The sequence below is a fragment of the Pinus tabuliformis genome, chromosome 5_2 (genome assembly GCF_031772625.1).
Source record: "Pinus tabuliformis cultivar Carrire ecotype Pingquan chromosome 5_2, CPIR1, whole genome shotgun sequence".
Lineage (NCBI taxonomy): Eukaryota > Viridiplantae > Streptophyta > Pinopsida > Pinales > Pinaceae > Pinus > Pinus tabuliformis.
Genome location: NC_142306.1, coordinates 1,044,085,349 through 1,044,157,437, shown reverse-complemented (window position 1 = coordinate 1,044,157,437; position 72,089 = coordinate 1,044,085,349). Strand labels below are relative to the sequence as shown.

At 37.1% G+C, this 72,089-nt stretch overlaps 3 protein-coding genes and 1 pseudogene across 3 annotated transcripts; all 4 read right to left on the bottom strand.

Moving 5' to 3' along the window:
- The window catches only part of LOC149162816 (protein NRT1/ PTR FAMILY 5.2 pseudogene), a 2,329-nt pseudogene extending 1,483 nt beyond the window's left edge, over nt 1-846 (bottom strand).
- Nucleotides 847-15,625: 14,779 nt separating this feature from the next.
- LOC149162815 (protein NRT1/ PTR FAMILY 5.2-like) lies at nt 15,626-19,924 on the bottom strand. The gene is made up of 3 exons (XM_089435803.1): nt 19,715-19,924; nt 18,881-19,443; nt 15,626-16,769 (listed from the first exon to the last, which is right to left on the bottom strand). Exons 1-3 carry the CDS (start codon nt 19,910-19,912, stop codon nt 15,836-15,838), a joined length of 1,695 nt encoding a protein of 564 aa, XP_089291929.1. The 5' UTR covers nt 19,913-19,924; the 3' UTR covers nt 15,626-15,835.
- Nucleotides 19,925-29,406: 9,482 nt separating this feature from the next.
- LOC149162814 (protein NRT1/ PTR FAMILY 5.2-like) lies at nt 29,407-33,825 on the bottom strand. The gene is made up of 4 exons (XM_089435802.1): nt 33,720-33,825; nt 33,282-33,505; nt 32,480-33,042; nt 29,407-30,385 (listed from the first exon to the last, which is right to left on the bottom strand). Exons 1-4 carry the CDS (start codon nt 33,823-33,825, stop codon nt 29,482-29,484), a joined length of 1,797 nt encoding a protein of 598 aa, XP_089291928.1. The 3' UTR covers nt 29,407-29,481.
- A 6,821-nt stretch (nt 33,826-40,646) lies between these two features.
- LOC149162813 (uncharacterized) lies at nt 40,647-41,042 on the bottom strand. The gene has a single exon (XM_089435288.1). It carries the CDS (start codon nt 41,040-41,042, stop codon nt 40,647-40,649), a length of 396 nt encoding a protein of 131 aa, XP_089291414.1.
- Nucleotides 41,043-72,089: the final 31,047 nt, after the last annotated feature.

Sequence of the window (72,089 nt, the reverse complement as noted above, 5' to 3'; positions counted from 1 at the left end):
TACGAACTGCTGCAACAATTACTTGCACCATGTAATTAAATGGATTCCAAGTCTGAACTTTGTGTCTATAAAATGGAGTACCTATTAAGAATAATATGACAGATATAATCAATCCCACCGTGGGAATCACATATCTTACAGTGAATCCCCAATGGTCCTGGATATATATCAGAAAACTATCTGCAAATAACATTCCCAAATACACACTAAATAACCACCAATTGAAGAAGGATGCCTTTTGAAGCTTCTTCTTAGGATCAAATTCATCGAACTGATCTGCACCGATGGTGGAGATGTTGGTCTTTGTACTGCCAATGCCCACAGCAAGAACGTACAAGGCAAAGTAGAAAATCCCAACCTGAAACTTGGAAGCTTTCTGACATAAGTTGGAGCCTTTTTGGCATTCTGGCGGTCTTAGAGATGGCAATGCAACGACTACTGTCAAAATTACCATTCCCTGTCAAATACAACAACATATAACTAAACAAGTGATCTACTCCACTAAGGAGTTAGCTCAAATGGATGGTTGTGGAACATCATTGAGTGAATAAAATAAAAATAAATTAAAACCATATTTTAGATAAATAATCCCTTCCATTAAATCTATTAAAAATATGAAATTTATTTGTTTATAATATTTTACCATATATCCCATTAAGTAGAAAAAGGTGATTAATTTTGATCTCGAGAAATATCAAAATAAAATCAGTGTGTGCATGTCAACTGCTTTGTCTCTGCTTAATCCATCCTCATCCTTGCTTTCACCTGATTTTCACTCTGTTTGAATGTACAATATGTTCCCACCTCCATCCCTCTATTCCCCATCTCCATCCCTCTCTTCCCCATCTTATTTTAAATACCTATATTTTCCTCATCACCCTCACCCACCTCCATCCCTCTCTACGCCCATCATAAAGTTTTGCTCATCGCCATCCTCGTTGTCCTCCGCAAAATGTGAGCTTCCTACCCATCTTTACAATGAGGAAAAAAGACACTTGTCGTGTAAACAACAAACGTACATTGCCAATAAAGTTTTGAAACAACAAATGTCCCCATTGAATTTTGGGACACAAGATGAAATTCTTTTAAGGAAAACTTATATAATCCAAATATCACGCAGACCAGAAGAAAGGAGAATGTGTTTAGTTAAGGGAAACTATGGAAGAAAGCAGAGAGACGAGTTACAGACTGTAATATAAACGAATGAAAACCTAAAACACTTAATTAATCAAATGAGTTGTGTCATGAGTTGTCTCAACCACATCACTTGTTGTAATTAATGTAATGTAAAGTGGAAGTCCAAGAGACCCACATATGAAGTCGAAGAGTCACGTCAGCTAAAAAGTCATAGGAATTCAAACAGTCATGACGGAAGTCGAAGAGTCACAAGGTTCAATTATCCCCCTTTGGCTATATATACCCCCTCATTATATGAGCAAAGGAATTTTCACCTTGGCTCCTCCCACATAGCCTTGAGAGTCTGTAGTCTGTTATTTGAGGAGCGAGGAGTGGCTCCAATGTCCCACTACTAGGACTAGTGATGTATGGTGTACATGTGTCTTGGATATTTTGCTTAATTTAGAAGCATGTCTCGGGCCAACATGTTTTCACGCATGTTTTCTATCTGTTTGTAAGAATATTCTTTAAATGTTTGTAATGCATGTTTCCTTAAGTTGTACTAAGATATTTGAACTACTTCCGTTATTTTAGTACTCATATTGTTGAATATGTGTTGTATTGTTTATCATTGTTGTCCCGTCCATGTCGAATACTCTATCGGACATTAGAAATACCATCTTTGTGTTTTCTTGGTTTTAGCAACCGTCACCCCTGTGTGGACTATTTCGCTGGATGGTGTACCCATTTTCCCTTAAACTTTGGTTTTCACGACTGCCACATCCACTGTGGACTATTCCACTGGATGATGGACAAACCCTTGTTGTTGTTCGCATTTGTTTTTTCCTGGGTTTAGACTATTCCCTCTCATCAAGAAGCCCACTTTACCTCCCCCCTTTTGATAGTAAGAGAACCTGAACACAGAGTTACATTAAGCACTCACCATTCACACTCACCTCGCTTCCTTGAAGTTACAAGAATATCACTCTCATGTGTTGAACAACAAGAGCTAAGGAAAATCCCTAAGATAATGGCAACCGGGCCATCGTACCGGATGGGACTCCTACACCAAATGGTGTGATGTCTAGTTGGGACTTCATACAGGGGAGATCCCCTGAATGTTGGCGGGTCTAGAACTATCAACATTTCTGGCGTTAGAAAGAGGGCCAGATGACAAGCTAAGTCCTCAAAATCTGTTTTGAATATTCACAGAACTATCATGTCTTATGTTACTCTTTGTCCTCTGAGATGTTTGTCTTATGGAGATGAATTTGAAATCCCAAAGGAATTCTGAAATCTCTTTTCATAGAACACATATGAAGGTGAAGGCGGAACAACTTGGGAGAGGCATAGTCTTGCTTTTTCCAATCTATGTGAAAACATCGAATCCCAAGAGGATTATGCGATTTGCACGCTATTTGAATTCACGCATCGTGGGCACCTATTGCAATGGCTTAACACACTGCCTGAAAAGTCTATTCACTCACTTGGTCACTTTGTTTTAGAGTTATGTCATGCTTTCCATAACTATGACCATCAAGCACTTAAAAAAAATTCTCGAATTATGGAAAGCCCCTGATGAATCTGTGGCGCAATTCTGGTATCACTTTCATAATCTCACATTTCAATTCCCAGAGGATGAAATTGATTAGGAATTTCTCAATGAAATATTTTAGTATCTTCTTCATATATCTGAGAATCAACTTATCTTAGAATCATTAAAACCGACCCTATCATACCTCGATGTTAGAGCTGCTAAATCCAAGGCAAACATGGTCACTGTCACAAGTGATTGTCCATCCTCAACTCATCAAACAGCTCTGGCCCTGTAGTGTGAGGCAGGAGAAGGTGCGCATCTATATTTTGAACTATCACATCCTCCCACCCCACTCCCTCTTGATCTCTACATAGGTTTGGCTAGCGAGAATGTTGGTTTTCACATGGACTATTTCCTCAACCTTTATCCCCACGTTCTATTAATCCTTTGGATTGTATTGTGTTGTGTTCTCCCATTCCAGACTCCACACTTGTTTTTCACGAGGATCAAGTTGTTGATGGGGTTGGTGTTGTGCAACCAACTTGCATTATTATTCATCATGAGTGTGTGTGGGAATTTGAAGAATAAAACGCGTTGAAGGATGGCCTCCTTCTATCAGTGCCTCATCTGCTCTATCCCGACATCCCATGTGATTCTGCCATTTCTAATTTTCCTTGTGAAAACATATCCCCAGATGTTGCTACTTCTGATCATTCACCGGACACACCGATTTCAGTCTGTCATTACATTGCGGAGAGGACACATCATTATCTGAAAATCCATTCAATATTTCATCTATCATTTCCAAAAACACAGAGGGAAAACATCCTTGTTTCTCATCAACCCCTTTGCATGATTCATCATATCACGAGGATGTCGATGAACGTCCCAATTTCTTTTATCGTGGTTGTCATGATCTCTGTGCTTCTTCATTTGATCATGTTGTTGATTCAGTCGTTGTTAATCTTTCTAAGCTATTGGTCGTCAATAATATACCTAATGATGATGTGGAAACCCCTCAAGCGGTCGAGGCACTTCAACCTGCATTGATGGTTATGTCAGGGCGTCATTGTCCTGAGGTTAGTTCCACTTCTGGTCAGAAATATATTGAAACACCCAAGGCTCCTCATCACTCTCCTGTGTGCATTGAAAATAAATCTAGTTCACAGATTTCGCTTCCTCCAACTAAACAACACGATCCCACCGCTCACACATTAGAGGAATCATACAATTGTCTTTCTTTCTCATGTTTTCTCATTTGTCACGACAAAGAGTCTGCATGTTTATCATCTGCACGGAGTGTGTCCCATCACCATGATACGTCTACAAAATGCTTATCCTGTATTTTTACTCTCTTCTTTTCTGTGGACGCTTTTGAACTCAAAGCATATTGGTATTCACTGTTGTATCTTTCTTGTTTGCTAGTTTACATGTATATATTTCTTGTTTACGATGACTTGACCAACATGGGCCACCCAATGCGCCGATGGCTGCATTGGAAATATCACTTTACATGAGCAGGCCCATGCACTGTTTAGCGTAGGAGTAGGAGTAGTGTTTGCTTTCTTTCTTTGCTCTACTTTTTCGTTTCCATGTTTGTTTTCTTGATTACTTAGTTTGGTTTGCTTGCTTGTTTTCTTTTCTTACTTGTTTTTCTTTCGCTTTAGTTTTTCTCTTTTATTTCTTGTTTTCTTTTCTTGTTTGTACCTGTAGGTTAGCCTCACATGAAACCGTGTTTGTCTCTTGAGGCAAGCCAGGAAAATATAAGAGGACTTGTACAACTATCAACATTTGGTTATCTATTGTCCTTTCTCTTTATGAAGAGCTTGTTGTCTTCAGTCAATGATACCCTGATGGAAAATATGTTTTGTTCAGAGTGAGTCTTTGGTGAAAACACAACACTTGCACTTTAACTACTACCGCCTAATATAATAGGCTTTTGTGGGTTAACCCTTGTCAGCTCAGTCAAGCATGAGTAAGGTGAGGGGGAAAACCTCAAACAGTATGTGAGAGGTATATATAACATGCTTCTCTTAGGGGATAACCTATTTTTCTCTCAATAAGTCGGGATCCCTCTTCTGCCTTATGAAAATAAATAAGTACCCATGCACAGTTCTTTGAAAAAAAATGAAAAATGAATAAGGCAAAAGAAGAGAAAGGCTTCCTGTGTAGAGAGGTGATGCAAGTAACTTCGCCAGGGTATTGACCAGGCTTGCTGGTAGCGAATCGGTGCTTGTGTTCCTGCATGACTCCGTCGGGGTACTATCAAGGCCTGCTGGTAGTGGAGCAACACCGGAGATGAAACTAAGACTCTGACATTTACATTACTTGTACATCTATATACCCCTCATCCCAATCGAAAGAACTTAGTTGAATTGGCTTGGAATGCATGTTGACCGATCAAGAGAATGGTAGGGACTATTTCTTTCGCCCAAGCGAGTGCTTAAACCATGATGATCAAATAATCGAACAATACTTCGGGAAAGGTTAGACTCGCTTTTCACGAGAGAATGTCCATATAGAGAGCTGGAATTCCACCAGTGTGTTGCCAATGTTATAGCAACTACAACCACCCTCCAAAATTTTGGCTTGCATGCAAATTTCAGAGCATACCTTGGATCTTGTGATCGATCGTTCCTTGGTCACTTGTTGGTAAGCTAATGATCTCAGGCTCCCTCCTTGATCTTAAGATTTGTTTACGTTATCATCTTTATGCAGTATGTGTCATCTTTGGGCATCAGGATTATTGTTTGTCATGTAAAGGGAATTTTGTTCAACTTCAAGGGGAAATCTTGTGCGTATGGGTTGTTCTCATTACATATACATGTTTCACACTCACTTCATGCACCCTTGTCACAAAGGTTGTTGCGTCAAGAAGAGTATGTCTTTTATGTTATGGATGGTATATGTTGTATCACTAAGTGTACGTGTGTGATCATAGCCAAGTTCTATCACTATTTGCATCAATCTCATTAATTTCACACAGCCCAGTTTCCCGAGCAACCTAGCCTCATCCAACTTTTTGGAACTACACACTTTGCTTCTGCAACCCTCAAGTTGTTTCCCTTGCATGTTGAAACTGCACAATGCACAGAGACCCCAACCTCCCTTGGCATCCAAAAATGTGTAGTGTTCCCTCCAGTGTCCTTCCCCAGCTGGAACTCACTGTCTTCAAATACTACACAATGTTTTCCCTCAAATGGCCATCCAACGCTGCTCTTCGTAAATGCACAAAGCAATCAGGCAAGCAACACTTCTCTCCAGAAATGTGTATAGAAGTCAGGCAGCCAACACTGCTCTCAAGAAATGCGCAGAGCAGTGAGGCAACTATCACTTCTCTCCAGAAGCGCAGAGCAGTCTGACTGTCGTGTGTTAAGAAACTGTGCAGAGGTTTCCTCCAAGGATCCCATCCTGCAACAGTGCTCTGTCATTAGAAAAAGTGCAGTATTTTCCCTCAGATGCATAGGCTGCACTGCACTTAGAAACTGCACAGATGTGTCCTTCGAGAACCCCGTCCCACAGTAGTGTCTTTCATCTCAAAACTGCACAATTCTTTCCTAACTGCCTAGTAGCCTTGATCTCAAAAATTTCGCAGTGCAGCCCAACCTTGCTTTGGAAAACTACGCAGAGCAGGCCAACAACCTTTCTCTCAAAAATTGCGTAGAGAAGGCAACCCAGACTTGCTCTGGAAAACTGTGTAGGTCATCCTGGCAACAACCACTATTTACTAAAATTGTGCAGATCTATCTCTTAGTAACTACAAGAAAAGGTGGCATGTTGCATCACTCTCAAGGAGTTGAGGAGAAGGAACAAGAAACCAGGTTATGATCAGGACCTCATGTAAACTTTGTCAGATGCATGATCATCTCGAGCGTAAGTAGGGTAAGTAAAGAATACCTTTTGAAGTGCATCTCTTAGTGAAGCTTGAAGGACTGCTTGTCATTGTCATATCATTCTGTCTTTGATAACATGTATGTTTGTAAGCACGAAATCATTTCATGTGTTTCCATTACATGTCTTGCTTCCTTTTCTCTTGTTTAACCAACTGTCTTCTCTGGAATTTGATTTCTATGTCATGCTTGCATGTTTGTTCTAGAAATTTTGAAGGTTTATCTTTTGGTGCATGAGTTTCTTTCGCTTTGTGAACATCGGTCACATTTGCACACAAAGTTGTAAACATTGTTGTGCAAGTGTCGTCACGGTCGTTTGAAGATTTATCTAAAGTGTCGCACTTGTAGCTCTTAACCTTTGAGTCAGTCCCACTGAGAACTTTCTTTTCTTATTGGTTTGGGGTTTCTTGTCATTGAGTCATGCTAAGTGTGCGATCACAATGTCATGTATACACAAGTACACTTTCTTTCACACTTAGTCATTTTCCTGAAAATCTGTCGACCAGACAACCCTTCGTCAACTGGACCCGATCTCGGTGACCTTGCACTACTACCCAGAACTGCACAGAACTTGAGGCTATCCTCTGAGTAGCCTACACTACGCAATTATGGAAATGATCTAGTTACCTGACTCTTAGAACTGCGCAGAAGTTGTCCCAGAATCCTATCCAGTCTTCACTTCCTGCAAGACCTCCCATCAAGCCTCCCGTTGGTCAATAAAAAAAAGAACTTGAGTTGTGACCCTGGGTTACACTGAGCTCTATAATTTCATAGAGATATCCTGCCCTGCCCATCTTCTCTATGCTGCAACCAACCTAGGAATTGCGCAGAGTTGTCATGCCTTGCCATCTCTTCTTCCCCGTTCTACGACCAGCTCAAGAATTGCACAGAATTGTCCTGTCCTTCCTTTCCTTACCACTCTGCAACAAGCTTATGAATTTTGCGGAGCTGTCTAGCCCCAGATTGTCTCTCAGGATTGCGCAGTTTTGACCAGCAGCTCCTGTAGCCCGACCTTGTGCACCTCTGGAAAACTGCACAGATTTTTATGCAAGTGCCTCTTGCTACCTACACTGTCTTTCCCAGAGAAATTACACAGATCCCAGCTGGATGACCTTCCCGGTGCTCACCTAGAAAATTTCACAGATTGGCCCAATAGCTCCCCAACAGCCCGCTTGGCCTTCCTCCCAGAAACTACGCAATTTTGTGTCCCAGCTGGGTTTTTCCCCGCAACTTTCACTGCTCTCTCAGATCACCAAAATCTATCTCCCAGTGACATCTGTGCAGTTTTTCTCGACAATGCTTTGGAGCCTTGTATCCTAGCCTATGTTGTGCTCTCCGCAGTTTCCATTCCTTGTCCCTCTCCCGACCACCTACACTGAAATGGAAAACAATGCATCATGTTAAACTAGGAGATTTTTGGATTTGGTGTCATCTCGTCATGGGTGATTGCAGGAATAGGTACATCAATGAAACATGGCATGATGATGAACGAGATGGAAAAGAGGTGCATGCAAGAAGACTTACTCACGGTCAAACCAACACATGAAGCACATTGAGCAAGCGGGCAAAGGGGACACATTCACATGCATTGGCAAGCAAAGACCAAGACCATCGAAGACACCGCACACTTTGCCATGCGGAGGCGAAGACATGTTACACTGAGAGCATATCATCACTTACCAGCAAAATAGTTTGATATGGACACCACGGTCAGCTAGTACATGTCAGTAGTGTCATGTTGATTTGTGTCATGAGTTGTCTTAGCCGCATCACTACTATGGGCCATACTTGTTGTAATCAATGTATTGTAAAGTGGAAGTCCAAGAGATACACATATGAAGTCAAAGAGTCACGTCAGCTGAAAATTCATAGGATGTCAAACAGTCATGAGGGAAGTCAAAGAGGCATAATGGTCAGTCATCCCCCTTTGGAAATATATACCCCCTCATTGTATGCACAAAGGAATTTTCACCTTGGCTCCTCCCACATAGCCTTGAGAGTCCGTAGTCTATTATTTGACGAGCGAGGAGTGGCTCCAATGTCCCACTACTGGGACAAGTGATGTATGGTGTACAAATGTGTCTTTCATCTTTTGCTTAATTCAGAAGCCTGTCTCAGGCCAACACATTTTCACGCATGTTTTGTATCTGTTTGTAAGACTATTCTTTAAACATTTGTAATGCATTTTTTCTTAATCTGTACTAAGATAGTTGAACTACTTCGGTTATTTTAGTACTCATATTGTTGAAGATGTGTTTTATTGTTTATAGATGTTGCCCCGTCTGTGTGGAATACTCCGCCATACATTAGACAGACCATCTTTGTGTTTTCTTGGTTTTAACAACTCTCACCCCCATGTGGACTATTTTGCTGGATGATGTACATGTTTTCCCTTGAACTTTGGTTTTCACGACTGTCGCATCCACTATGGACTATTCCGCTAGATGTTGGATATACCCTTGTTGTTGTTCACATGTGTTTCTTCCTAGGTTGGGACTATTCCCTCTCATCAAGAGGCTCACTTTACCTCCCCCCTTTTGACAGTAAGAGAACCCGAACACAGAGTTACATTAAGCACTCACCAGGCACACTCACCTTTCTTTCTTGAAGTTACAAGCATAACACTCTCATGTGCGGAACAACAAGAGCTAAGGAAAATCCCTAAGATAATGGAAATCAAGCCATTGTGTCGGATGGGACTCCTACACCAAACGGTGTGAGGTCTATTTGGGACTTCATACTGGGGAGATCCCCTTAATGTTGGAGGGTCTAGCACTATCAACACCTCTCTAGTCTCATACCAAAGGCATCTCATAACTTACCCCAATTTTTTGTTTACTCATAATTTGAATTTATTTATTTCTAAATTCAAGTTTTTTCATAAAATTTTAATGGTTGCAAAGTATTTTTTTTTCAAGTATGTTTTTTTTTTTTGTAATTCAACACATGCTACCTTGCTAAGGCAACCCTTTATGCTATTGGGACTCAGATGATTGCAAAGTATGCTTTGAATTTGTTTATTTCTAAGTCACATTTATTCATAAAAAATTAATGGTTGCTTAAGAACATAGTTTTAAAAACCGGTGGAGAAAACCGGTTACTGGCCTAACCGGCCGGTTGGAAGCCTGGCCGGTCGGAACCGGCCCTCCTAACCCGGTTCAGACCCTCATTTTCCCAGAAATAGGCCCTAACCGGTAAAAACCGGCTGGTTTAGGGCGGAACCGGCCGGTTTATAGCAAACCGGCCGGTTCCGTCCTAAACCGGCCGGTTTATGGACAGGCCGCCGGTAAACACAAAAAAGCGCAGCGGTTTAGGTTCTGAGGGCGGTTTAGGGGTTTTGGGGGTGAGGGAAAGGTGTTTTCCCTCCAAAAACACCCTCACACTTGCTATAAGACACCCCTCTCACTCTCATTTGTCTCACACAACTGATTTGGAGTGTTTGTGAGTGTTTGTGAGTTTGTTTGTGAGCTTGGAGAGTGTGGAGTTTTTGCTGAAGTAGTCATCTTGGAGTTGGAGTTGGAGCTATTTTGGAGATAGTGTGTAGCTGTCAGTGGAGTTGCCATCATCAAGAGGAGGCTAAGGGAGCTACTTTGCATTTCCAGGTAAGGATTTGCACTTGATAATTCCTCATTTGAGTCTGCTGTCCATGAATTATTTTTTTTGTGCTATAAACTTCTCACTTCAATGATCTATCATCTATGCTAAGCCTATGAACTCTCTAGCTCTATGCTATCAAATTTTGTAGCTTGCATGTGCATTTTTTTCCTACATTTATCATTGGTTTTCCATGTTCCTTAGCTGCAATTTTTTTTTTAAATGGCAGATTTATTTGCAAATTGTTATTATTTCAAGCAAACATGGCTCCAAAAGGAAAGGACAGTGCATGGGCTCATTGTGATGTAATTGAGGGAAAAATGATATGCAAATTATGCCATAAATCTATTGGAGGTGGGGGTATTCTTAGGTTGAAACAACACTTGGCTGGGGTAAGAGGCCAAGTAAAGCCATGTGATGCACCAAAAGAACTGTTAGGTCCTATTAGGGCAGAATACATTGCCAAGCTTGAAAAATTTTATGAGGATAAGGCTAGGGAGAAGGCCATCCAAGATGAAATTGCAAGGAAGAGGGAATTAATGGAAACCATGAATCTTATGAAACAGAGTGGGTATGATGATTATGAGATTCAAGACTCCACTTCTATCCCTTCCACCAATGACCCCTTTCACTATGTTCATCCTTCTGTTGGAGTTGGCCAACCATCAAAAGGACCAAAGAGACCAAACATCCAAAGTTATTTCTCATCTTCTGCCACCATTGCCTCTTCTAAATCTAATCCCACTTCCTCCCAGCCAAGTTCTCAACCCACTTTGGATCAGCATTGGAAAAAACAATGCAAAGAAACTTCTCACCAATACATTGCTAGATGGTGGTATGATTCAGATATCCCATTTAATGCTGCTCGCTCACCTTATTACCAAGCTATGTGGGACTCTGTTATAGCTGCAGGAAAGGGCTTCAAAGGCCCTAGTATGCATGACTTGAGGGGAGCTCTTTTGAAAAAAGAGATATCTTCCATTGATGAGTATTTGTTTGAGTTTAGAGAGTCATGGGTCAAAACAGGTTGTTCCATTATGTCAGATGGATGGACCGATGGAAAGAACCGCACTATCATTAATTTCCTTGTTTCTTGCCCTCAAGGAACCATGTTTTTGAAATCAGTTGATGCATCTGATAGGGTAAAGGATGCAAGCCTTCTATTTGAGCTTTTGGATAACATTATTCAGGAAGTTGGGGAGCAGCATGTTGTGCAGGTCATCACTGATAATGCCTCAAACTATGTTCTTGCTGGAAAGATGCTTGAGGCCAAATATAAGACGATATTTTGGACTCCATGTGCTGCACATTGCATAGACCTCATGCTTGAGGATATAGGCAAGGTGGAGTGGGTAAAAAACACTGTAGAGCATGCCAAGTGCATTACAAAATACATTTACAACCACTCATGGGTATTGAGCCTAATGAGGAAACACACTGGAGGCAAAGAGCTTGTTAGGCCTGCAATTACGAGATTTGCAACTCACTTCCTCACGTTGCAATGTCTCAATGGTCAACATAGAAACTTGCAGAAAATGTTTTCCTCTGATGAATGGTCTGAATCTCGGTGGGCTCGTAGACCAGATGGAAAAGACACCAAAAAGAAAGTGTTAGACACTTATTTTTGGAAAAGGTCTGTAGAGCTTGTGAAAATTACCGAGCCCCTTGTTAAGGTGCTAAGGTTGGTGGATGGGGAAAGATTGGCCATGGGCTACATTTATGAAGCTATGGATCAGGCAAAGGAGCAGATACGGGCAGCTTACAATGACAGGTTAGCTAAATATGGCCGTATATGGGAGATCATTGATAACAGATGGAACAATCAACTCCATCATCCTATACATGCAGCCGGGTATTTTTTGAACCCAAGGTATCACTATAAAAATCGGCTAGGAGATCAGCATGATGGGGAGGTCAGAGCTGGATTGATTGATTGCTTGGAGTGCATGGTCCCTAACCATGTAGACCAGTTGGATATACATAGACAGCTTACTATTTTCAATCAAGCAAGTGGTACTTTTGGCAAAAACTTGGCAAAGATGGCAAGAGATGTGGACCAACCAGGTAAGCAATTCCAATTTCCATTTTGTTTTTCATTTCAAGTTAAAATTGTTTACGTTCTTTACAATTCAAATTATAAACTAAGTTACTAATTATTGTCTTTTTCTTTGCAGCACATTGGTGGGAGTCATTTGGTGGCCAGTGTCCTCAATTGCAAAGGTTTGCAATTAGAGTCCTCAGTCAAACTTGCAGTGCTTCAGGTTGTGAGCGCAATTGGTCTGTTTTTGAGCGCATACACACGAAGAAGAGAAACCGTTTGGAACAAAAACGGTTAAATGATCTTGTTTTTGTGCAATACAACCTTCGACTGAGGAGGAACCAAATGATGAGCAAATCACCTGATCTAGATCCCATTGTGTTGGACGATATTGATCCAACATCAGAATGGGTGGAGGAGACTGAAGATCCTGTGTTTGAGGCTGATTTTGATATCGACATGGCTTTAGCGGAGGATGAGGCAGATTATGTGGCGGCATCAGAACCAGGATCAGTAGCGGCATCAAGGAAAGGCAAGGAACCAATGGAAGGCACTAGTCGTGCAGGTCGACAAACTCGTGCTTCCACTAGGTCCACTTCTATTTTCATTGGTGGCATTGATACTGATGTTGCAGATGAGGCAGAGGCATCCTCAGACTCTGAACCAGATGATGTCTATGTAGCTCCTGATGATGATCCTGTGTCTAGTAGTGGTGATGGACTTGATGATTGATCATGTGTACACTGTAGACTTGTAGTAGGCCAATGGCCTCATAGCTTGCAGCATTGTTTTTGGACTTTATAGGCCATTTAGAGCCTCATTTCTTATGTATTTTGCTATTTTGTCGATGATATGTATTGCACTCGGTGCCATTTTGATATATTCACCTTTGCATGGTATATAAATGAGAAAACTTTGCATATTTTGTCTCTATTGGCTTGGAATCATGGTTTTACATCTTAAAAATAGTTTTGTTTCATTAAAAATTAATTATTTAATGTATTTTTTAAAAACCGGTTCGTTTAGACCAAACCAGTCCCGGTTAGACCGGTTCCGGTCGGTAAACCGGTTAGCTAGGTGGACCGGTTCGGTCACCGGTTCCGGTTTTAAAAACACTGCTTAAGAATGAAAGTATGCTTTAATATCATAGTAAATAATCTAATAAGATAAAGATGATGGTTATTCAATAATGGGAGTTAAATCATAATTTTAGTCTATTTATTATTATTATTATTTAATTAATAAAATAATTAGTCTCTTATGTGGAATTCTAATTTTCTCCTACTGGTGTAGGTAAGAGTAATTTCTTGCCTTAAGGAAAAGAAAAAGAGAAATGAGCTCCTCACAATTCACGAAAATAGTAAAAAAATGATTTTTTGTGATAAATAATTACCTTTTTAAAGTAATATAAAGCATAGATATATTTTTTAGGGTTAAGTGATTATTAAAAAATTTACGAAGACAAACATATATATATATATATATATATATATATATATATATATATATATATATATATATATATATATATATATATATATATATATATATATATATATATATATATATATATATATATATATATCTATCTATCTAATATATATATATATATATATAATAAATAAATAAAAAATTAAAAATTAAAAATTAAAAAAAATTAAAAAAAATAAAAAAATAAAATAAAATAAAATAATTGTTTTTATACTCACAACAAAAAAATAACAAAATACATGTAATAAGATATATGTGATCTACTAGATATTAAGAAGCTAACATATTAAATAGAATTCTTTAACATTGTATTTATATGCTAAAAAGGAAGTGAGAGAAGTGCTCCAAGATCACCATCATTATGTTGAGTTAAAAGGTCAATAAGGTTGGTTATGTGACAGATACTTGGAAAACTAAATTGAATATGGGTATAATATGGAAATCATAGTTTCATTGACTTAAAATGTCCAAAAAGGTTGATAGTGTGACAAATATTTTCAAAACTAAATTGAATGTGAATATAATATAGAAATATATAGAAAGCACTTTTCATCTTCAACCCTCCTAGGATTGTCAAGTGACAAACTCTTTCGCCTCATGGTGTTTTGGGAATTGATCAATGCCCAATTTCATTATGGAGCTCATGAGAATTAGTTTTAATATTGACAATGTTGATTTTCTTTTTAACATTAGTCAAGATAGAGAGATAATTTTGGTTTTCAAGATTGGAGTTGATCACCTCCTTATAATATTGTAGTTTCATTTTTCCTTCCAACTCTTTGTTTCCCCAAAATTTCTCACTAAATTTGGAAGTAATGATACTTTTAATATTATCTGAATTTGCAAGATTATCTCCTCCTTTATTCCCCAATGGTCTAGCAAGATTCAACATCCTAATGCCACCCTAATTTGAGTTAAAGGTGGGGCTTTTGGTTAGAATTAGAAGCAATTTTAGGAAACATCTTGGCATCTATGTTGTATAAATTCTTCTTATAAATAAGATACATAGTCATAGTCATGGTTTCAATGTGGAAACACTTGCTTGAATTAAGAAGATACGGTAGGGAGTATTTCCTTTAATGTTGAGGTTGTAGGTTATAAACTATTTTGAGATTTGCTCAATCTTCCTCCATGACTCTCTAGATATACTGCACCCCCAAACCTCACATCCATATAAATTAAAAGGAGTGACAAGAGTCTCAAAGATGAGCTTCTTTTTATCCCAAATCCTAAGCTTTGTGAACTTACAATTGTTAATTCAAATTCATAGTAAGATTTCCAACTTTCAGAGATCTTTTTCTCAATGTTACAATTCGAATTGAGCTTATGATGGATGTCCATTATCAAATATTTAGATGAAGGAACATCATCCAAGAAGATGTTGTCATAAATGAAGGTATCATAAGTAATTATTTTGGATTTAATTATGGTGACTTTAGTTTTGTAATGGTTCCTTGTCAAAAGATCAATATGATTAGCATAAAAGAAAATAGTTATGACCGTACTAGTAAGCTTGGAAGCAACACAACTTGCATCCTCTAAACACTCTTCCAACTTATCAATCATATATTTCATTATTTATAACAATCAATTAAAAACTAAATTTAAATAAAATAATAATTAATTAAAAATACAAAAATAAATATAAAAAAAGTTAATTATACTATCATTAAATCATACCAATGCAATTAAATAAGACAAATAATAATTAATTAAAAATACTATAATATGAAATTTATTTGTATTTAAATTTAAATTTAAATTGCATAAAATTATATTAAAAAATCAATAAAAATTAATTTACATACCATAAGAAATTGAAAAAATACTTCTAATATAAAAGATAATTTTAAAATAAAATTACATTTAACTTATATAATTAAATGAAAAATTATGATAAAATTGAAATTACAAAAATATATATTAAATTCAATTCAATTTTAGTACAGCATAGTTGCTCCACTTTTAACAATATATAAAAAGTCAAATTACATTATTTCAGGAAAATTTGCAACTCACATTGCTATTTTACAAGTAAACCACTTGAATTACAAACCTCACATAATAACCATTACCATTTGCAATTACCAACTTCAAATAAACAAGAACATATATGCAATCCCATCCATAGAGGGTTATTGTTCAATGAGGTTATTTCAGAGATCCACGTCATCCAGCAAATGGCATTTCTATTTCCCTTGATGGATCAATGTCATCTGTTGGGGAGTTGAGATCCATAGGGCTTCCCATTGTTCCTGTAATTGGATGGACATGGCCGCGTTTGCTAAATGCCTCGTTGGTTTCTCTCTTATACACATAAAACCGGGAAACGATTAGGAAGAAAATAATATTGATCAAACTGAGAATAGCTATGAAGGCATAATAGTAGTAAATACGAGATGCATTCAGATTGTTTAGAATCCAGCTGGTGTGCCCCTTCCGTCCACTAACCCTAGTTGTACCTTTCAACATAAAAGTAGCGAGAAACCCTCCGAACCCTAGAGTACTAGCATAAAGTGCAGTCCCTGTGCTTTGCATGCTCTCAGGGGCTTGATCATAAAAGAATTCTATCTTTCCCACTTCAATGAAGGCTTCTGCCATACCTCCCAACACAAACTGAGGAAGCAAAATGAAAACTGTGAGGGGGGATATTGCTTTTGCTTTGTCTTCAAGACCATGTGCTTTCACAAAACTAATCCTTTTTACATCTGTTATGGATGCCACTGCCATGGTTATCATGTGGATGAAGAGGCCAATACCAATCCTTTGTAGGATTGTGATGCCTCTAGGATTTCCTGTGAATCTTCTAAAAATCTTTACTAGTACTCTGTCATAAATTATAACAGTCAGCAACATTGACAATGCGAAAAATGTTGTGAGGGAGCCTGCAGGGATCTCAAAGTGATGGCCCATATGCCTATCTAGTGTTGTTCCTTGCTTTATGAATAGTGTGGATATATGGGCAATCATGGTGCTTGGTATGAATAGAGAAACCCAAATTGGGAGTAATCTGATCATAAGCTTGGTTTCTTCTACTTGAGTTACTGAGCACAACTTCCATCGACTAGACGAGCCATCCTTTGTTGCGGCTTTGTCCAAAAACCTGTAAACGTAAAAGAACAATTTTTTTTTTTTAATGAGTAAATCTGTAAACCTATATGAAATTCTTTTATTTATACCATATTTAAAACTATTATTCTTTTCATAAATTCAGTTAATTGTTTTTTATATCTATAATATAAACCATTCATAAAAGAATACTTTTGTATATAACTTGACTTGTAATATCAAGTTGATAAAATGTTTAACAATTTATTTTTAAGTTTGTTAATCATTTATTATTATTATTATTATCATTATCATTATTATTATTATCCAATTTTAAGGTTATGGTTAGACATCAAATTGGTTTATAAGACTTTTTTGTTTGTGGGATAAGGGACCTATTTGACTGCCAAGTCACTAAAACATATATACTTCGTACTCTCTCATATTTGACTTCTTAAAAAAAAACACATGCTCTTAACTATTAGGCCCACTCAAAATGTATTAAATCAATGTAATATTATTATATTATCATTTTTATATAATGTAATATTATTATTTTCTGATTGTCAATTATTAATATTCAATTATTTTTTTTTATAGTAAATTTCCAATAACACCAATTACATATTTAAAAAAATTATATATTTGAAATTTTTTAATATTACAAATATTTAAATTTTAAATTTTATTATTATTATAAAAATTTATATGATGATGATGATGGTTAACCTCCCGTGAGACCAAATTTTAGTCTATTGGACCTAAAGAAACAAATTATTTAGTTTGATTTAAGATTTATTACTATGCTCAAAAAGCTTGGAGAGAACCCTCAAGAGCTCACTATAATTTTGACATCGTAAAAGGCTAGGAAGGTCAGTATTGCAACAAAGATTATGAAACTGAGATGTAATGTGGTTGTACGCCGCGCACTCTAAGAGGAAGTAGTTTTCATTCTCGATGTTCCTATTCTGACAGAGATGGCAGATCTTTCCATCCATGGTGTTTTAGGAACTGCTGTTTCACTATGGAACTCATGAGAATTCGTTCTAATCTTTGCTATATTAATTTTCTTCTTTGACCTGGCTAAAATAGAGAGATAATTTTGATCTTCTAGGGTGGGGTTGATGACCTTCTTATAATAACTTAATTTTCTTTTAGCCACTAAATCTTTCTCACACCACATTTTTCAATGTTTTACAATGCATCATTCTTGTTGATTTCACAATAGTTTAACCAGACCCTCCTGTCTTTGTTTTGATATCATTATTATAATAATATAAATAAAAATTTAAGAAAAAAAAATTATACAATATAATTATGTTCATACAATTTATATTATAAAATTTAAATGTGAATTAATATAAAACTTTTTATCTATTATTAAAATAATTATATAATGTAATATGATATTTATATAATTATTTGAAATTATAATATTTATTTAAAAAAATAATAATAATTAATATAAAAATTCATTCGGTCAAAATAATTGTAATTATGCAATATTACATTTTATATGTAAATATAACTGATTAAAATTATCAACATAAAATAAATTATTATATTTATTTTATAAAAATTATCAACCTACAATAAATTATTATATTTATTTTATAAAAATTATAAAATTTAAATGGAGTTTATTATCAATTTTATTTTATAAAAAAATAATTGATTTTTTTAATGTGGTTCAAGGATATTGAGTGACCACTGTATAGGGGGAAAATTTAACTAGATTAACTTGAAAGTTTTAACCTTGAATTAAATTAGCAATGCCTAACCTCAAAAGCATCCAAAAAAAGTTTTAACCTTGAATTAAATTAGCAATGCCTAACCTCAAAAGCATCCAAAAAATTTAACTGTATGTGACCTCTCCATAAACAAAGCTTAAAAATCTCTCTATATGCACTAAATTAATATCATCCCGAAAAATCATTCATAATAATAAAAAATAATTTCAATATATATAATAATAACATTTTCCATTCTTCTTACTTGTGAATAAAAGAATAGGAACATTTTGACTTAAATTCAACCTAATTATAAAAAATAAAAATAAAAAAACCATTTCTTCTCTAACCCACTGTAGGGCTTTATCTACTAGTGATCATGGCTTGCAGAAAGTAATTCAAGCTGCAAATGAAAATTAAAGTTGGCTAAAATCACCTCAATGTCTGGGTATGAGAAATGGGGAACCTTCCTTTAACAACATACTCTTTGGGGTCAACCTCATAAAATTGGTCGGGATCCGAAGGTACCTTCACTTTCCATTTACGAACTGCTGCAACAATTACCTGCGCCATACGATTGAATGGATTCCCATTCTGAGGTTTGTGTCTGTAAAATGGAGTGCCTATTAAGAATAGGACGAAAGATATGATCAATCCGGCCGTGGGAATAGCATAACCCACAGAGAATCCCACACGGTCCTGGATATATATCAGAAAACTATCTGCAAACAGCATCCCCAGAAACACACTGAATATCCACCAATTGAAGAAAGAGGCCTTCTGAAGCTTCTCCTTGGGATCAAATTCATCAAACTGATCTGCACCGATGGTGGAAATGTTGGGCTTTGTACCGCCGGTGCCCACAGCAAGAATGTACAAAGCAAAATAGAAAATTCCAACTTCAAAACTCGAAGCTTTCTCACATGTGGTGGACGCCGAGTTGCACTCTGGGGGTCTCAGAGATCGCAATGAGACGGCTAAAGTCAATAATATCATTCCCTGCATCAAGTACAACAAAAGCCCACATGAAACTGGCAATTCTTTCTATAAATTTCATTGAAAGTGCTCAGAGTGTTTGCTTGCAATTTATGTAATTATACAGCAAAGGTTTTCCATATAACCAATTCAACCAGAGTGATTATTTTTTATGAAATAATAAATTTGGAGATTCAGTATCTATGAAATCTAAAACACTTAATTAATCAAACGAAAACCGGAAGTCTTTAGTCAAGGGAAACTATGGAAGAAAGCAGAGAGACGAACTGCAGACCAGTATATAAACAAGTGAAAACACTGTGAATGTCCAATAGCGTCCCCAGTGAGTGTCTGCAATATATGCGCCGATGACAGGGGTGATCCAAACTGTACCAGACCAGTTAGAGACATTCGATGACGAGCTCACAGTTCCTTCATGCAGCTTAGTTGTTAGGTAAATCACCAAATTGGAGGCAATCCCATAGTAAGCCATCCTCTCAAAGACCTCATAGGCTGTCATGTTTAAACAACATCATCCGTCAATCCTTACCATTTCTACTTCACCAACAAAAGTGAATCACCAATTTCTAATTCCTAACGAGAAATGTCACTCGTTACAAATTGCGACGAAGGAATCAATCAAAGAAGCCTAATGATAGGTATTTATTTATTGATGAGCAAAAAGCATGTAAGTGAAACAGACCACTGCATTGCATATAAATCTTACCAACGATGAAGGAACAAGCCTTCCATCTTCCAGTTTTGGACCTGAGAACGGGCCTGCCTTTGAGATCGACAGAGCCATCCATGGCAATTAATCCTTCAGACTCCATGCTATATGCAGCTTGCACTAATCAGTCTATGAGCTTTGATCAGTGATAATCGCCAGAAACTTTGAAGTGTTCGCTCCTACTTATATGGTTTTTTTTTGTGTGACCCATGTGCCACTCACTATGTTCGCCGCCACTCCGGCTTCAGACCTGGATGCGCATTCCCACATTTCGCAAGGGTTCGCAATCTGTACCGTCAGATAGAGCGGGCAATGACTTCATTAATTGTAAGATGTGGTCCAACGATCATGTAAGTTATTAGGATGTGGTCCAACGATCACATGTAGAAGTTTGACTTCATTAATGGTAAGATGTGGTCCAACGATCATGTAGGTTATTAGGATGTGGTCCAACGATCACACGTACAAGTTTGATCTCGACATCTTTCTTGATTCGTGCTAATAGGAAGACTATATATTTGTTTCATTTTATTTAGGAAGAGTATATATATATATATATATATATATATTATTTCATTTTAATTAGGAATAGTCGTCCTCTTATCGTTTCAAAATCATGAAATCAGATTTCTGCCCTTCTACATTGCTTAGCGTTGACTTGAAAATGGGTGAAAATGGGTTACGCCCTGCATTGCTTAGGGTTGACTTAAAAACGGTGACCAAATCTTGGTCCCACTGAACGTATCGTCCAAGCAAGTAAAGTCACCCTTGACTTGAAAATGGGTGCCAAATCTTGGTTACGCCCTGCATTGCTTAGGGTTGACTTAAAAACAGTGACCAAATCTTGGTCCCACTGAACGTATCGTCCAAGCAAGTAAAGTCACCCGGAACCAAATGGATCAAATTTAAAGTTCGCGGAATTTTATTCGTTGCCCCAAATATGAAACCAAATATACATGAACCAAACAACATGAACATGAATAATTTTATTAAATCTATTTAAAATACGTTAATAATTTTATTAAATTTATTTAAAATTTTATTGAAATTCGTTTCAACAATAAATTTAGTAAGATTTTTAATAAAGAAATAAAAATAATAATAATAATAAAAAGAAATGCAAGTTACTTGCATTAATGAAATGTTATCTATAAATGTCAAACTTGACAATGAGGGGAGAACAACATAAGTTAAGTTAGGTTTGGGAGAGTGTTGAGATTTGTGTTGTTAATTTACAAAAATCTATTTATTGAATTGAGGCTTCTGTGATCCATAATATTTTTAAGAAGAGTTTCAGCGGTACACATGTAGAAAACTTTTGTGGACGCCTTTCGAACCAACTAGTGTGGTTCATCGTCAGGACAAGTTGAGGAGTCACATCATAGCTGCGAGTTAAATAGGGAGAGCAGATCTTCCAAACGGCTAGGTGTGACCATTAACAGCTATATAGAGATCTTCCTATGTCTAGGTCAATAATACCTTATCAATAATATCTTAATATTTTCATCCCTAGATCTATTAGATGGCTTCTGGTATAATTTTTGATTTTATGTTCTTTACCGTACCTTAATCCAAAATTATTATTTATTTATTTATTTATTTATTTTTAACTAACAATTTAAAATTTTTGTTTAACTAACAATTAAAAATAATTTTTTAACTAACTATTAAAAATAATTTATTAATTCTATTTAATAATTTTTTATTATTTCCAAAAAAAAAATTAAATTACCCTTTCACTTGACCTAGATGGACTATATATTTCCCTATTGGATTTAAATGTTTAAATATATTAAAAAGAATTAAATAAATTAATAACCAAATAATTTTTTTAATAAAATATTATGGATACCCCTTTACTTAATCTTGATTGACTTTATCTTATCTAGATTGAACTTAAATAATTAAATTAATTAAATAAATTACCAAATAAATTTTATAAATGAGATAGTATAAAATTCAATATATATATATATATATATATATTATATTACAGGAACGGTTATGATGCTTTGTATTAATCTTGGGCAGAATGCCAAAATCTGGTTACAATTTGAGCTTCTTTGTCCTGCTGCATTTCTTTGCTAAGGATGTAGCTGAAGCTTACAATTTTCTTCCTTGGATAGACCCCCACTGAATTCATTTCGGAGATTTTCCCCCACTTGAAAATACAAACAAATTGGTTTAGTAACAAATAGTAGAACATGGGAGCAGTCTATTTATGGAATGGGATCCCATGATTCTTCATCCTCTTTCAGCTTGATCCCAGCAGAGAGAAGGACAGCTTTATTGGCTTCGATGTCCGCCTTTTTATTATGAATTCTCAACAGGTGATAGTACTTCAAGTCCTCGAAGCTGTTTTCCATACCTTTGATCCTGGTAATCAGCCTTGCTAGATTGAGGTCCTATACTGGGGTGTTGGTAACCATTGCATTTATAATGACTTGAGAGTCACCTATGACAATTGCTTCATTTATGTCCAGTTCTTTGAGGATCTTGAGTCCTTGGAATAGGGCCAAGGCCTCAGCTTGAACACTGGTTTTGTAATCTAGTCCCAGGCGTAGGAGTGAATTTTTTCGCCGGATTGATTTAGGAAAACACCTCCTGCACCAGCTTTGCTCGGATTTCCCTTTGTTGCTCCATCAAAGAATAGGAAGTGCCTTGCTTGCGATTTAAGACACTCTTGAAAGTCATTCTCAGGTTTTCTTATTTGTCATTCTTTGATAATGAGGGCTTTTTTTACTGCTAGCTGAAATTGGAGTTTTAGCGTTGATCCCCATGCTATATCCTGCTGTCTGAGGTTGGTGTCGTCTTTTATATCAATCAAGCATTCCTTTATGTGGCTTTTTATCTTGGTTTCCAGGACTTTGTGACTCTGTTTTGTGTTTCTAAATATTCTTTTGTTGCGCTCTATCCATAATTGCCAACAGATGATTTTTGGGAGGACAACCCATGTTGCCTTGATAATCAGATTTTTAGGGGGAGGACCTGGGAATCTGTTTGACCATTCAGCGAAAAGATCAGAAGTGGAGCAAGGGACAGTGAAATTTGGGTCCATATCATGAGTAAAATAGGACCAAATCTGCCTGGAGAAGCTGCAATCTAGCATTAGATGGATTGTTGTCTCAACGCTTTCATTACACAAAGGACACATGGAAGGGCCGTGGAAGCCTTTTTTCTGCAGGTTATCATAAGTTAATATTTTCCCGTGACAGTAGACCTAGGCAAAGAAATCGACCTTGGGCCATGAGGGCTGGTGCCAAATGCCTTGCCATGGAGCTGGATTCGGAGGAACGTGAGCTTTCTCGTTCAATTTGGCATAACCTTGTGCAACTGCATAACCTTTGGCTTTTGGCCCCCAACCCATCTCGTCTCTCTTCCTCGATTGCGTGGGAGCCAATCCTTGGAGGGTGTCTAACAGCGTGGTCCACTCAGAGTTCAGGTTGTCCGGCACGTTTAATCGTTTCCAACCTGCCCAGATTGAGTTGTTCCAACATGAAATATCCCAAAGAGATTTCATTCCTTCTCTGTCCATCCAACAACGCAGCAAGTTAATGGAGGCTCTGGCTTCTATTGGCTCTTTGTTCATGATGTTGTCTGACCAAATATTGATTTTTTTACCGTTGCCTGGTATCCAGTAGGAGTGGGCGGTGATTAGAGATGCGGCTCTATCATAAATTTTGAGGAATGTCGAATTAGGCAAGTGAATCAAATTTTCTAAGCATTTGGATCTTGAACCTCTGAAATATTTTTTCCAGAGCACCTTTTGAGCCCAGCCAGGATTGGGGGCGATGATCCTCCACACAATTTTTGCAGCCATTGCTACATTTTTGTTGACGAAGATTCTTAAAATTTAGGCCACCTTCCCACAGCGGCTTGGAGATGATGTCCCAGCTGACAAGAGGGATCTTTTTTTCATTTTGTTTCCCTCCCTTCCAAAAAAACCTCCTTATGTATTCCTCTATTTTGTTTAGTATGGTTGCCGGAGCGAGGAGACCTGCAAATTGGAATAGGGGCAAGCTGTTGAGAACAGATTTTATTAAGACTGTTTTGCCTGTAGCATTCAGCCAGGAATATCCCCACGCTTGAATCTTTGCCTTGAACGTTTCTAACTGTGGAAGCCAATCTTTGCTGGTTGGTCTCTTTTGAGATATTGGGAGGCCTGGGTATTTAAAGGACGACCAAGAGGAGGAGGCTTCGAAGCCCAAACATCTGGATATGGCAGATAGCAGTCTAGGTGAAGTGTTCCAACTGAAAATATGGCATTTGATCTTGTTAACAACACTGCCTGAAGCTTCACTAAATTCATCTAGGACCTCTTTAAACTTTGTGGCAGAGGGTACAGAGGCAAGACCTAACAGCAATGTGTCATCTGCAAATAAAGCATGATTGATATTTTTGGTTCCTCTTGCAATGTGCAGACCATTAATTTCTTGTTCCTGCAACTTTTTATCTAGCAGGAAGCTGAGGGCTGAGGTCTGGATGACAAAGAGCAAGGGGGATAGAGGGCACCCCTGCCTGAGTTCGCTCGAGGCTTTAAAGAAGTCTATGGCTCTTCCATTAACAAGAGGAGCTATCCATGGCTCCGAGATGCAAGCCCGGATCTAATTAATGAAGTTTGTTCCAAAACCTAGTTTACACATAACATTCAAAAGGAAGCTATGATTGACTCGATCAAAAGCATTTGCTAAATCAAGTTTGATCACCATACCTTGCTCTTTTCGGAGTAGACTTGAGTGTATTGCTTCCTGGACCAGTAGAAAGTTGTCCACGATCTGCCTTCCATGGATTAAGCCTCCTTGATTCTCTGGAATTATTTTGGGGCGGATAAACTTCAATCTGTTTGCAATTACTTTGGTGATCAATTTGTACCCTGTATTACATAGAGAAATCGGCCAAAATCTGTTGAAGTTATTGGCACCTTTTTCCTTGGGTATGAGTGCTAAAAACGCAGAATTGGTACTACCTCCGATTTTCTGAATATTTTGGGATTTTTGTACCATTTTGAGAAGATCTTTTTCAATAATCAGCCAGCACGTTTGGAGGAATCTAGCAGAGAAACCATCCGGCCCAGGGGCCTTATCCGGATCCATGTCGAAGAGCGCCTTTTTCACCTCATCTTTAGTGACTTTGGCCTCCAGAGATTCATTCATTCGCTGAGAAATTACAGAGGGTATATTAACTAACAGCTCCGGATAGTGACTTGGGTCCTTGTCTTCACTATATAGATTCTGGAAATGAGTAAATGCAGCTCTCTTTATATGCTCAAAATCCTTATGGATATCTCCCTCCTCTTTAATTTCTGAGATAGTATTGAAACATTTCCTTGCCCGGGCTTGCTTATGAAAATAAGCAGTGTTCCTATCCCCTGCTTTGAGCCATAGGTTCCGAGATTTCATTCTCCAATACTCTTCTTCAGCTAAACAGGCCTTGTGATATTGCTGTTGTAAATGGATTTCTTGTTCTAATGAGTCCTTTGTAAGCATTGTGTTTTCCATACCATTATAATGAGAAACAAGAGCTGCTTTAATGGTTTTCCTTATTGTGGCTGGGTTGGACAGCGTTTTGGCCCATCTTTTTAGGGCTCTTTTCACCCTTCTGAGTTTTTCCTCCCAAATATAGAATGGCGATCCTTTGACTAGTTGGTTCCAACATTCCTTGACTGTTTGCATGAAATCCTTCTCCTTTACCCAAAGAGGGCTGAACCTAAATGGGATGGGGCCCAGATCATGATGAGCTAATAGGTCTAACTTTATGGGCTTATGATCAGAGATGTTGCTGGCAAGAATATACATTCTAGGCTCTAATCCTAGCAGCAGAAAGGAACTTTGAATGATAAACCTATCTAACCTGGCAGCAATGTGGCCAGCGCCCACTCTTTTATTAGACCAAGAGTACTTACCTAAAGAGGGTTTGATGTCCAGCAAATCCCAGTCTTGCACTATGTCCTCCACCCATTCTCTAGCCGGATCTCTAACTATGTTGGCTCCCCTTTTTTCTGATGGGTGTAGGGTAAGATTGAGATCGCCAGCAATTATTACATTTTCTAGGTCTGTCAAATCTGCTTGCTATCTTATAGAGTCCCAGCAGTGTTTTTTTTCCCAAATGTTGAGTCGAGAGTAAATGTTGAAGAGGCAGAATGTTTGCTTAGTATCCAGGTTTTGCATTTTCAGCATCAACCAATGGGTATTCTTGGCCTCGAGTAGAACTGTAAATTTATTGATATTCCAAAGAGTACCTATTCCTCCTGAGGCGCCCCGGGCGGAGATTGCTCTTGCTTCGCTTTTATTCCAGACTTTCTTGCTTGTTTGAAGGAAGGCTATGTCTTCCAGCTTTGTCTCTTGCACGAGAAGTGGGTCATGGGTTTCTGCCCTGATTAGACTTCTGATGGCTTCTTCTTTAATTTTTCTCCCCATCCCTCTGTAGTTCCAGGAGATGACCTTCATTATTTATGCTTCAGGTGGGCTCCCTTGGAGCCTTGGGGCGGATTTTTCAATATCTTTGGCTTTGAAGCTAGCATTTTCTCCGGGGTTGGCTGACTGCCCTGGAGTTTTTCTTTGTAAGTATCCTGCTCCCTTTTTTCCCTGTCTGTTTTCCGGCCTCTTGTTGATCTTCTTACCGGGGTGTGGGATTCCCCTATTTCTCCTTCCTCTTCTGATTCTTCTGTTTCCTGCTCTTCTTCTTCATCTTCTATGATCATGCCTTTTGGATCTTCGGGACTTGTTCCTTTTTGTGAGGCCGAGGGAGCTTCTTCTTCGTCCTCTGGGACCGTGTCTTTTGGGTTTTCAACTTCTTTGGGGGAAGCTGGAGGTGTGATTTTCCTTGAGGATTCTGGCTTTTGGATCTCTACCTTTGGAGTGTCTTCTGTCGGTTGGCTTAAAAGGTCAAATTTGTTTTCTTGCACCTTTTTGGTAGGGGACCTCTGGGCATTAACCTGAAAATTGCCTTTGCCGGATGGTCTGCCTTGTTTCTGTCCCTTGTGGTTCGGTCTAGCTCGTCTTACTTGGTTCCATCCCTCTTCATTTCCTTTCTCTGGCTCTAGGTTAGTGGGGCAGTTTCTGGCAAAGTGCCCATACATGTGGCATTTCTTGCATTTGAATGGCAGCTGTTCATAATCCAAGATCTGCACATGGGACTAGCTGCCGACTTTGATTTTGATTGCTTCTGGTAAACCCTCCTCTAGATCTTCCTCCACACAGATCCTGGCACAATCATACTGATCCTTGTTTCTTGCCCGATCTATGAATTTCCCTAGGGAGTTGCCAATGTGTTTTAAGGAGTCCCAATTCCAATAGTGAACCGGCAGATTTGGGAGATGAACCCATACTGGAACAGCCTTGGGAACATCTACCGCTGGGTCAAAATCCGGGCTCCATTTGTTCAGGTAGAGACCCTGAGGACCCATGAAGTACGGTCCATTTCGAAAGATCAGGTCTTTGTCCTCTTTGGAGGTAAATTCGAAAAGAAAATACCCTCGCCCTAGAAAGTAAGAGGTAACACTTTGACTGATCAGGGGCGCCCAGTTCCTGTTAACCCATTGCTCTTTAGTTTTCGCGGAGGGCCAAAGTCCCATGAATTGGCCAATAAGTCCCTGATCCGCCAGCGACAAAGCTACTTGCATGGGGGCCTCCGGAGGCAAAGAGATCTCTGGAATTTCATCTAGTTTCTTGAGGAATTTGGAGGCATCATTTCTTTTTTTCGGAGGCAGACTTGCCAGGAGCTGGTTAAATGCATCTATGGCAGGACCGGAGGGCGGATCTTGGCCCTGAGACTCCATCCGGTTTGATGCCAGCCGCCACAAGGGCAGCGCAGCAGAGGCCACACCCTAGCCAGAAGGACGACTGGCTTGGATCCGATCAGATCAGATCACCTCCTTATAATATTGTAGTTTCATTTTTCCTTCCAACTCTTTGTTTCCCCAAAATTTCTCACTATATTTGGAAGTAATGATACTTTTAATATTATCTGAATTTGCAAGATTATCTCCTCCTTTATTCCCCAATGGTCTAGCAAGATTCAACATCCTAATGCCACCCTAATTTGAGTTAAAGGTGGGGCTTTTGGTTAGAATTAGAAGCAATTTTAGGAAACATCTTGGCATCTATGTTGTATAAATTCTTCTTATAAATAAGATACATAGTCATAGTCATGGTTTCAATGTGGAAACACTTGCTTGAATTAAGAAGATAGGGTAGGGAGTATTTCCTTTAATGTTGAGGTTGTAGGCTATAAACTATTTTGGGATTTGCTCAATCTTCTTCCATGACTCTCTAGATATACTGCACCCCCAAACCTCACATCCATATAAATTAAAAGGAGTGACAAAAGTCTCAAAGATGAGCTTCTTTTTATCCCAAATCCTAAGATTTGTGAACTTACAATTGTTAATTCAAATTCATAGTAAGATTTCCAACTTTCAGACATCTTTTTCTCAATGTTACAATTCGAATTGAGCTTATGATGGATGTCCATTCTCAAATATTTATATGAAGGAACATCATCCAAGAAGATGTTGTCATAAATGAAGGTATCATAAGTAATTATTTTGGATTTAATTATGGTGACTTTAGTTTTGTAATGGTTCCTTGTCAAAAGATCAATATTGTTAGCATAATAATGGTTCCTTGTCAAAAGATCAATATGATTAGCATAAAAGAAAATAGTTATGACCGTACTAGTAAGCTTGGAAGCAACACAACTTGCATCCTCTAAACACTCTTCTAACTTATCAATCATATATTTCATTATTTATAACAATCAATTAAAAATTAAATTTAAATAAAATAATAATTAATTAAAAATACAAAAATAAATATAAAAAAGGTTAATTATACTATCATTGAATCATACCAATGCAATTAAATAAAACAAATAATAATTAATTAAAAATACTATAATATGAAATTTAATTGTATTTTAATTTAAATTTAAATTGCATAAAATTATATTAAAAAATCAATAAAAATTAATTTACATACCATAAGAAATTGAAAAAATACTTCTAAGATAATTTTAAAATAAAATTACATTTAACTTATATAATTAAATGAAAAATTATGATAAAATTGAAATTACAAAAATATATATTAAATTCAATTCAATTTTAGTACACCATAGTTGCTCCACTTTAAACAATCTATAAAAAGTCAAATTACATTATTTCAGGAAAATTTGCAACTCACATTGCTATTTTACAAGTAAACCACTTGAATTACAAACCTCACATAAGAACCATTACCATTTGCAATTACCAACTTCAAATAAACAAGAACATATATACAATCCCATCCATAGAGGGTTATTGTCAAATGAGGTTATTTCAGAGATCCACGTCATCCAGCGAGTGGCATTTCTATTTCCCTTGATGGATCAATGTATCTGTTGGGGAGTTGAGATGGATGGACATGGCCGTGTTTGCTAAATGCCTCGTTGGTTTCTCTCTTATACACATAAAACCGGGAAACGATTAGGAAGAAAATAATATTGATCAAACTGAGAATAGCCATGAAGGCATAATAGTAGTAAATACGGGATGCATTCAGATTGTTTAGAATCCAGCTGGTGTGCCCCTTCCGTCCACTAACCCTAGTTGTACCTTTCAACATAAAAGTAGCGAGAAACCCTCCGAACCCTAGAGTACTAGCATAAAGTGCAGTCCCTATGCTTTGCATGCTCTCAGGGGCTTGATCATAAAAGAATTCTATCCTTCCCACTTCAATGAAGGCTTCTGCCATACCTCCCAACACAAACTGAGGAAGCAAAATGAAAACTGTGAGGGGGGATATTGCTTTTGCTTTGTCTTCAAGACCATGTGCTTTCACAAAACTAATCCTTTTTACATCTGTTATGGATGCCACTGCCATGGTTATCATGTGGATGAAGAGGCCAATACCAATCCTTTGTAGGATTGTGATGCCTCCAGGATTTCCTGTGAATCTTCTAAAAATCTTTACTAGTACTCTGTCATAAATTATAACAGTCAGCAACATTGACAATGCGAAAAATGTTGTGAGGGAGCCTGCAGGGATCTCAAAGTGATGACCCATATGCCTATCTAGTGTTGTTCCTTGCTTTATGAATAGTGTGGATATATGGGCAATCATGGTGCTTGGTATGAATAGAGAAACCCAAATTGGGAGTAATCTGATCATAAGCTTGGTTTCTTCTACTTGAGTTACTGAGCACAACTTCCATCGACTAGACGAGCCATCCTTTGTTGCGGCTTTGTCCAAAAACCTGTAAACGTAAAATAACAATTTTTTTTTTTAATGAGTAAATCTGTAAACCTATATGAAATTCTTTTATTTATACCATATTTAAAACTATTATTCTTTTCATAAATTCAGTTAATTGTTTTTTATATCTATAATATAAACCATACATAAAAGAATACCTTTGTATATAACTTGACTTGTAATATCAAGTTGATAAAATGTTTAACAATTTATTTTTAAGTTTGTTAATCATTTATTATTATTATTATTATTATTATTATTATCCAATTTTAAGGTCATGGTTAGACATCAAATTGGTTTATAAGACTTTTTTGTTTGTGGGATAAGGGACCTATTTGACTGCCAAGTCACGAAAACATATATACTTTGATATTTGAATTCTTAAAAAAAAACACATGCTCTTAACTATTAGGCCTACTCAAAATGTATTAAATCAATGTAATATTATTATATTATCATTTTTATATATTTCAATGTAATATTATTAAATTTTCTGATTGTCAAAAATATTATTGAATATTCAATTATTTTTTTTATAGTAAATTTCCAATAACACAAATTACATATTTAAAAAAATTATATATTTGAATTTTTTTAATATTACAAATATTTAAATTTTATTATTATTATAAAAAAATTTATATGATGATGATGATGGTTAACCTCCCCTGAGACCAAATTTTAGTCTATTGGACCTAAAGAAACAAATTATTTAGTTTGATTTAAGATTTATTACTATGCTCAAAAAGCTTGGAGAGAAGGCTCAAGAGCTCACTATAATTTTGACATCATGGTAAAAGGCCAGGAAGGTCAGTATTGCAACAAAGATTATGAAACTGAGATTAATGTGGTTGTACACAGCCCACTCTAAGAGGAAGTAATTTTCATTCTAGATGTTCCTATTCTGACAGAGATGGCAGATCTTTCCATCATGGTGTTTTAGGAACTGCTCAACTACCTGTTTCACTATGGAACTCATGAGAATTCATTCTAATCTTCGCTATATTAATTTTCTTCTCTGACTTGGTTAAAATAGAGAGATACTTTTGATCTTCTAGGGTGGGGTTGATGACCTTCTTATAATAACTTAATTTTCTTTTAGCCACTAAATCTTTATCACACCACATTTTTTCTTTGAACTTAGAAGTAACAATATTTTTAATGTTATTAATGTTTTACAATGTATTATTCTTGTTGATTTCACAATAGTTTAACCATGCCCTCTTGTCTTTGTTTTGATATCATTATTATAATAATATGAATAAAAATTTAAGAAAAAAATTTTATACAATAATTATATTATGTTCATACAATTTATATTATAAAATTGAAATGTGAATTAATATAAAACTTTTTATCTATTATTAAAATAATTATATAATGTAATATGATATTTATATAATTATTTGAAATTATAAAATTTATTTAAAAAAATAATAATAATTAATATAAAAATTTATTCGGTCAAAATAATTGTAATTATGCAATATTACATTTTATATGTAAATATAATTGATTAAAATTATCAACATAAAATAAATTATTATATTTATTTTATAAAAATTATCAACCTACAATAAATTATTATATTTATTTTATAAAAATTATAAAATTTAAATGGAGTTTATTATCAATTTTATTTTATAAAAATATAATTGATTTTTTTATGTGGTTCAAGGATATTGAGTGACTATTATATGGAGGTAAAAATTTAACTAAATTAACTTGAAAGTTTTAACCTTGAGTTAAATTAGCAATGCCTAACCTCAAAAGCATCCAAAAAATTTTCTGTATGTGAACTCTCCATAAACAAAGCTTAAAAATCTCTCTATATGCACTAAATTAATATCATCCCGAAAAATCATTCATAATAATAAAAATAATTTTCAATATATATAATAATAACATTTTCCATTCTTCTTACTTGTGAATAAAAGAATAGGAACATTTTGACTTAAATTCAACCTAATTATAACAAATAAAAATAAAAAAACCATTTCTTCTCTAACCCACTGTAGGGCTTTATCTACTAGTGATCATGGCTTGCAGAAAGTAATTCAAGCTGAAAATGGAAATTAAAGTTGGCTAAACTCACCTCAATGTCTGGGTATGAGAAATGGGGAACCTTCCTTTAACAACATACTCTTTGGGGTCAACCTCATAAAATTGGTCGGGATCCGAAGGTACCTTCACTTTCCATTTACGAACTGCTGCAACAATTACCTGCGCCATACGATTGAATGGATTCCCATTCTGAGGTTTGTGTCTGTAAAATGGAGTGCCTATTAAGAATAGGACGAAAGATATGATCAATCCGGCCGTGGGAATAGCATAACCCACAGAGAATCCCACACGGTCCTGGATATATATCAGAAAACTATCTGCAAACAGCATCCCCAGAAACACACTGAATATCCACCAATTGAAGAAAGAGGCCTTCTGAAGCTTCTCCTTGGGATCAAATTCATCAAACTGATCTGCACCGATGGTGGAAATGTTGGGCTTTGTACCGCCGGTGCCCACAGCAAGAATGTACAAAGCAAAATAGAAAATTCCAACTTCATAACTCGAAGCTTTCTCACATGTGGTGGACGCCGAGTTGCACTCTGGGGGTCTCAGAAATCGCAATGAGACGGCTAAAGTCAATAATATCATTCCCTGCATCAAGTACAACAAAAGCCCACATGAAACTGGCAATTCTTTCTATAAATTTCATTGAAAGTGCTCAGAGTGTTTGCTTGCAATTTATGTAATTATACAGCAAAGGTTTTCCATATAACCAATTCAACCAGAGTGATTATTTTTTATGAAATAATAAATTTGGAGATTCAGTATCTATGAAATCTAAAACACTTAATTAATCAAACGAAAACCGGAAGTCTTTAGTGAAGGGAAACTATGGAAGAAAGCAGAGAGACGAACTGCAGACCAGTATTCCAATAGCGTCCCCAGTGAGTGTCTGCAATATATGCGCCGATGACAGGGGTGATCCAAACTGTACCAGACCAGTTAGAGACATTCGATGACGAGCTCACAGTTCCTTCATGCAGCCTAGTTGTTAGGTAAATCACCAAATTGGAGGCAATCCCATAGTAAGCCATCCTCTCAAAGACCTCATAGGCTGTCATGTTTAAACAACATCATCCGTCAATCCTTAGCATTTCTACTTCACCAACAAAAGTGAATCACCAATTTCTAATTCCTAACGAGAAATGTCACTCGTTACAAATTGCGACCAAGGAATCAATCAAAGAAGCCTCATGATAGGTATTTATTTAGTGATGAGCAAAAAGCATGTAAGTGAAACAGACCACTGCATTGCATATAAATCTTACCAACGATGAAGGAACAAGCCTTCCATCTTCCAGTTTTGGACCTGAGAACGGGCCTGCCTTTGAGATCGACAGAGCCATCCATGGCAATTAATCCTTCAGACTCCATGCTATATGCAGCTTGCACTAATCAGTCTATGAGCTTTGATGAGTGATAATCGCCAGAAACTTTGAAGTGTTCGCTCCTACTTATATGGTTTTTTTTTGTGTGACCCATGTGCCACTCACTATGTTCGCCGCCACTCCGGCTTCAGACCTGGATGCGCATTCCCACATTTCGCAAGGGTTCGCAATCTGGACCGTCAGATAGAGCGGGGAATGACTTCATTAATTGTAAGATGTGGTCCAACGATCATGTAAGTTATTAGGATGTGGTCCAACGATCACATGTAGAAGTTTGACTTCATTAATGGTAACATGTGGTCCAACGATCATGTAGGTTATTAGGATGTGTTTTTTTTGATCTCGACATCTTTCTTCATTCGTGCTAATAGGAAGACTATATATTTGTTTCATTTTATTTAGGAAGACTATATATTTATTTCATTTTAATTAGGAATAGTCGTCCTCTTATCGTTTCAAAATCATGAAATCATATTTCTGCCCTTCTACATTGCTTAGCGTTGACTTGAAAATGGGTGCCAAATCTTGGTTACACCCTGCATTGCTTAGGGTTGACTTAAAAACAGTGACCAAATCTTGGTTCCACTGAACGTATCGTCCAAGCAAGTAAAGTCACCCTTGACTTGAAAATGGGTGACAAATCTTGGTTACGCCCTGCATTGCTTAGGGTTGACTTAAAAACAGTGACCAAATCTTGGTCCCACTGAACGTATCGTCCAAGCAAGTAAAGTCACCGGGAGCCAAATTCATCGAATTTAAAGTTCGCGGAATTTTATTCGTTGGCCCAAATATGAAACCAAATATACACGAACCAAACAACATGAACATGAATAATTTTATTAAATCTATTTAAAATACATTAATAATTTTATTAAATTTATTTAAAATTTTATTGAAATTCGTTTCAACAATAAATTTAGGAAGGTTTTTAATAAAGAAATAAAAATAAAAATAATAATAAAAAGAAATGCAAGTTAGTTTCATTAATGAAATGTTATCTATAAATGTCAAATTGACAATTAGGGGAGAACAATATAAGTTAAGTTAGGTTTGGGAGAGTGTTGGGATTTGTGTTGTTAATTTACAAAAATTTATTTATTGAATTGAGGCTTCTGTGATCCATAAGAAAACTTTTGTGGACACCTTTCGAACCAATTAGTGTGGTTCATCGTGAGGACAAGTTGAGGAGTCAGATCATAGCTGCCAGTCAAATAGGGAGAGCAGATCTTCCAAACAGTTAGGTGTGACCGTTAATAGCTATATAGAGATCTTCCTATGTCTAGGTCAATAATACCTTATCAATAATATATTAATATTTTCATCCCTAGATCTATTAGATGGCTTCTGGTATAATTTTTTATTTTATGTTCTTTACCCCTACCTTAATCCAAAATTATTATTTATTTATTTTTAACTAACAATTAAAAATAATTTTTTAAATAACTATTAAAAATAATTTATTAATTCTATTTAATATTTTTTTATTATTTCCAAAAAAAAAAAAATACCCTTTCACTTGACCTAGATGGACTATATATTTCCCTATTGGATTTAAATGTTTAAATATATTAAAAAGAATTAAATAAATTAATAACCAAATAAATTTTTTAATAAAATGTTATGGACACCCCATTACTTAATCTTGATTGACTTTATCTTATCCAGATTGAACTTAAATAATTAAATTAATTAAATAAATTACCAAATAAATTTTATAAATGAAATAATATAAAATTCAAATATTATATATATATATATATATATATATATATATATATATATATATATATTTACAGGAACGGTTATGATGCTTTGTATTAATTTTGGGTAGAATGCCAAAATCTGGTTACAATTTGAGCTTCTTTGTCCTGCTGCATTTCTTTGCTAAGGATGTAGCTGAAGCTTACAATTTTCTTCCTTGGATAGACCCCCACTGAATTCATTTCAGAGATTTTCCCCCACTTGAAAATACAAACAAATTGGTTTAATAACAGACAGTAGAACATGGCAGCAGTCTATTTATGGAATGGGATCCGAGGATTCTTCATCCTCTTTCAGCTTGATCCCAGCAGAGAGAAGGACAGCTTTATTGGCTTCGATGTCCGCCTTTTTATTATGAATTCTCAATAGGTGATAGTACTTCAAGTCCTGGAAGCTGTTTTCCATACCTTTGATCCTGGTAATCAGTCTTGCTAGATTGAGGTCCTGTACTGGGGTGTTGGTAACCATTGCATTTATAATGACTTGAGAGTCACCTATGACAATTGCTTCATTTATGTCCAGTTCTTTGAGGATCTTGAGTCCTTGGAATAGGGCCAAGGCCTCAACTTGAATGCTGGTTGTGTAATCTTGTCCCCAGGCGTGGGAGTGAATTTTTCCCCCGGATTGATTTAGGACAACACCTCCTGCACCAGCTTTGCCCGAATTTCCCTTTGCTGCTCCATCAAAGAATAGGAAGTGCCTTGCTTGCGATTTAAGCCACTCTTGAAAGTCATTCTCGGGTTTTCTTATTTGCCATTCTTTGATAATGAGGGCTTTTTTGACTTCTGGTTGAAATTGGAGTTCTAGCGTTGATCCCCATGCTATATCCTGCTGTCTGAGGTTGGTGTCGTCTTTTATATCAATTAGGCATTCCTTTATGTGGCTTTTTATCTTGGTTTCTAGGACTTTGTGACTCTGTTTTGTGTTTCTAAATATTCCTTTGTTGCGCTCTATCCATAATTGCCAACAGATGATTTTTGGGAGGACAACCCATGTTGCCTTGATAATCAGATTTTTAGAGGGAGGACCTGGGAATCTGTTTGACCATTCAACGAAAAGATCAGAAGTGGAGCAAGGGACAGTGAAATTTGGGTCTAGATCATGAGTAAAATAGGACCAAATTTGCCTGGAGAAGCTGCAATCTAGCATTAGATGGATTGTTGTCTCAACGCTTTCATTACAAGAGGACACATGGAAGGGCCATGGAAGCATTTTTTCTGCAGGTTATCATAAGTTAATATTTTCCTGTGACAGTAGACCCATGCAAAGAAATCGACCTTGGGCCATGAGGGCTGGTGCCAAACGCCTTGCCATGGAGCTGGATTCAGAGGAACGTGAGGTTTCTCATTCAATTTGGCATACCCTTGTGTGACTGCATAACCTTTGGCTTTTGGCCCCCAACCCATCTCGTCTCTCTTCCTCGATTGTGTGGGAGCTAATCCTTGGAGGGCGTCTAACAGTGTGGTCCACTCAGAGTTCAGGTTGTCCGACACATTTAATCGCTTCCAGCCTACCCAGATCGAGTTTTTCCAACATGAAATATCCCACAGAGATTTCATTCCTTCTTTGTCCATCCAACAGCGCAGCGAGTTAATGGAGGCTCTGGCTTCTATTGGCTCTTTGTTCATGATTATGTCCGACCAAATATTGATTTTTTTACCGTTTCCTGGTATCCAGTAGGAGTGGGCGGTGATTAGAGATGCGCTCTGTCATAAATTTTGAGGAATGTCGAATTAGGTAGGTGAATCACATTTTCTAAACATCTGGATCTTGAACCTTTGAAATATTTTTTCCAGAGCACCTTTTGAGCCCAGCCAGGATTGGGGGCGATGATCCTCCACACGATTTTTGCAGCCATTGCTACATTTTTGTTGACGAAGATTCTTAAAATTTAGGCCACCTTCCCACAGCGGCTTGGAGATGATGTCCCAGCTGACAAGAGGGATCTTTTTTTCATTTTGTTTCCCTCCCTTCCAAAAAAACCTCCTTATGTATTCCTCCATTTTGTTTAGTATCGTTGCCGGAGCGAGGAGACCTGCAAATTGGAATAGGGGCAAGCAGTTGAGAACAGATTTTATTAAGACTGTTTTGCCTGCAGCATTCAGCCAAGAATATCCCCAGGCTTGAATCTTTTCCTTGAACTTTTCTAACTGTGGAAGCCAATCTTTGCTGGTTGGTCTCTTTTGAGATATTGGGAGGCCCAGGTATTTAAAGGACGACCAGGAGGAGGAGGCTTCGAAGCCCAAACATCTGGATATCGCAGATAGCAGTCTAGGCAAAGTGTTCCAACTGAAAATATGGCACTTGCTCTTGTTAACAACACTGCCTGAAGCTTCACTAAATTCATCCAGGACCTCTTTAAACTTTGTGGTAGAGGGTACAGAGGCAGGACCTAACAGCAATGTGTCATCTGCAAATAAAGCATGATTGATATTTTTGGTTCCTCTTGCAAAGCGCAGACCATTAATTTCTTGTTCCTGCAACATTTTATCTAGCATGAAGCTGAGCATTGAGGTCTGGATGACAAAGAACAGGGGGGATAGAGGGCACCCCTGCCTGAGTCCTCTCGAGGCTTTAAAGAAGTCTGTGGCTCTTCCATTAACAAGAGGAGCTATCCATGGCTCCGAGATGCAAACCCGGATCCAATTAATGAAGTTTGTTCCAAAACCTAGCTTACACATAACATTCAAAAGGAAGCTATGATTGACTCGATCAAAAGAATTTTCTAAATCAAGTTTGATCACCATACCTTGCTCTTTTCAGAGTAGACTTGAGTGTATTGCTTCCTGGACCAGTAGAAAGTTTTCCACGATCTGCCTTCCATGGATGAAGCCTCCTTGATTCTCTGGAATTATTTTGGGGAGGATAAACTTCAATCTGTTTGCAATTACTTTGGTGATCAATTTGTACCCTGTATTACATAGAGAAATCGACCGAAATCTGTTGAAGTTATTGGCACCTTTTTCCTTGGGTATGAGTGCTAAAAATGCAAAATTGGTACTGCCTACGATTTTCTGAATATTTTGGGATTTTTGTACCTTTTTGAGAAGATCTTTTTCAATAATCAGCCAGTACGTTTGGAGGAATCTAGCAGAGAAACCATCCGGCCCAGGGGCCTTTTCTGGATCCATGTCGAAGAGCGCCTTTTTCACCTCATCTTTGGTGACTTTGGCCTCGAGAGATTCATTCATTCACTGAGAAATTACAGAGGGTATATTGACTAACAGCTCTGGATAGTGACTTGGGTCCTTGTCTTCACTATATAGATTCTGGAAATGAGTAAACACAACTCTCTTTATATGCTCAAAATCCTTATGTATATCTCCCTCCTCTTTAATTTCTGAGATAGTATTGAAACATTTCCTTGCCTGGGCTTGTTTATGAAAATAAGCAGTGTTCCTATCCCCTGCTTGAGCCAGAGGTTCTGAGATTTCATTCTCCAATACTCTTCTTCAGCTAAACAGGCCTTGTGATATTCCTGTTGTAAATGGATTTCTTGTTCTAATGATTTCTTTGTAAGCATTACGTTTTCCATACCATTATGATGAGAAACAAGAGCTGCTTTAATGGTTTTCCTTATTGTGGCTGGGTTGGACAGCATTTTGGCCCATCTTTTTAGGGCTCTTTTCACCCTTCTGAGTTTTTCCTCCCAAATATAGAATGGCGATCCTTTGACTGGTTGGTTCCAACATTCCTTGACTGCTTGCATGGAATCCTTCTCCTTTACCCAAAGGGGGCTGAACCTAAATGGGATGGGGCCCAGATCATGATGAGCTAACAGGTCTAACTTTATGGGCTTATGATCAGAGATGCTATTGGCAAGAATATACATTCTAGGCTCTAATCCTAGCAACAGAAAGGAACTTTGAATGATAAACCTATCTAACCTGGCAGCAATGTGGCCAGGGCCCACTCTTTTATTAGACCAAGAGTACTTACCTGAAGAGGGTTTGATGTCCAGCAAATCCCAGTCTTGCACTATGTCCTCCACCCATTCTCTAGTCGGATCTCTAACTATGCTGCCTCCCCTTTTCTTTGATGGGTGTAGGGTAAGATTGAGATCGCCAACAATTATTATGTTTTCCAGGTCTGTCAAATCTGCTTGTTGTCTTATAGAGTCCCAACAGTCTTTTTTTTCCCAAACGTTGACTGGAGAGTAAATGTTGAAGAGGCAGAACGTTTGCTTAGTATCCAGGTTCTGCATTTTCAGCATCAACCAATGGGTATTCCTGGCCTCGAGTAGAACTATAAATTTATTGATATTCCAAAGAGTACCTATTCCTCCTCAGGCGCCCCGAGTGGAGATTGCTCTTGCTTCGCTTTTATTCCAGACTTTCTTGCTTGTTTGAAGGAAGGCTATGTCTTCCAGCTTTGTCTCCTGGACGAGAAGTGGGTCTAGGGTTTCTGTCCTGATTAGACTTCTGATGGCTTCTTCTTTAATTTTTCTCCCCATCACTCTGCAGTTCCAGGAGATGACCTTCATTATTTATGCTTCAGGTGGGCTCCCTTGGAGCCTTGGGGTGGATTTTTCAATATCTTTGGCTTTGAAGCTAGCATTTTCTCCAGGGTTGGCTGACTGCCCTGGAGTTTTTCTTTGTAAGTCTCCTACTCCCTTTTTTCCCTGTCTGTTTTCCAGCCTCTTGTTGATCTTCTTACCGGGGTGTGGGATTCCCCTATTTCTCCTTCCCGTTCTGATTCTTCTGTTTCCTGCTCTTCTTCTTCATCTTCTATGATCATGCCTTTTGGATCTTCGGACTTGTTCCTTTGAGTGAGGCAGAGGGAGCTTATTCCTTGTCCTCTGGGACCGTGTCTTTGGGGTTTTCAACTTCTTTGGGGAAAGCTGGAGGTTGTGGTTTTCCTTGAGGATTCTGGCTTTTGGATCTCTACCTCTGGAGTGTCTTCTGTCAGTTGGCTTAAAGTGTCAAATTTGTTTTCTTGTGCCTTTTTGGTAGGGGGCCTCTGGGAATTAACCTGAAAATTGCCTTTGTCGGATGGTCCGCCCTGTTTCTGTCCCTTGTGGTTGGGTCTAGCTCGTCTTACTTGGTTCTAGCCCTCTTCATTTCCTTTCTCTAGCTCTAGGTTAGTCGGGCAGTTTCTGGCGAAGTGCCCATACACGTGGCATTTCTTGCATTTGAATGGCAGCTGTTCATAATCCAAGATCTGCACATGGGACCAGCTGCCGACTTTGATTTTGATTGCTTCTGGTAAACCCTCCTCTAGATCTACCTCCACACAGATCCTGGCACAATCATACTGATCCTTGTTGCTTGCCCGATCTATGAATTTCCCGAGGGAGTTGCCAATGTGTTTCAAGGAGTCCCAGTTCCAACAGTGAACCGGCAGATTTGGGAGATGAACCCATACTGGAACAGCCTTGGGAACATCTACCGCTGGGTCAAAATCCGGGGTCCATTTGTTCAGGTAGAGACCCTGAGGACCCATGAAGTATGGTCCATTTCGAAAGATCAGGTCTTTGTCCTCTCTGGAGGTAAATTCGAAAAGAAAAAACCCTCGCCCTAAAAAGTAAGAGGTAATACTTTGACTGATCAGGGGTGCCCAATTCCTGTTAACCCATTGCTATGTAGTTTTCGGGGAGTGCCAAAGTCCCGTGAATTGGCCAATAAGTCCCCGATCCACTAGCGAAAAAGCTACTTGCATGGGGTTCTCCAGAGGCAAAGAGATCTCTGGAATTTCATCTAGTTTCTTTACGAATTTGGAGGCATCATTCCTTTTTTTCGGAGGCAGACCTGCCAGGAGCTGGTTAAATGCATCTACGGCAGGACCGGAGGGCAGATCTTGGCCCTGAGACTCCATCAGGTTTGATGCCGGCCGCCACAAGGGCAGCGCAGCAGAGGCCACACCCTAGCCAGAAGGACGACTGGTTGTCTTGGATCTCATCAGATCTGAAGCAGGAAGGTCCGCGGGTTGCCGGAGCAGCAAGAAGCGAGGAGGATCGCAGGTTTGGAGCCTGCAAAGGGCGGGTCTCGAGGGGAGCTGAGGCTTGCAAATGCATACCTGGTCGTGCTCAGCCGCTCACTCTCAAAATCAAATATATTATATATTATAATATATAAATTATTGAATTTTAAAAATATAAAAATGAAATAGTACAAGATTCAAATATTTAATATATTATATAAATTATTGAATTATTTATTAAGAATATAATGAGTTACTTTGACTTTATATTATACTACTATTGACCCATAATTAACATTAGAATTTTATTATATAATTTAGCCGTTTTTTATATAGCCATTAATGGTCACACCTAGCCGTTTGGAAGATCTGCTCTCCCTATCTAACTAGTAGCGATGATCTGGCTCCTCAACTTGTCGTGACGATGAACCATACTAGTTGGTTCGAAACACGTCGACAAAGGTTTTCTACATGTGATTTACTGCTGAAACTCTTCTTAGAAAATCTATTTTATTTAAAAAAAAATTCAAGTTGCTTCCATTAATGGAATGTTGTCTATAAATGTCAAACTTGATAATTAGGGGAGAACAATATAAGCTAAGTTAGTTTTGGGAGAATGTTAGGATTTGTGTTATTAATTTACAAAAATCTATTTGCTTTTAAAAAAAAATCTAGTTGCTTGCATTAATGGAATTTTGTCTATAAATGTTTGATGGAGGAGTATCAAACGAGATAAATTACCTTGGACCTGACTCGTCAAAATTATTTACTAAAGAGGGTTGGACCTCTTAATTTTTCTTACTTATTATTTGTTTGTAAAAGTTGTTGGAGTTCCCGCATTAGGAGTGAAGTGATTGAGTTTGTTAGCTTAGGGGTGTGTTAGGCCAATTAATTAGGGATTAGGTTGTTTGAGAAATTCTGTCAGGCCAGGCTGTAACTCTCCAAAGGCAGAAAAACTGATTGGTGTATTATTCCATAGGTAACCCATTGTTATATACAATAGGGAGTGATTGTTCAGTTCATCTCCCGATGACTGTTCACCTTCCCAATTTATTTATTTACATAAAATTCCCAATCATGAAGATTAGGTGTCAACATTCCCCCCCTTTAATCTGAAGGGATGTTTGTGAGTCCAAGCATCATTCTGAATCGTTCAAGCTTTTCCTTTCCAAGTGCTTTGGTGAAGATGTCTGCAATTTGCTCATTTGTGGAACAATGACAGAGATGGATTGTTTTGGCCTCAACATGATGTCGAATCAGATGATATTTAGTATTGATATGCTTTGTTCGATCATGGAACTTTGGGTTCTTGGCCAGTTTTATTGCAGAGGTGTTATCAATCATGAGTGGAGTTGATTGTACTTGTTTTACCTGCAAATCCTCAAGAATTTTCCTGAGCCACACAATTTCTTTCGTTGCTTCAGCTGCTACCACGTATTCTGCTTTTGTTGTGGAATCTGCTGGAACTGATTGTTTGCGTGATCTCCAGGAGACAGCTCCTGATCCAAGACTCATAGCATATCCTGAGGTAGATACCCCAGTTTCTTTGTCTCCATCGAAGTCTGAATCAGAGTATCCAATCAAGCTGAAGTCGTCCACCTTTGTATACTTGATTCCAAGGTCTTGAGTTCCCTTCAAGTACCTTAGAATCCCTCACAAGGGTTTTGCATGAACCTAGAGAGGATTCCAACAGTAAATGAAATGTCTGGTCTGGTAGTAGTGAGGTAGATGAGACTTCCTACAAGCTGTCTATACTTTTTTGCATCCTCAAATTCCTTTCCTTCAATAGATGTGAGCTTTAAGTTTTGTTCCATTGGAGTAGAAAGAGGATTGCACTCTGTCATGCCAAATCTGTTTAACAAATCTCCAATGTATTTCTTTTGAGAAAGAAATATGGATTTTGGATGTTGGGTTACTTCAATGCCAAGATAGTAATGAACATAGCCCAAATCAGTCATTTCAAAACTTTTCCCCAATTCCTTCTTTATGGATGCAAGGTAGCTTTCATTGTTCCCTGTCATTAAAAGATCATCTACATATACCACAAGATACACAACTGTTTTGCCAACTTTCTTGACAAATAAAGTTGCATCATCAAGATCAAAATGATTGAAGTTGAGTTTTAGAAGATGCTCAGTTAGTTTTTCATACCAGGCTCGCGGTGCTTGTTTGAGGCCATACAAGGATTTCACAAGTTTGCATACTTTACGTTCATGTCCTTTAACAGCAAATCCTTCAGGCTGGGACATAAAAACATTCTCTTTTAGATCTCCATTCAAGAAGGCAGTTTTTACATCCATTTGATGGACTTTCCAACCGTTCTGAGCTGTTAGTGCAAAGAGTGTCCGGATGGTGGCCCATTTTGCTGTGGGGGCAAAAGTTTCCTCATAATCGACCCCTTTCTTCTGTGCAAAACCTTTTGCCACAAGCCTAGCTTTGTGCTTGTCAAGTGAGCCATCAACTTTGTACTTGTTCTTGTAGACCCACTTGCAGCCAATTGGTTTGATTCCAAATGGAGGATCAACCAGCTTCCAAGTGCCATTCTTTATGAGAGCATCATACTCCTTTTGCATCTCTTCTTTCCATTCATCATGAGAAGCAGCTTCTTTGAAGGAAGTTGGTTCAAAATCTGTAGACAAGTTCAATTCACAATCATAAGTAACATCCATATCAACAGGTGAATTAGAGTCATCTACATCACCTCCATTTTGTCGGTTTGAATTTCTGGTTCCTGTTTTTCCAATTTCATCAGGATGAACACTTTCAAGTGTCTTTGTCAACCACTTTGGGGGACCTTTCTGAGATGGTCCAGGCTACTCTGTTGATTGATTTGGGACTAAATCAAGATTGAGTCTCCCAATTCTATCAATTACATCAATTAAAGCATCATCCGTTGTTGGAGTTTCATGCAGGGGAGATTGTTCTTCAGAAGAAGATTCCACATGTTGATCTAGTATAGGAATCCCCCCTTCAAGATGTGGAATCTGATTATCAAATTCTTGAAATGATTTCGTTTTTGTGAATCTATCCAAGCGATCAAGTTGCTGCTCAACAACATTGTCAGATTTGGATGATTCAAGAAAAATGACATCTCTAGATACAACAAACTTTTTATTTACTTCATCATAGAGGCGGTATGCTTTAGAGGTGTTTGAATACCCCAGGAAGATACACTTACGACTTCTAGCACCAAGTTTGTTTCTATGTACCTTTGGTATCAAAGCATAATAGGTGGAACCAAAGATCCTGAGATGTTTTACCGAAGGAACATGTCCATACCACAATTCATAAGGAGTCTTGTTTCTTATAGCATTAGATGGACATCTATTCTTTGTATATGCAGCACATAGAACAGCATGAGCCCAAAACATTATCTTTACATTTTTGAAGAAAAGCATGGATCGTACCATATTCAAGATTGTTCTATTCATTCTTACAGCTACACCATTATGTTGGGGATTATAAGGCACAGTTGTTTGATGTTTGATCCCATGTTGGCGAAGATAGTTTTCAAATTCATTTGATGTATATTCTTTTCCATTATCAGTGCGAATAGACCCAATATGAGATTGTGCATCATTTTCAATCCATTTATGAAAATTCTTGAATGTTTGAAAAGCATCAGATTTGTTCTTCAATAAATAAACCCAACACATTCTGGTGTAATCATCAATAAATTTCATGATATATTTATTTCCATTTGCAGAAGGAACAGGCATTGGACAACATAAATCTGAATGAATGAGTTCAAGCTTCCTATGTGCTCTTGAATGTGAATCATGAAAGGACTGTTTGCTATGCTTTCCTAGAATGCAAGCATCACATTGCTTATGTTTCCTAGGAATTGTAGGCAAACCAGCAACACCATTTTTCTTCAATAAGCGGAGACTGTCATAGTTTAAATGTCCAAATCTAGCATGCCATAATAAACTTGATGGAAGTGTACCTTCTTCATGATGAGAAATATATGAGAAATGTTGTGCATGAGAAGAGGTTCCTTGCAGTTTGAGAAGCCTTTCTTCTTCTATTCCCCTCATGACAAGTGAGTGGTCAGATGCTTTTCTTACCTCAAGCTTGCCATCAAACATATGAATGGAGTGACCTTGCTGGCGGACGTGGACCAAGGACAACAAGTTTCTCTTGAGCTGTGGGAGATATAGAACATGATCCAGAAGAAAGTCTGGAAGACCAGGCAGTTTAAGCCTGATTGTGCCAAGCCCTGATGGCTTGATTTTTGACTGATCTGCAAAGTATACTACTCCATCAACATTGTCAGTGAAATCTTCAAAAAAATCTTTTCTATGAGTCATATGACAGGTTGCTCCTGAATCAAGCAACCAATCATTTTTCGAAGAAGCAAATGAAGCATTAAACAAATCTTCATTTACTCCAATGTTACATTGTGCCTCAATATAGTGAGCGGATTCAGGTGCTTTACCTTTGTCTGTATCATTAGTTTTACCTTTCTGCTGGTTTCTTTTCTGCTCAATTTTGTCCCATGGTAGCTTGAGAATGTCTGCCCCCCCTGCCTCTGAAGTATCTTCCTCTTCCTCTTCGTCCACCTCTTCCTCTTGTAGAATCTTGAGCAGGATGCTTTTCTTTATGAGCAAGGCACACAGTCTCTTCAGAAGATTCAGGAGCTGTCTTCTTTCCAAAGGCTTTCTCTCTTTCAACAAACTTTTTCACAAGAGAGTCAAAGGTTATATCTTTAAGATTTCCATTTGCTTGTAAAGACTCAAGATAATTGGAGTAGGTAGGATAGAGTGCCTTGAGAAAAGAAATAAGAGGGATATCCAGCTCAACCTTAGTGGATTTAATATCATGCATTATAGACTTTACTTAAGATGCAAGAGCAAGAGGATCATTATTTTTCAGTTCAAGAGTGAAGAGTTTAATCATGAGCTGAACAACTTCAAGTGTAGAATGTGAGTCATAGAGTTCTTTCAGCTTTTGTAAAGCTTCAAAGGCAGTTGAATATGATGAAATATGATGACTTACTTCTTCATTTACAGATGCTGCAATTAATGCATAGGCTTTGATGTTCTTGTTTTCCCAAATGACGAGCTCTTTGTCTGATGTAGGCTGCACTGGGTCATTGTCTCCTTCTCCGACACACACTCCTTTCCACAACTCATTGAAGATGAGGGTGTGTTTTATCATCCGGGACCATTCAGGATAGTTCTCCTTGCCAATGAGAACTATTCCTACCATAGAGATGATTGAATGCATTCTGTAAAAAAAACTTCTACTGATAAAAAAACTTCTGCTGATAAATAACTTCTGCTGATAAAAAAAAACTTCCTTACGTTACAGCCTTATGCACTATATTTTCTTCAAATCCCTCTAATACTTGATAGAAGCATCAACATTTCATTGAAATATTATGTGCATATCACTTCAATATTACATATCACTTTAATGCTTCAACGCAGCATTACCATTCAAATTCGAATTTAGAGAGGAGCATTAAAAAGAGGAAAAACACATTTTTTGTGAGAGAGGTTGAATGTAGATCAGGTCAATAAGGGATAGAATAATTTATGTGTTGTGGTTTTTCTTTTTCATAATTGATTCAATGGAGTTTCATGGTGTATCTTGTCATCATCCTATTTCAAGGAATTGTTTGCTTCAATTGATGAAAATCATTTTGCTATAGTGTAATGGTGGAATCCTGTAGATTTATATCCAATAAATTGTGTATATGTGGGAATTTTGCATCCAAATGAGATTTATCTATAGATCTCCTCAATGCTATGAGTATTTTATCCTAATTGCATGTTTTCTCAATGACAGATCTAAAGAAATCTCAAATTTCTACTTTTTTTTTTCTTGAAATCATTCAAAAAAAAGATCAATCAGAGAAGGGTCATGCCATGCATCACTTCTGAGACAGAAGGGTGACAATAGCATTACAGAAGTGTCACACCAGTTCAGAGTTGTTTTTGATCGATTTTTAGGAGTCCATTTCGAACTTTAGAAGCTGGGTCAAGTAGCCCTGCGTGTCTAATTTATATTGATTCATCAAACTCGACAAAATAACGATGGGAAGGCCTCCAAAACTTGAGTTTGCCATCCTCACTCACAAGCGTCTTTCCTAGTCAAAAACATTTGAGGCAGGAGTTCGAGGAATAGAATATTGGCGATCAGAACTTCCATCATTTGGTAACAAAGCAAGGAATAGAGTATTTTTATCAGAACTTCAACAAATATGCCACCCAAGAGAGGAGGAGCTGGCATAGGTCAGGGAAGACCTGTAGCCAATGCAGTACTACTTGAATAAATTATACATCTTTGCACAAGAATGGAGGCAATGGAAACTATTTAGAGGAGAGTCCCTGATGAGGAAGATGCCAGTGCTGAAGAAGAATGTTCTAATGAAGAAGAAGAAGAAGAAAGTGAAGCAAACAAAATTCTCAAGATGTTGGAAAAAGCAAGCAAAAGACCAAAGGTAGAAATACCTCTGTATGAAGGAAACGTTAATGTGGAAGAGCTCATGGATTGGACTAGTGCATTAGATAAGTATTTCGACTATGAAGAGGTCGAAGATAAAAAGAAAGTGAAATTCGCAGCTACCATATTGAAAGGCCATGCAACCATCTAGTGGGATGAGCTACAAATATCCGGAGAAAGGAAGGGAAAACTCAAGATTAAGCGGTGGGATAAAATGGTGAGAAAATTGAAGGTAAATTTATGCCTAAGGATTACTAGTTAAACCTTTTCAGACAGTTACAAAACTTAAGACAGAAAGGGATGACTGTTAGAGAGTACATAGAGGAGTTTTATAAGCTGAGCATTAGATCAAGACATGTTGAAGATGACATAGAAAAGGTAGACAGATATATCAATGGATTGAGATACGATATACAAGATGAAATTAGTTTGTTATGTCTGAAGACAATTGAAGGTGCCTATCAAGCAGCTTTGAAGGCAGAGGAGAAATTATTGAGAAAGTAAAGTCAAAATAACAGAGAAAAATTCCAACAAGAGGAAGAGGAGCTTCCAAACTAAGATTCCAAAACTCTCAGAATGAAACAGGAGGGTCAAGTAATTGACTACCACAGAGAGGAGAATTTAGTAGAGGAAGATTTGGACCCAAAGGTAGAAGCCGAGGAAGGGAAATTCAGTGTTATACATGTGCATAATTAGGACATGGGTTATGGGACTACTCTCAAAACAAACTAGCAAATCCAAGGAATGTAAATATAGCTGAGACAAAAGGAGAAAGCCCTCAGGTCATGGGGAAATAAGAGCCACCTGAGGTGGGGGAGTCTTTATTGTTAAAAAAAGTATTGCTAAAGGCAAAAAAAGAAGCTAATGAACCATCTCAAAGGAAAAGTATATTCAGGACTGTGTGCAAATCTAAAGAGAAATGTTGCAAGGTTGTGATTGATAGTGAGAGCACTAACAATCTTGTCTCCAGAGAAAAGGTAGAGAAATTGGGTTTGGTTAAGATGGTACACCCTACTCCCTACAAAGTGTCTTGGTTGCAGAAAGGACATCAGCTCTTGGTGACAGAACAATGCAGGGTGGATATACAGATTGGTACATATAAAGATGTGGTACTGTGTGATGTAATGCCAATGGATGTGTGTCATATATTGTTGGGGAGACCTTGGATGTTTGATGTGAAAGTCATTCATGACGGTAGGAGGAACACATATACCTTAGGGAAGGAGTGAAAGAAGCATACATTGTTACCTTTGAACGATGCAGCAGACAAAGGAATGACTAAGGAAAATGTTTTGATGATTAGTGGAAAAGAATTGTTGCGAGAAGTCAAGAAGGAGAAAGAAATGCATTTTGTTGTTTTGGGTAAACCCAAGGTAATTTTGACTTCTACTAATTTAGATAATTTTCCTGTCGAAATTAAAAACCTACTAAATGATTATGTGGGACATTATTGTTGATGAATTTCCAAGTGAAGTTCCACCAATTACAAGTATTAGCCATCACATAGATTTAATACCTGGTGCGATTTTACCAAACAAAGCAGCATATAGGCTAACTCCTCAGGAAAATGAAGAATTTTGGAGACAAGTGGAGGAGTTGTTGGATAAAGGATCAATAAAGGAGATCCTAAGTCTGTGTGTAGTACCAGTAGTGCTCAATCCCAAAAAGGATGGTGAATGGTGCATGTGCATCGATTCCAGAGCAATAAATAAGATTAACATCATTTCCCTTACCACGTATGGATGATTTCATGGATTGCTTGAGTGGGTCAAAGTATTTTTCTAAGATAGATTTGAAGAGTGGATACCATCAAATAAGGATTAGAGAGGGGGATGAATGGAACACTGCCTTCAAGACTAATAGTAGGTTGTATGAATGGTTAGTGATGCCTTTTGGACTCACTAACACATCAAGTACATTTATGAGACTGATGAATGAAGTCTTAAAAGAATATTGAGGAAAATTCATGATAGTTCATCTTGACGATATTGTAATTTTAAGTCAGAATAAAGAAGAGCATTTGGAGCATCTTAAGTTGGTTTTAAATACTTTACAAAAAGAGGAGTTGCTAATAAATTTGAAGAAGCGCAGTTTCATGAAGAAAAAGCTCGTTTACATGGGATTTGTAGTCTCATAAGAAGGTTTGAAGATGGACCCAGAAAAGATACAAGTAATTTTGAATTGGCCAACTCCAAGCAGCGTATTTGAGGTAAGAAGTTTTCATGGTCTTGAAAGACTTTATAGAAAGATTATAAGAAGCTTTAGTAAGATATGTGCATTGATAGTTGAAACAATAAAGGAAAGCAAACAACCATTTAAGTGGATAGAGGTAGCAGATCAGAACTTCAAACTGTTGAAAAAGAAGATTACTGAAAAACTTGTTTAGCTCTACCAAACATTGATAAAACTTTCCAAGTTGAGACTAATGCTAGTGGGGTAGCAATTGGAGCTGTACTGAGTCAAGACTATAGACCTATAGCTTATTTAAGTGAAAAGTTGAATGAGGCAAAGCGGAAGTACTCATCCTATGATAAAGAATTCTATGTTGTTATTCAAGATTTAAAGAAATGGAGGCATTACTTGTTTCCTAAAGAATTTATTTTGTATTCTGATAATCATGTGCTATAGTTCGTAAATAATTAGCCAAAGTTGCGACAAAAGCACACTAAGTGGGTGCATTATTTACTAAGTTTCACCTTTGTAATTAAGCACACAAGAGGTAAGTCAAATAAAGTTGTTGATGCTTTGAGCCAAGTGAATTTGGTTGTGCAGGAGCTGAATATTGCCATTTTGGTATTTGAAGAAATGATTGAAATGTACAAGGAAGATACATATTTTAAAGAAATATATGTAGATGTTGAGAATCCCATGATTCATAATAGAAGCCAATGGTTAGACTACCTGATTCAAGGAGGCTTGTTGTTCAAAAACAAGAAACTGTGTATTCCTAAATGTTCCATGAGGGAAAACCTGATTAAAGAAAAACATGGTGGAGGATTGTGTGGACACTTTGGGCAGGACAAGACATTCACTCAAATGAATGTTTTTTATTATTGTCCAAAAATGAAAACTTATTTCAAAAAGTTTGTTGAAAAATGCAAGATTTGTCAACATGCCAAAGGGAGGATCCAACATATTGGGTTATATCATCCATTGGCAATACCAAACAGGCCTTGGGATGCAGTCAACATGGATTTTGTTTTGGGTTTTCCAAAGACGCAAATAGGATATGACTCTATCTATGTTGTTGTGGATAAATTTTCGAAAATGGATCATTTCATTTCTTGTAGGAAACCTAGTGATGCAACTCATATTGATAATTTGTTTTTCTCATAAATTGTAAGGTTACATGGGCTGCATGTAAGTATTGTTTCAGACAGAGATACTAAGTTCGTGGGACACTTTTGGAGGACTCTATGGAATAAGTTAGGTAAAAACCTCAGTTCTAGTTCAGCCTATCACCCTCAGAAGGATGGGAAAACTTAAGTGGCGAATAGGAGCTTGGGAAACATATTAAGAAGCTTGGTTTACAAACATCCAAAACAGTGGGATTTAGTGCTTGCTCAGATGAATTTTCTTACAATGATACTCCACACAGGATTATAGGAGTGAGCCCATTTCAAATTGTTTTTGGAATGCACCCTAGAGGAGTATATGAGCTTAGAGATTTGGGAAAGAGAGAGATAAGGAGTGCAAATGCTAAATAATTTGTAGAACAAATGTAGAAATTGCAGGAATATGTCAAGAAAAGATTACAGGAAAGCAACAAGAAGTATAAACAAAGGGCTGATGTGATTAGAAGAGAAAATGAGTTCCAAGTGGGTGATTAGTTATGGTTTACCTGAGGAAAGAAATATTTCTTGTAGGGACTTATAACAAATTAAAAATGAAAAAGATAAGACCATGTAGAATTTTGAGGAAGTTTTCCTCCAATGCTTATGAGATTGAACTACCGTAAGGAATTGGAATATCTCATATCTTTAATGTTGCAGATTTGTACCCATACAAGGAAACAGAGGCAAAATCACAAGATGAACCTGCAGATGGGGAAGTTCAGACTCTAAATTGGGAGGAACAGATGCCAAGGACAACAAAGAGAGAAGTGGAAGTAGTCTTGGAGAAGCGAGTAACAAAGAAGGCTATAGGACAATCATATTATCAGTATCTAATCAAATGGAAGGGACGACCAATTGAAGATGCTAGTTGGATGCCAGCAACAGAGTTAAAGAAGTATCAAGTGAATCTGGAAGACTTGATGGAACCTTCTTTTCTTCCCCAAGAGTCTAATGTAGGAGCAACAAACGAGATAAATTACCTTGGACCTAACCGATCAAAATTATTTACTAAAGAGGGTTGGACCTCTTAAATTTTCTTACTTATTATTTGTTTGTAAAAATTTTTGGAGTGCCCACATTAGGAGTGAAGTGATTGAGTTTGTTAGCTTAGGTGTGTGTTAGGCCAATTAATTAGGGATTAGGTTGTTTGAGAAATTCAAATTTATAAAGGAGCACTAAAAAGGAGGAAAAACACATTTTTGGTGAGAGAGGTTGAATGTAGATCACGCTAGTAAGGGCCATAATAATTTTTATGTTGTGGTTTTTCTTTTCCATAATTGATTCAATGGAGTTTCATGGTGTATTTGTCATCATCCTATGTCAACTTGGAACTTTTTCCTTCAATCGATGAAAATCACTTTGTTGTATTGTAATGGTGGAATCCTATAGATTGATATCCAATAAATTGCGTATCTGTAGGAATTTTGCATCGAAATGAGATTGATCTATAGATCTCCTCAATGCTGTGAGTATTTTATCCTAAATGCATATTTTCTCAATGATAGATCTAAAGAAATCTCGAATTTCTACTTTGTTTTTTGCTTGAAATCGCTAAAAAAAACCATCAATCGCAGAAGGGTCACGCCATGGGTCACGCATGAGACAGAAGGGTGGCACTAGCGTTGTAGAAGCATTGTGCTAGTTCAAAGTTTTTTTTATCGACTTTTAGGAGTCCATTTCGAACTTTGGAAGGTGGATCAAGTAGCCCCACGTGTCTATTTTCTATTGAGTCATCAAACTTGAAAAAATACCCAAGGGAAGGCCTCCAAAAATTTAGTTTTCCATCCTCACTCAGAAGTGCCACGTCTGGTAAAAAATTGAGACAGAAGTTCAAGGAACAGAGTATTGGTAGTCAAAACTACCATCAATGTCAAACTTGACAATTAGGGGAGAACAATATAAGTTAAGTTAGTTTTGGGATAATGTTGGGATTTGTGTTGTTAAGTTACATAAAACATTATTTCTTTTAATAATATCATTCATTTATATTTGTGTACCTTTAGAGTTAAATAAAAAAGTTGTCTTTAGCGCAAATTTTTGGAATCTTTTTGGTGGAGTTTTCGAGTCTAATTTCTCTAAAATCCGACATGAATTCATTGAAATCACATGTTTGATGGGTAACCCCTGCACAATAAAAGTTCCCTAGGGATTTTCACGATGTTGATTCCATATATACATTAAAAAAACTAGTTTAAATAACACAAATCAAGATTTCACCTCAAATTTTTCCGTCGTATTCTAGCAACGGAAACTCCAGAAAGTTGAACTAAAGACAACTCATTAAATATATAGGAGAAACATACGTAAATTAAAAAATATTATTTTAATCTTTAAATTTTGTTTTCATTTATAATTTTTTAATGAATTTTTTTTTTAAGTCAAAATATTTTATTTATGTAGAAGATTACAGAGGTGAGTACATCTCTGCAAAAGATGCTACTAGTCTCACTCTCTCAAACAAATAACACATTGCTAAATAAAATTATTTACCTAGACCACCAAAGCCACATAACACTAGAAAACCGTTAATGTCATGAAATAACTAGTGACAATTATGGATCAGATGACTTAACTAGAGTAGGATGCTCTGATCCAGAACCTAGAGATGGTGATGGCCTCGAGTCACAATGAACATGCTTCTCCATGTGATCCAATATTCCCTTGAAACAATACAGTTTTTCTTGAATGTGCCACTGCCCCTTTGCATGTTGGTTAAGCGGTCTTTCAAATTCCATTAGTTTATCTATATATAATTCATAAAAGCAATTGTAACATTCATTTTCTCATTCTAATCTCTACAAAGCTTCTCCAAAAGAATTGTAACATGTGCCTAAGATTACTACTAAAGTTAGTCATAGAGTAGACCAACGCCTTCGTTCCAAGTTTGAGGGTTGTGGACTACAACCTCCCCTTGGTCTAGGTCCTCCCCATAGTGCCTATCATGCTATCCCAAGTCGTCCATCCCTCTTTTTTCCTTGCCACTATGGTGAGTCGTTAACAACCAAAATGTAAGCCTATGGAGCCTGATGATGCACTCACTACGAACTTTCCAAAGGTGTCCCTCACCATACGAGGGTATATCTCCATAAAACACACATCCACCTTGACCAAGGAAAAACCTAGCACACTTTGAGATTGTGCTCTGAACCCCCCTCCACCCAGAATACACTAATTCTTCAAGATCCCACCCTAAGAAGCCAAAGCAACCCAACAAGCCAATATGTGATCTCAACCAACTTTTACTTCAAATTCTTGGCCACAACCAAGGTGGGAATCCTCCAAACGCTTGACAACAACCTAGAAAGACAATAACTACAACAAATCCAATAGAAGACCAAGATTCCATATAAAGATAAGCACCCAAATTAAGCTAGGAACTCTATAATACTTGGAAGAAAAGCACCCAAATTAAGCTTATTTTCAAATGACACTACATCCCACGAACAACAATCCAACTTTAGGGTTCAACCTAGAGGGGCAGTGGTCAAACTCTTTCGTCTCTAGCCGAACCCACTGGGTCACAAGAAAAGTAATAAAACCTCAAACACTGAGATTGGATTCTAGACAAGAGTATACCCTAGACTTATATCTAGAGAGAAATCGAGACTTATAGTGGGAATTTAGAATCCCACTATTTTCAAATCTCACTTCATGAAATTACCCAAAATCTTAGATCATCAAGATCACTGTTATTTTTAGAGCCACAAAGCTCATAATATTGTCCCCGTGCATTCCTCACATCCTTATTTAACTAAACTTCCCCCATCAATCAACCAGCTTGCTTGACAACCCAACATATTGAAGACATTAAAACTCTCACATGACCATGAATGGTGTAGGCGTGCCACACCACACAACCTTGATATTCAAGGGGGTCTGTGTGGTGGTGGGCACCCTCCCAGAGACCCACATCCCATCGATCAACCAAGGTTTTATTATTTTTGAATACATATATGTGTGCGTGAGCCCGCACTAATTTTTTATTTATACCATGCACACTTAAATTATGTAAATTTATCTTTTTATAAACAATTATTACATTAGTATAATATTTCAATAAAATATAAAAATTAAATATATAAAAGAAACATATGTAAGCTTAAAATTATTTTAATCTTAAATTATATATATATATATATTTTAAACACTTAAACTTTATAAATTTATATGAAATCTATATATTAGTAAGATTTTTTTATTTTTTTGTCGATCAAAAGCACTGTATTTATATTACCATGAAGAAAACAAGTACATTCAGATTTTCATCAACTCATCCTCTCTTATTCCAACCAAATTTGTTTGAAAAAAGATTTGGAATAGGAAGAAGGTTTAGGAGTTGACTACTTATTTCCAAAGGGTTACGAAGCCATACTAGCCAAAAAGCTGACAAAATAAGCAAACAACCTATTAATGGCATATGAACGTGACAGAAGCGAATGGTGCATGGTTGGAGCTGCTAGCTGAACCTATTTCTCATGCATGTGGTAATTAGTGTGCTCTAGGAAGGCCTCTAACTCTTTCAAGCCTTCATTTTTTTGCCTCTGCCTTCTGTGAGCATTCTCCAATTGTTCCATAATTTCCAATTGAGAGAACTATATGTCATTCAAATAAGAGACAATTTAATTTTGATCGTCATATCTATGATCTTGGAGGATATGTAGGTTGGCCTAGATCCCTTGTAATCAAACAAAAATCGATTCTAGGGAGGAGGCTTGAACAACACGACCAGGAGAAAGAGTTAGGTTCTACGTTAGCTCCTCCTCTCCGTCCAGACTAGCTGAGAGTTCCTCATTAGAGGATGAGAAACTGCCCACACGAGTGACTGGATGGCCATGTTGTCCACTCCCTATGTGGGGTATTCCTCGTTGACATGACACACCTGCATACGAAAGGAGTTCCCAAGACTTGACAAGACCTTAGGCCAACTGACCCATAAAATTACCAAATGCAATCTCCAAATCTCCCACCATGGGACAACACAACGGTAGGGATTCGATTCAACTATACAAACAGACTAGAACAAGGATGCCCCGAACCCCTCAACACTAAATAAAGGAACTAACCCTAAAAATGGAGGTGTGGCCCAAGGCTTAACACAACAAAACTCACGAAGCAAAGCTGAGAACCTCACAAGTTGTTGGAGGCCAACTAGCTTGAATGTCAAGGAGTCACGATACATAGAGATAAGCTTCTGGTTCCATCCAATTACCAGCCCAGGATCAAACCCATGACATATTAAGGCCGTAGATGAAAAGGTGGGGCGGGCACAATTGATCACAATTCAACAAAGAAAATCCATTATTACTCCTCATAGGGACCCGAGGCACTAGGCTAAGATTGAAAACTGACTCACACCACCAAAAACCCACAAGAACATTGAACCAAGTCCCAACCCTGTAGCCTCCAACAATGACTAGATTGGGATAAAGATGCCACCCTTTCACAAGGGAAATAACCCCAACAAGACCAACATAAATAGAATTAAATACAACCAACAAATACAAGCAGGAGAGGTAGCACATTACCCAAATTCACAAACCCAGGCGACGCCACCAACACAGAGAGCAGATAATCAGCAGATGGAAAAGCAATGACCCAAAAAATATTCGGCTAACTTGTAAAGTAGTATCTCCAAACACAGGCATTTTCAGGTCCCAAACGAAGTCTTGAGAACAATACCACACATAAGGGTCAACTTCAGCTTTTAACTCCTCACCACCCTAGTCTTTCGGCTTTTTCCACAGACCTAATTAATAAACGTAACTATCACCACCTTCCACAATACCTCTTCTCATCAACCAACACAGCCAACCACTCATGTTCCATAACCATAAAATAATACTTAAGTTTTCCTTCTCCAGAAGCGTCCTTCGTTAGGCCAAGTGCCAAACACCTACCCTCTTTAACATCTGCATGGGAGACATGTGGATGGGGTTGGGGATCCCAAGGCCACCTCAACCAAAAGTCGGTCACCCCCATCAAAGGATATTAGTAAGAAGTTATAATAGAAATGTAACATTTTAATAAAATATAAAAATTAAATATTTAAAAGAAATCTATCTAAATTGAAAAATTAAATAAATAAATAAATAAATTGTTCTCATTTAACATTTTTAAATATTTATGTATTATTTATTTATTTATTTAAGACACACTTAAATTAAAATATACATATATATATATATATATATATATATAGAGAGAGAGAGAGAGAGAGAGAGAGAGAGAGAGAGAGAGAGAGAGAATAGAAGTGTAATATTTCAAATAAACATAAAAATTAAATATGTAAAAGAAACATATATAGATTGAAAAAAACTAAACTTTAAATTTTTTAATGATTTATTTGATATGTGTGTGTGTGTGTGTGTTATATTTAGTTTTTATATTTATACAATACATAGTTAAATTATATTTTTATAACTATTTATAATAAAACTACAATATTTCCATAATATATAAAACACACACCCACGCATATATTAAAAAATACTTTAATATTTAAATTTGGTTGTCTTTTATTACCTTTTTTTTTAACTACAACTTTATATTACTGAAAATGTAGATGTCAACAATACATTGAATTTCTTTTTCTTCTTGAGGATTTTTCATATCCTCTATTACACAACCCACACCAAAGCCAGAATTGAGCCTTCCTGTTAGAAAAACATTTGGAGAACATACAGAGCCAAAGATAAACCCATTGTTACCCCTTAAATGCAAGGACACAGGCCTGTTGAGCGTAGGACTCTAGAACAACATAGTGGAAACAAATATTACTAGGACCATACATCATAAATATTCAATTCCCAAATGCACAACATAATAGGCACGCAAGCTTGAATTTCCAAAGAACCAACACATCATATCCAAAAAAAAGACGATTGAGAATATACATACATGAATAAATGATAAATAGCCACATAGCATACTAGGCATGCATGTTTGCCTATTGGCATACCACTTACAACATAGCCAAATGAAAAGAGACCAATATATTACATCAATTATCCAACCGAGCATTAAAAGAACTTTGGACCAACAAAGCCCCTATTCAGCAAGCCTAAGAACAACCACTTATATGTCGAACAAAGCTGCCACCCTGTTACAACTATATTCATTCTTAGAAGAGGATATTGTGGTTGAAACTCTCGCACTTGAACCTGGAGCGTCCAAGAGATCTCCATTGTCAGACTCACGTGCAATGTGGCCCTCCACGTGAGATATGCGGGAATCATTCCTATCAAAACAAAACACTTGGTTTTTTAACATTCTTTTCATGTCTTCTTGGGTGGAGAAGACATTGTATTTCTCAACTTATTTTTCCTCAAGAACCAAACCTAGAAAAGTTCTCATTTTCCAATACAGTGCAACTAAATTCAAATATTTCTATTTCCTACCCCTTGTGTGGCGAAGGTCAGGAAACCAGTATGAAATATCCTCAATGGACTCTAAATCATAATGGTATTAGAGTCAGACTCCAACTTGAGTCTCAAGCTTCCTAATTTCCTTTCTTGTCTCTAGCGTAACATCATTAAAGTAGGTGGCTACCGAACCATGGGAAACATCCTGGCCCTACACTACCCCTGCGGGGAACAACCACCTTCCTCGCATATACATCACATTCTCTGTCTAGGAGGCATCAATGCAGCACCAAGGGAACACCTTGAGCATCAGCTGTAAATCCCACAACTTGCAAAATAACTAGAAAACCGACTAGACAAGCCAACTTGACGACCAAACCTTATTCCAACTATGTCATCCCCATATCTCCATACAAAAGTTTCATATTCATATGAAACACCAAAACAAACAATTGGAGACTCACCACCTTCAATAGACACCCCACAACCCAGAACCATTAAATACCACAATATTCCTAGAAATGACACAATATATCTTTGCAAAAATTCTATCAGTCTCACTCTCCTGAACAAATAACAAAATTCCAAATAAAATTAGTTACCTAAAGCACGAAAGCCACATAACACTAGAAAATTGTTAATGTCATGAAATAACTAGTAACCATTATGGATCAGATGACTTAACTAGAGGAGGATGATCTAATCCAGAACCTAGAGATGACGATGGCCTCAAGTCACAATGAACATGTTTCTCCATGTGATCCAATTTTCCCTCAAAATGATATAGTTTCTCTTGAATGTGCCACCGACCTCTTTGCATGTTGATTAAGAGGTCTTTCAAATGACATTGGTTTCTCTATAGATCATTCATAAAGGAAAATGTAGCATTCCTTTCCTCATTACAAGATTTTCTAAGCTACTTCAGAAGCATTATAACATGTGCCTAAGATTACTACCAAGGTTAGTCATAAAGTAGACCAATACCTTTGTTCCAAGTCTAAGGGTTGGGGTCGACAACCTCCCCTTAGTCTAGGTCCTGCCCACAATGCCTATCATGCTAGCCCATGTTGCCCATACCTATTTTTTCCTTGCCCCTATGTTGAGGCATTAACAACCAAATTATAAGCCTGTGGAGTATGATAATGCACTGGCTATGAACTTTCTAGAGGTGTCCCACAACATACCGGGGTATACCTCCATAAAACAGACATCCACCTTGACCAGGGAAAAACCTAGCACACTATGAGGTTGTGCTCTAACCACCCTCCACCCATAACACACTAATTCTTTAAGATCCCACCTTATGAACCTAGAGAAACCAAAAAAACCAATATGTGATGTCAACCAAACCTTACTACAAATTATTGGCCACAAATAGGGTGGGAATCCTCCAAACACTTGACAACAACCTAGAATGACAATAGCTACAACAAATCCAACAAAAGACCAAGCTTCCAAATAAAGATAATGAGATTGAATCTCTTCAATACTTGGAAGAAAAGCTTTCAAAGTAAGCTTATTTTGAAATGAAACTACATCCCTCGAACAATAGTAGAACCTTAGGGGTCATCCTAGAGAGGCAGTGGTGAAACTCTTTCCTCTACAAATGAACCCACTAGATCATAGGGAAAGGAATAAAACCCCAAACACCAAGATTGGATTCCATACAAAAGTATACCCTGGACTTATATCTAGATTGAAATCGAGACTTATAGTGGGAATTTAGATTCCCACTATTTTCAAATCCCACTTCATGAAATTACCCAAAATATTATACCATCAAGATCACTGCTATTTTTAGAGCCACAAAGATCATAATGTTGTCCCCATGCATTCCTCGCATCCTTATTTAACTAAACTTCCTCCATCAATCAACCAACTTGCTTGAAAACCCAACATATTGAAGACATTAAAACTCTTACATGAGCCTGCATGGTGTAGGCGTGCCACACCATCCAACCTTGATATTCAAGGGGGTCGATGTGGTGGTGGGCATCATCCCCGAGACCCACATCCCATTGATTAACCAAGGTTTTATTATTTTTGAATACATATATGTGTGCGTGTGCCTGCACAAATTTTTTATTTATACCATACACACTTAAATTATATAAATTTATATTTTTATAAACAATTATCACATCAGTGTAATATTTAAATAAAATATAAAATTATTTTAATACACACACACACACATATATATATATATATCTATAGATATAGATATTACACACTTAAATTATATAGATATATATTAGTAAGAAATTAACTTTTTTTGTCAATGAAAAGCACTATATTTATATTACCATCAAGAAAATAAGTACATTCACATTTTCATCAGCTTCTCTTGCCTCATTCCGACTGAATTTGTTAGAGAGGAGAGCTGGAATATGAAGCAGAAGATTTAGCAATTAATCCCTTATTTTTGGAGGGCTATGAAGCCATACTATCCAAAACATTGACAAAATAAGAAAACAACCTATCAAAGGCATATCAAGGTGGTGGATGCAGATGGTGCATGGTTGAAGTTGCTAGCTAACCCTATTTCTCATGCATGTAGTAGTCAATGTGCTCCAGTTAGACCTCTAACTCTCACAAGCGTTCATTTGTTCGCTTATGGCTTCTGCGAACATTCTCCAACTATTTCCAAATTTTTTTACTAAGAGAAGTATATGTCATTCAAATAAGCCACAACATCATTTTGATACTCATATCTATGATCTCAAGGATATATAGGTTGGCCTAGATCCCCTGTAATTGAACAACAATCAATTCTAGGGAAAATGCTTGAATAACATGACCATGAGAAAGATGTTGGTTTTTTCTAGCTCCTCATGTCTGTCATGATTAGATGAGTGTTCCTCACTAGAGGATGAGGCACCACCCACAAGAGCGACTAGATGGAAATGTAGTCCACACCCTATGCGGGGTCTTCCTCACTGACATGACATACCTATAGAAGAAAGGATTTCCTAGGACTAGACAAGACCCTAGGCCAACTGGCCCTTAAAATCACCACCACAATGCAATCCCAAAATTTTCCACCATGGGACAACCTAGCAGCAGGGGATAAATTCAACTATACCAACACATGAGGACCAAGCTCCCCCAAACCCCCCGACACTATAGAAAGGAACCTACCCTGAAAATGGAGGTGAGCCGCAAGACTTAACACAAAAAAACCAACGGAGTAAAGCTGAGAACCTCACAGACCACCGGAGGCCGACCACCTTGAATGTCAAGGCCTCAGGATACATATAGATAGTCTTTCATTTCAACGAAATTACCCACCAAATCACGAACCCAAGATAGAATAGGGCCTCAGATGAAAATTGGGGTCATAATTGACCACAATTCCATAAAGAAAAGCCCATATTACTCCTCACAGGAACCCTCAGAATGAGGCTAAGATTGAAAGCTGAATCACACCACCAAAAATCCACAGGAACACTGAACCAAGACATAGCCTTGCAGCCTCTGAGAACGACTAGATTAAGACAGAGATGCCACCCTTTCACAAGCAAAATAGCCACAACAAGACCAACAAAAAGAGAATTAAATGCAACCAACAAACACTAGAAGGAGAGGTAGGATATTACCAAAATTCATATACCCTAGCAATGCCACCAACACAGAGAGAATATAATTGATGAATGGAAGAGCAATGACCCAAAAAATATCTAGCCACCATGCAAAGCGGTATCTCCAGACACAGATGCTCTCGGGTCCTAAACGAAGTCTTAAGAACAATTGCACACAAAGGGGTTATTGGGTATGCATTATATTCTTTCCAAAACTAGAAGTAGGTGTTGTACATTACGCTAGGTATTGTGGGAGGGTCACAAGGGGGCAGCAACCCCCCTATTGGGGGATTTGTAGGGGGGTTCGTAGCCGCGCTACACAGGGTCCGAGGACACCTTTGCTGTTGAGGGGTTTTTCTTGGGATTGGGGTAAATCCTGTTCAGTGGGAGATCCGTGGGATTGATTCTTGTGGTAAAAGAAGATAACAAATAGTGGAAAGAAAGATATCGAGAAATTTAATGCTCATAATTTTGAGATGTGGAAGCTCAAGATGGAGGATATGTTGGTGGACCTAGATTACTGGATTTTTGTAGATCCAGGCACGACATCTACAAGAATGTCGAAAAAATATTCAGCGAAGTTAGATTGGTAGGCAAAGAGAACAATACAATTGTGTCTCTCAGATTCAGTATTGTTGAATGTATGAGAGGAAGATATGATGAATGATTTGTGCACTTAGGGACTTTGTGCCAATCTAAGTCTCTAGTGAACAAAATGTTTTTGTAGAAAAAAGTTATATAACCTGAGGATGAAGGATGGAGACTTAGTGACAAAGCATATGAATTCCTTTAATACTGTGGTAAGCTAGTTGTTATCTATTCATATAAAAATTTTAGGCGAAGATAAGTGCATCAGTTTGCTATGTTCTCTACCAAATTTGCAGGATAATCTAGTTGCTGCAATAGGTAGAAATACAACTACCTTGAAGTTTGATGAAATAGTCTCATCCTTGTTTCGGAGGAGATGAGATGGAAAAATATGGAGAGCCAGAATGGAGATGCCTTGTCTATATGAGGACATTCCCTAAACAGAAACAAAAATAAGTACTCGAGTGGAAGATATAAATATAGAGGGAGATATAAATCTCCAGGAAAACCATTAATGGTGTGCTAGAAATGCAGAAAGGAAGGGAACTGCAAAAAGGATTGTAGATTTAAATCTCTTGAGAAAGGAAAAGGATCTCATGATGCTCCTTCTCAAAGGAGAAAACCAGCTCAGTTGAAGGTGGGGATGTGTACCTGGCTTCTTATTCAAGTACACATGTAGATCATGAGGCATGGTTGATTGACTCAGGTGCATCCTTTCAATTCACTCCCCATACTGAATGGTTTTGCGAGTATGAGAAATATTATGGTGGTGATGTCTTCTTGGGGGATGAAAGGAAGGTGAGAATCATTAGATGTCGAAAAGCCAAGATGAGGTTGTAAGGTGGAAGGATTGGAACACTTCCTGGTGTTCTGCATGTTCTTGCATTGGCCAAAAATATAATTTATGTAAGCAAGATAGATGATGGAGGTGTAAAAATAGTTTTTGAGAAATATGCCTGCAAGATGCTTTTAGGAGCACTGGCATTAATTTTGGGAGTGCAGATTGGAATTCTATACAAGCTTTTGAGTAGTACTGTTATTAATGGGTGCAATAGTTCTGTGGTTCCTGAAAGTGGAGAATAAAACCTAGTGGTCTCTCGAGAAAAGACCATGTTATGGCATCAAAGGCTTGGACATATTGGAGAGAAGGGCCTTCGAATATTGAATTGTAATGGTATGGTATAAGGTATGTCTAATTTATCTTTAAATTTTTATTTCTATGAACATTGTGTATATGGGAAGCATAATCAGGTGAGTTTCCCCTCTGGTGCTAAGAGGGCGAAAGGGATATTAGAGCTTGTGCATAGTGATGTGTTTGGATTTGTGTAGGTTTCATAATTGGGAAATTCTATGTACTATGTCTCATTTATATATGAATTCTCAAGGAATACATGGATATATTTCCTCAGGAAGAAATATGAAGTCTTTGACAGGTTTTAAGAATTTAAGTCTTTGGTGGAAAATCAGATAGAGAAGAAGATCAAGGTGTTGAGTACAGATAATGGTGGAGAGAGAACTGCAAGAAGGAATTTGAAGAGTTCTGTAAGAAGTGTGGTATAGAACAGTACAACACTACTCTATACAAACCTCAACAAAATGGATTTGCAGAAAGAATAAACTGGATGTTGATGGAAAAGGAAAGAAGCATGCACAGTGGTGTTAGGTTAGTATAGGAATTATGGGTAGAGGTAGTGGATACTGCATGTTACCTATTTAATAGATCACCTTCATTAACATTGGAGGATGAGAATCCACATGAGGTATGGACTAGTAAGAAACCCTATCTTTCACATCTGGGGGTATTTAGCTATGATGAATATGTACATGTTCCAAAGGATAAAATAACCAAGTTAGATAGTAAACCTAAAAGGTGCATGTTTATTGGGTATAAGGATGGTTTAAAAGGTTATAAGATTTGGAACCCGGAAACAAGGAAGGTTATGTACATTTGAGATGTGGTGTTTAGAGAGGTGAAAGATGTTATTAAACATGAATTCATACCAAAGGAACCTGAGAAGAGAGAGTTTTATTTAAAGGAGTAAGAATCATACTCTACAAAAGAACATGAATCACAAGAGGAAGAGCCACGAACTCCAGTTTTGAGAAGATTAGTTTGAGAGAGAAGACAACCAAGAAGGTATAGTCCATCTTCTTTTTGTTCAAATCTTTCTTTATCTATTATTGATGATGATCCCAAAATTGTCAGGGAGGCAGTAGATTCAGAGGACGAAAAACTATAGAGAGAGGTCATGGTTGATGAAATGGCATCTTTTAACAAAAATGAGGCTTGGGATCTGGTGGAGTTGTCGAATTATAGGAAAACCATTGGAAGAAAATGGGTTTTAAGAAGAAGATGAATACAAAAGGCAAGGTGGAGAAATACAAAGCTCGGTTGATAGAAAAATGTTATTCTGAGGTGCCGAGAATTGATTTTGGTGATATTTTTTCTAATGTTGCCAAGTTATCTTCTATTAAATTACTTGTATCTGTTGTTGTTGATTTTGATTTTGATGAATAATAGATGGGTGTGAAGACAAGATTTCTTCACGGGTATCTAGAAGAAGAGATCTACATGAAGCAACCTGAATGCTTTGTGGTGAAGGGTAAGAAAGAACAAGTATGTAGGTTAAAAAAGTCTCTCTTTGGGTTAAAACAGTGACCGATGGTGTGGTAACATAAATTTGATAGATATAGATGGGGACTTGGCTTCATCAGAAGAAATGTGGATCACTGTGTGTATTTTAAATTAACTGATGACTGTGTCATTTATTTGGTGTATGTGGATGATATGTTTTTGATTGGAAATGAGAAGAAATTATCCAGGATTTGAAGACCCAATTGTCCTCCAAATTCGTCATGAAGGACCTTGGTGCTGTAAAATATATTTTGGGCATGGAAATTAAAAGAGATTGGGAAAACAGGAAGCTCTGGTTAAACTAGAGGAAGTATATCGAGATAATATTGTAGAGGTTTAATATGCAGGATAGTAAACTAGTGAAGGTTCCTATTCCTGTAGGTGTAAAGTTATTTGTTGAGCAATGTCCTAAGACATAAGAAGAGGAAGAGAAAATACCTCGTGTTCCATATGTGAGTGCAATTGGTAGCCTGATGTATGCAATGGTTTTAACTAGACCAGACATTGCACATGCAGTGGGAGTATTGAGCAGGTTTATGTCAAAACTAGGGAAGGAGCATTAGACAAGAATGAAGTGGGTTTTTAGGTATTTACGTAGCACCAATGATTATGGTTTGTACTACAAATGAAAACCAGGATTGGAAAACGTTTTGGACATTCATGACTTTGTTGATGCACCCTCGGCCGGAGATATAGATCAAAGAATATCTACAAGTGGGTATATGTTTAACCTATATGGAGGAGTAGTCAATTGGATGAGTAAGAGGCAGTCTGTAGTGGCACTTTCAACTATAGAGACTAAATACATGGAAGCCACTCATTGAAGGAAGGAAGCAGTTTGGTTGTAGATATTGTGCTCAAGTATGGGGTTAGTACAACAAGCTATAAGGATAGACTGTGACAGCCAAAATGCAATTTTCTTGGCTAAGAACCTTACTTATCATTCAAAGACAAAGAAGAAGGATATATTGTGACAGCGAAAGTGCAATTTTCTCATCATCCAACATATCCAACCACTCACATTTCGCAGCGAGAGCGTAATACTTAATTTTTCCTTCTCGAGAAGCATTCTTCGTCGGGCCAAGTGCCCAATACATACCCTCTTTAACATCCGCACAGGAGACAGGTGGATGGGGGTGGATATCCCAAGGCCTCCTCAAGCAAGGGTCGGTCACCCCCATCGAGGGATATTAGTAAGCAATTATAATAGAAATGTAACATTTTTTATAAAATATGAAAATTAAATATATAAAAGAAATATATCTAAATTAAAAATAAATAAATAAATAAAAATTATTTTAATTTTTAAATTTTGTTCCCAATTAATATTTTTAAATATATGTGTACTAATTTTTTATTTATATAATACACACTTAAATTATATAAATTTATATATTTATAAATAGTTATAATAGAAGTGTAATATTTCAAATAAACATAAAAATTAAATATGTAAAAGAAACATATATAGATTGAAAAAAACTAGACTTCAATTTTTTTTTATCATTTGTTTTATATATATATATATGTGTGTGTGTGTGTATGTTAATTTTTTAATTTAGATATACACAATTAAATTAAATATTTATAATAAAACTATAATATTTCCATAATATATAAAAATTAAATATATAAAACACACACATACACATATTAAAAAATACTTTAATATTTAAATTTGGTTTCCATTTATTACTTTTTTTTAACTACAACGTTATATTACTCAAAATTCAGATGTCAACAATACAATGATTTTATTTTTCTTCTTGAGGATTTGCATATCCTCATCCTACAACCCACACCGAAACCAGAATTGAGCCTTCCCTTTGGAACAAGATTTGGCGAACATATAGGGCCAATGATCAACACATTGTTACCCCTTGGGTGCAAGGACACAAGCATGTAGGCTTTTCGAGCATAGGACTCTAAAACAACACAATGAAAACAAATATTATTGGGACCATACATCATAATTTAGTCCCCAGACACGCAACAAAATAGCCACAGAGGATTGAATTTCCAAATACTCAACACATAATATAAAGAAAAAAGACGATTGAGACTATACATCCATGAATAGATTATAACCAGCCACATAGCCTAATATGCATGCACGTTTGTCAATTGACATGCCACTAACAACATAGCCAAAAGAAAAGAGGCCAAGATATTATATCAATTATTTAGCCAAGCATTAAAACAACTTTGGACCAACAAAGTCGCCATTGACCAAACCTAAGACCAACCACTTATATGCCGAACAAAGTTGCCACCCCATTGCAACTATATTCATTCTTAGAAGAGTCTATTGTGATTGAAACTCCCATAATTGAACCTACAGGGTCCAAGAGATCTACATTATTAGACTCACGTGCGATGTGGACCTCCATGCAGACAAGCGAGAATCGATCCCATTAAAATAAAACCTTTTCTTTTTTAATGTTCTTTTCATTTCTTCCTAAGTGGAGAAATCATTGTATTTCTCAACTTATTTTTCCTTAAGAACTAAATCTTGTGTGAACAGGGTTAGGAAACCAGTTTGGAATATCATTAATAAGCTCTAAATCATAATGGGATTGGCGTTCGACTCCAACTTAAGTCTCAAGCTTCTAAATTTCCTTTCTTGTCTCTATTGGAACATCATTGAAGTAGGTGGCTATCAAATCATAGGAAAAATCCTGGCCCTACACTACCTTTGATGGGCACAATCACCTTCCCCACATCTACATGACATTCTCTATCTAGAAGGCAACAATGTGGCAACAGGGGAACACCTTGAGCATCTGTTGTAAATCCCAAAACTTGAAAAATAGCTAGAAAACCTACTAGAAAATCCATTTTGACGACCATACCTTGTTCCAGCTATGTCATCCCCATGTTTCCATACAAAAGTTTCAGATTCATATGAAACACCAAAACAAACAATTGGAGACTTACCACCTTCAACAAACACCTCACAACCCAAAACCATACCACAATATTCCCATAAATGACATAAGACCCTGGACTCTGAATGCATATGAAGTGGCATGATAATGTTTTAACATGCAACCTGGCCTACTACTAATAAACTTCACATATAAAGTCCCCCACAATCTCATGACAATTGACACTTCATGCCCTAGAATGCCTGAGAGAAAGATACTAATTATGCCAATGAGCAGAAATGGACCTTCAACCTCTACCCTCAACCAAGTACATAGCTATTCTAGATAGATGCATAAACCCAAATAGAATAGACCCACATCACAATTCGTTGAAGGATCAAGAAAACAAATGACACAAGACATAGGAATTAAAAATTGCACAAGTAAAAGTGATTAACAACCTCACCAACCTAACCCAGAGCATAAAGACTCACTCACCAAATCCATCCCCTATTTATATATATGTTAATTATTCATTTATATAATATACGGTTAAATTATATATTTATAAATATTTATAAAAAACTACAATATTTCCATAATATATAAAAATTAAATATATAAAACACACACACACACACACATATATTAAAAAATACTTTAATATTTTAAATTTGGTTTCCATTTATTACCTTTTTTTTAGCTACAACGTTAAATTACTCAAAATTTAGATGTCAACAATATACTGATTTTATTTTTTCTTCTCGAGGATTTTCATATCCTCATCTTGCAACCCACACCAAAACCATAACTGAGCCTTCCCTTTAGAACAAGATTTGGAGAACATATAGAGCCAAAGGCAAACCCATTGTTACCCCTTAGATGCAAGGACAGAGACATGGAGGCTTGTCGAGTGTAGGACTCTAAAACAACACAAAAAAAAACAAAGATTACTAGGACCATACATCATAAATATTTAGTCCCCAGACACGCAATAAAATAGCCACGTAGGCTTGAATTTCCAAAGACCCGACACATCATATAAATGAAATAAGATAGTTGAGACAATACATCCATGAATAAATGGTAGCTAGCCACATAACATTCTACGCATGCATGTTTGTTTATTGACATACCACTTACAACATAGACAAAAGAAAAGAGACCAAGATATTACATCAATTATCCAGCCAAGCATTAAAACAAATCTAGACCAACAAAGCCACCATTGACCAAGCCGAAGACCGATCACTTATATGTTGAACAAAGCTGCCACCCCATTGCAACTGTATTCATTCTTAGAAGAGCAGATTGTGATTGAAACCCTCACAGTTCAACCCAGAGAGTCCAAGAGATCTACATTTTCAGACTTGCATGCAATGTCACCCTCCATGTGAGACAAGTGAGAATTGATCCCATCAAAATAAAACCTTTGGTTTTTTAGCATTCTTTTCATTTCTTCCTCGGGGGAGAAGAAATTGTATTTATCAACTTATTTTTCCTTAAGAACTAAACCTTGTGTGAAAGGGGTTAGGAAACTAGTTTGGAATATCCTTAATGAGATCTAAATTAGAATGGGATTGGTGTTTGACTCCAACTTGAGTGTCAAGCTTCCAAATTTCCTTTCTCGTCTCTAGTGGAACATCATTGAAGTAGGCGGCTATCGAGTCATGGGAAAAATCTTGGCCCTACGTTACCTCTCATGGGCACAACCACATTCCCCACATCTACATCACATTCTCTGTTTGGGAGGCATCAATGCGGTAGCAGGGGAACACCTTGAGCATCTGTTGTAAATACAAGAACTTGAAAAATAACTAGAAAACTGTCTAGAAAAGGAAACTTGACGACCATACCTTGTTCTAGCTAAGTCATCCCCATGTTTCCATACAGAAGTTTCAAATTCATATGAAACACCAAAACAAATAATTAGAGATTCACCACCTTCAACATACACCCCACAACCCAGAACCATTAAATACCACAATATTCCTAGAAATGACATAAGATCCTAGACTCTGAATGCATATGTAGTGGCATGATAATGTTTTGACAAGCAACCTAACCTAGGATTAATAAACTTCACATATAAAGTCCTTCAAAATATCATGACAATTGACACTTCATGCCTGAGAACACCCCACAGAAAGAAACCCTGCGAGTGAGTAGAAATGGACCTTCAAACTCTACCCTCAACCAAGTACATAGATACTCCATATAGATGCATAAACCCAAATATAATAGACCCACATCAAAATTATTTGAAGGATCAAGAAAACAAAGGAAACAAGACATAGGAATTAAAAATCGCACAAGAAAAAGCGATTAGCAACCTCACCAGCCTAACCAAGAGCATAAAGCCTCACTGACAAAATCCATCCCCAATTCCATAAGAACTCCTTTGAAACACCCTTCCAAGCCAGAGCCACAAGATCTTCCCCACCATAGCAAATACAAATACAAAACAAAGGGAGGTCGAGGTCCAACCCGCTCCTCCACCCAAACACACTCTAGTGATCTCTAGAGCATTCATCTTACCATCCCTAAATAGACTCTACCAACTATAGACATGCATGCATCTACATGTGAGATCAAGTCGTGCCCCTTCGAATGTTTAATGCACATTACAACTGGGAGGTGGCAGGCATTGATCCCAGCACTCCCTTCTCATCAACATTAACACCCCCATCAGGGGTGGATGCATCTTCATCTATTAAAATTTTGAGTCATTCTTCCCAGGAAGACTTAAAAGAGAGGGGCTAGTTCACATCCACATCCACTTCTCTAAATTGACAACCTAAATTAACCATGAAATATGCAACCTTGTTTATTGATATTCTGAAATAAATGATAATGACATATTCCAATTCTCTGGTTAGATCATGAATGGTCCCAATAAGACCTTCCAACCTCCAACATTTTTCTAATTTTCTTGGGATTGACGATTTATCAACCTTTGGGTAGAATTGATTGTTATTTGTGAATCCTTACCTATTTGTAATAGTCAATATCCTTCTCGAATGGCCATCTAGAGTCATTTTTCTAACACCTAAAATTGTACTACATTATTAGTGGTTGAATCACAACTTTGTGCAAAGACCCTCAAGAAGACCTCCCTGAAATGTGTGAGCCCGAGGTTCCCTTTCAACGCGTCGTCGAAATTTAATTTAATAAATCCACTCGAAGGGGGAGTGAAACAACATTGTGACTGAATAATCATATCACTTGACAGGAAATTACGAGGAAAGTGCGTCTCCTAATCTAACTCCAATTTCTTTAGAATGTCAGCTTCCATGTTATCCACGTTCTAAACCTTTATAGACCATGATGCTACTAATATTGAATCCCTAATATTTTGTTTGATCACTCCCTTTATTACCTCTGGATTCCTCCCTTTATCTCTAAATATCATTTCATTTCTCTCCTTCCATAGAGTCTAGAGATTAAAGCCTCATACCAAAATCCATGGCTTATTGAATATAATATTCAAATACAAGGATATGTTCCACTGACTAAGAGACAACACAATGTCCTATTTGTTTTGGCTAGCCTTTCCAAAAATGAATGGGATAAAAGACCATATCTCCTTAGCGAAATGACATGAATTTAGCAAGTGCTCCATAGTCTCTTTCTCTGAATTACGTACAAAATAGAGGGAAGGTCCTTTAAAACCTTTTTTCCTAATGCAATCCCATGTGACTATTCCACACCTACCTAGCAACCAAAGAAATGTGAGACTTTGGTCCACAACTT

Bases quoted from the DNA above. Each gene is read 5' to 3' on its own strand.
- LOC149162815 (XM_089435803.1), bottom strand. From the start codon at position 19,912: ATGGCTTACTATGGGATTGCCTCCAATTTGGTGATTTACCTAACAACT. The intron at 19,444-19,714 runs GTCTGCAGTTCG...TACTTGATGCAG, and splicing joins TTTCACTTGTTTATATACTG to GGAATGATATTATTGACTTT. The intron at 16,770-18,880 runs GTGATTTTAGCC...TTACGTTTACAG, and splicing joins TCTCATACCCAGACATTGAG to GTTTTTGGACAAAGCCGCAA.
- LOC149162814 (XM_089435802.1), bottom strand. From the start codon at position 33,825: ATGGAGTCTGAAGGATTAATTGCCATGGATGGCTCTGTCGATCTCAAA. The intron at 33,043-33,281 runs GTTTCCCTTCAC...TACTTGATGCAG, and splicing joins TCTCTCTGCTTTCTTCCATA to GGAATGATATTATTGACTTT. The intron at 30,386-32,479 runs GTGAGTTTAGCC...TTACGTTTACAG, and splicing joins TCTCATACCCAGACATTGAG to GTTTTTGGACAAAGCCGCAA.
- LOC149162813 (XM_089435288.1), bottom strand. From the start codon at position 41,042: ATGGGTCCTCAGGGTCTCTACCTGAACAAATGGACCCCGGATTTTGAC.